The following is a 72,089-nucleotide window of genomic DNA, read 5'->3' as shown; positions in this document are numbered from 1 at the left end:
GCTTAGACACAAAACATATTATCTGCGCACTGATTGGCAGACAAAAGTCCTCCACAATAACAAGTGATTATGTTTGATCAGTGGTGGCTGGCCCATAGAGGTCGCTCGGGCGCCGCCCCCCCCCTTGAGCCACAGAAAATAATAATAATATATATAAATTGTCAATATTTGTGTTTTTGAAATATGGAATTTCCCCAGTAATATGTGTAAAATATGATATCTGCGCAAAATATATGCTTTTCCTGCACGTCCTCTCTGCCTGTCTGCATGGCCAAATCCAAATGTCCCCCCTTAGGGACTCACGGACTTTGAGGCGCGCTCCCGCGAAGTCCGTGAGGGTTTAGGCAAAACCCAGGAATTCACTGTCAAATCGTCAAGTGTTTGAGGGCTCTCTCGCAGACATTTTGAGCCCTTTATGAGCCCTTTTACACACAGCGTTTGGTGTAAACACGACCGGCAGCGCATTGGACGCGTTTTTGCGGCGCGTCAAAAAAACGACGCGTCCGGTGTGAACGCACCTCAAGGGAATTACCCACAAATCATTGCAATGTGGCGTTAAACACGGGGTAACCAGTGGACGCATGGAGACGTAAACAAAAAGGTAAACAAAGAGGACGGCTCACGTGTGTTCAGCCTGTCTTATTCAATTTAATCAGAAACATAGGGGTTAAAGATGTAGCAAAAAATAAACATGAAACAGAAGATATTTATTTATTTATTCATCAAATATTAGATTTTGTCATTGAAGCTATTTTGACAAAAACGAGTAAATAGATTATAGTGGACAAGAAGTATAAAGTAGCATAACATGTAAATACACAAGTAAAAAACAAGTACTTAAAAATTGTACTTGGGATGCTTCGTCATTAACGGACAATGCATATAGTCAAAATCAGTCCAGCAAAACTGAGGAGCTAAAACACGTATTTCACCACACACTAAAGAGCACTGGCCATTGTGTTTCTACATTGATGTAAAAACAATCACGTGTTTTAAAATGGTTTTGCTTGTTGCAGATTTGTTTTTACATTTAAAAATTTCTAAATTTCAAAATGTAATTTCTTTTAATATTAATATTATTGTGGGAATAACCGGACTACCCGGAGAAAAAACAGCAACAGTCCATATTTGAATCACATCACGTGTTTCAAAATGGTTTCGCTTGTTTTAGATTTGTTATTACATTTAAAAATTTAAAAATGTAATTCTTTAAAATTGTTTAATATTAATATTATTATTGTGGGAACAACCGGACTACCCGGAGATAAAATGGCAACAGTCCATATTTGAATCACATCACGTTTTCAAAATGGTTTTTGCTTGTTGCAGATATTTTTACATTTTAAAATTTGAAAATGTAAATCTTTTGGTGTTTAATATCAATATTATTATTGTGGGAATAACCAGAGTACCCGGAGAAAAAACGGAAACAGTCCATATTTTAATCACATCACGTGTTTCAAAATAGTTTTGCTTTTTGCAGATTTGTTTTTACACTTTAAAATTTTAAAATGTAAATTTTTTTGTTGTTTAATATTAATATTATTATTGTGGGAATAACCGGAGTACCCAGAGAAAAAACGGCAACAGTCCATATTTGAATCACATCATGTGTTTTAAAATGGTTTTGCTTGTTTTAGATTTGTTATTACATTTAAAAATTAAAAAATGTAATTCTTTAAAATTGTTGAATATTAATATTATTATTGTGGGAATCACCGGACTACCCGGAGAAAAAACGGCAACAGTCCATATTTGAATCACATCACATGTTTCAAAATGGTTTTGCTTGTTGCAGATGTTTTTACATTTTAAAATGTCAAAATGTAAATTTTTTGTTGTTTAATATTAATATTATTGTTGTGGGAATAACCGGAGTACTCGGAGAAAAAGCGGCAACAGTCCATATTTGAATCACATCACGTTTTCAAAATGGTTTTTGCTTGTTTTAGATTTGTTATTACATTTAAAAATTAAAAAATGTAATTCTTTAAAATTGTTGAATATTAATATTATTATTGTGGGAATCACCGGACTACGCGGAGAAAAAACGGCAACAGTCCATATTTGAATCACATCACATGTTTCAAAATGGTTTTGCTTGTTGCAGATGTTTTTACATTTTAAAATGTCAAAATGTAAATTTTTTGTTGTTTAATATTAATATTATTGTTGTGGGAATAACCGGAGTACCCGGAGAAAAAACGGCAACAGTCCATATTTGAATCACATCACGTTTTCAAAATGGTTTTGCTTGTTTTACATTTTACAACAATTGTTTTTACATTTAAAAATTTAAAAATGTAAATTTTTTGTTGTTGTTTAACTTTGACCTTCAACTTTGTTTAAGGCCAGTGACACCTCTGATGAGCGGGGTCTGAGGTGGCTGTGGCTTGAGCTGGGTCTGATCATGTGTGGCCTGAACCCTATCACGGATGGGTGGAAAGCGTACATGCGCTGATGTTTGCTTCGTCTCCTGCTTGCCTGGCAAGGTTTTTGGTGGACATGGTGTGAGGACGCTGTCTTTGAACGTGTTTCCCTGCCGAATCGTGAACAAACCGTGATATTTGGACATAATGCGGTTTAATCTCTGGGGAGAACTTTGTTTAAGGTCAGCGCCACCTCTGATGAGCGGGGTCTGAGGTGGCTGTGGCTTGAGCTGGGTCTGATCATGTGTGGCCTGAACCCTATCACGGATGGGTGGAAAGCGTACATGCGCTGATGTTTGCTTCGTCTCCTGCTTGCCTGGCAAGGTTTTTGGTGGACATGGTGTGAGGACGCTGTCTTTGAACGTGCTTCCCTGCCGAATCGTGAACGAACCGTGATATTTGGACATAATGCGGTTTAATCTCTGGGGAGAACTTTGTTTAAGGTCAGCGCCACCTCTGATGAGCGGGGTCTGAGGTGGCTGTGGCTTGAGCTGAGTCTGATGATGTGTGACCTGAACCCTATCACGGATGGTTGGAAAGCGTACATGCGCTGATGTTTGCTTCGTCTCCTGCTTGCCTGGCAAGGTTTTTGGTGGACATGGTGTGTCTTTGAGTTCTTTGCATACCTTGTCAATTTTGTCATAGATATGTTGAAAACTTGGTATTGGTTTTAATGTTAACTTTTGGACGATTGGCTTTTCATCGATTTCATGGGATGTTATTGCATTTTGTAAAACATCTGTTCCTCTTCCAAGATAGGATCCTATTTTGGTGTTAGCCAGGACTAACTCATTGTTGTATGTGTTATAACACATACTGGTGATCGGGCCATTATCCATGTCTTCAACCTGGAAGCTTTGCAAAGGCTGTAAATCTCTGCACCACACACGAACATTCTTGTCCTTAGATAAAGTCACGAAAACCATATCTTTGCGATTTAGGGTCATGTGAGTGATGGGTTTGACGTGTCCTGCTATTGACCGTTTGCATGCCATTGTATTGTGGAGATACCACTCACGCAGGAAGCCATCTGTACCACCCGTCACCAGATTCCCAGTCCAAGAGGAGTATTCAACACAGGTGAAAAACCCCTTATCTGAAGGGCTGGTAAAGATGGTTTTTGGGAAGTTAGCTTTGTCTGTCTCGGGAAGGCCAACAACGACCATCGTCTTCGATGATCTACCGCAGATGGCCAATGAATCAATTGTTGGAAAGTATTGGATCTGATTGCAGATGTCTTCGAACATGTGGATTTTAACATATCGAAAGTCTTTTGAGCGTTCTTCTAACAGAGTTGAAATACAAAAATCGTGAGAAGGCTGCTGAAACAATTCTTTGTCTTTTTCTGATGTTCTTTTGCAGAAGAGGCCATTTTTCTGTACGTTGTAGGAGATCAACACATACAAATAACCTTTTTCATCCCCAAATGACAGCACTCCTTTAGTGTCCTTGGACCCGTAGTTTATGGCACTCACTGTGTCGTCCTCTACAAATAAAGTGTGACTGGCTGTGAAGTCAGTGTCTTCGACAGAATAGAACATTATTTCCTTTTGAGAAGTGGCGATAGCCACCTCTTTGAGTTCTTTGATGTATGCCATGCCAGTTACACGTGTTTTGTTATTATGCGAGTATGGAAGCCCCCATTGTTTTCTTTTGACTTCAATTTGGCGTGGAGTGTCAAATCTGTCAGACATGTAGGTGAAAATAGCATTCGAGCTGATGGACATGTATTGACCTCTCTGGTAAGTCCTGATGGATCTTGTTTGAACAGCAGATTTACATCCAGGTTCCTCTTCTTCTTTATCAGGATGGAATATCATTTGAACAATCTCTCTACCTTGACGCAAAGATTTCATTTTGATATATTTGGGAAAGATATCATCGAGTCCTTTTGAAAGCTCTTTCCTACAAACCAGGTATTCCATCAACTGACCAATGTCCACAGTTCCATCACAGTTTGTGTCAATCTTATTGAACAAGGTAGTGAGTTCTTCTGTACTGTCTGTACCGAAGATATCATTCAGTCCTTGACAAAATTCCTCTATGTCCAGTCCTCCACCTCCATCAAGATCATCCTGCTTAAATAGCTCTATGATTTCAGGAATCTGTGCAGCAGTAAATATTTGTTTAGGGCTAGATGCCTTTTCCATGGTTTCTAACCCCACATCATGTAGATGCTGTATTTCCATTATTTCTTCCATATGATTAAAAGACAGATTAACTAGTTTTACAGTGGAGAGAAATCTGATGAAATGCAGTCCTGAATTAAGTCCTGAGGTATTTAACATATCAGTTATGTGACATATCAAAGCGTGACGTCATAGCAAAATTCGAATGACGCAACAGAGTTCCAACACAGAGTTCCAACACAGAGTTCCAACACACAGTGCCATGCGCTTGTGCCTACAACAAAGGTAATTCGAGCTGACGTCACGGAGCGCCAACACACAGTGCCATGCGCATGCGCACGCGCACAACCCCGGTGTTACGCTTTAAGTCAATATTACGAGAGGAAACCACAACATGATGGAACATGTTACGAAGGGGAGCGATTTTTCAACTAAATTGAAAGACTGTCCTGCTATCGAGGCGGTGGATATAACGTGAAGCAACTATTGTCCTCCAGACATCCTTCTACTCAAGAAAACAAATGAAAGCATTCAAAGTATTGAGGCATACCACCTTTTTTTGCCAGCGGTTGTGGTCACGACCTCGGATCCAAGGTGCTTTTACAAGAGCGGTCCTTTGGTTTGCGCCAGGGTGAGTGGCTTTTCTTTTACTGTCCTGTGAATTAACGTTAGGTAGCTACACTGCAACAGACAAGCACGCCGCGGTGCCTCTCTATACGTTACACGTTACGGTTGTTTACTTTACGTTACTAGATGCGAGATAAAAATGTCCTGCACAACGGAAGAGTGCCCGATGCTGTCACATGTGAGAAGGTGTGGAGCGTTAAATGTAGATGTCAATGCTTTTGCTTTTGTATACGGTGTATGTACATGGAAATGACTGTAACTGTCCATTTCTAAAACACAGCTCTGCAGATAACAAGGAGAAAGTAAGATCAAACACTGCAACTAACGTTACAATTTCTACTGTTTGTGTTGGACTAAGACAAGCAACACAAATTGTAGTTGCAATGTCATATCTTAAATTTGCCATGTTATGGACCGCAGAAGCGTGTGTTAGAAATGGTCAGTTCCTTGCATTTCCCTTAGTAGTGCAGTCATTTATTATCGGTATGCTTTTTCACTTTCCTGTAGCTCCTGTAGCTCTTATAGACCTGTCCTCAGCAAAATCCCTAAAACTATAAACTGGGCGACGCCATCGCTGGGAGGTGAACTGAACAACTTAAGGTTGAGAAACCAAAACATATAAAATGCCAAAGTAATCTAAGGAATAGTGTGTGTATGTATGTGCATCAGTGTGTGTATGTGTGTGTGTTTTACATTCATTGGCCTATTACTGTTAGAATTATTCAGGTGTGGGTGTTGTATCTCAGAAAATTACGTGGATGGACAAACAGTGGTTTGTGGACTCACTGAGGCCATGGTTGGATACCCATTTCGTCGTTCCTTGAAAAAGCAAATGCAGTTTTGTCAGTTAGAGCCAGTACCAGTTGAACAGAGCTCCAACCTCAGTCTTCCACTGATCCAAGGCAATAAGAGGCAGTTACGGTTAAGTTGGGGTTAATGTGCTGAACAACGTAAACAATTGTGAATGAATGTTTTTATTGTTGTGGTTGTATGCCAATTTGCATGGTGTGCGTGTCTTTTTTTGGGATTATTTAGTTTTATATGCTTCGATATATGCATCATTTATTCTCACGTTTTTACTTTTTCTCCTAGTGGGAGACAATATGAGGCAGATATTATACGTATTCCTTCTTTTCTCCTCTCCTCTCAGGCATGACAAACCAACAGCAGAGTGCATCTCACACCATGACTGACAACCATGACTTTCAGGTCCTTGTACGAGCCCTGATCTCCTCAACCTCATCAGACTACGGGGTGCAAGATCTCCTGCGGGTCTGGCACCTACAAATAGGTCACCCAATGCAAGAAGTTAGCCACCGATGAAACGGTGGCTTTAAAAATCCTCTGAAACAAGAGGTGCATTGAGCAGGCCAGGAAAGGGTGCAACATAAATTATATTTATCAACATTTCCCTTGTGTAGTATTTCAAAAATGCATGACATTCACATGAAAACTGTATCATCTCATGCAACAGGAGGTGATCCTTGATCAAAGATGAAAGAGCTCGACTCAGAAATGTTGAACGTCGTCACATGGAATGACTCCCTCATGTATAAACGCTGTTATTGTCTTGAGATTGAGAGGCTAGACACCCACGGTGCAACGAGTTTGTTTTTGAAATACCAAAAGTTGTCACACAACTTGACTGTTCTTTATCTCTTAAACACATGTAATCCCGGTTGCAAATTCCATCAAAATACATCTTTGTTGTTAAATTACCAGAGTTTTGAAATAGTTAAACTCTAAACAACATATATAGATATGTAAAATCCTCAAGGTGTCAGATGCCGAGGCTAATATTTGTGACCGGGCGGGTTTCGTCGATTGTCTCACTAAGATGCTGCGGGTGTATGCTGCTCAAAGTATTCATCTATGATGAGAAGTCACCTATATATCGACAACATCCTCCAGTAAGTGTGTGCTTAGATGCTGTGTGTATCATCTCCGTGCATCTTTTTCTGTTTGTTTTCATTCTGGTATTTGTTTTTCTTTACTTTTCCTGTCTTTTGATGTTTTGTTCCTGATTGCTTTAATAAATAAAAAATGTTGGGAAAATTTGAGAAGAATATTGTGATGGTTTTGAAAAATCACTCTGCTATGACTCCAAGTGACCAGCTGGTGGCGCCCGTGTTCCACTATCAAACAGCATTTCCCTCTTATTCCACTTCACTCACGGCTATCAGTCAAGTTTAATGCACCCTATCTGCAGAAGCAGCTGCTGTAAACTATTATGCGAGAGAGCTATTACGTCAGTAAACAACAACACAATAAAAAACCCCGACTGACATGTTGCGATGTTCCGTGCAGCCTTACAAAACGTGGACTTGCTTTGGGTGATTTTGTTTTATTTAGTTTTTCTACCGGGTACCGGCTGTAGATCAGCCGCTGCAGACAGCTGTCATGAGGTGAAGACAGCCTACATGATGCGCCAAATAGGCCCGGTGGAGCTGGTGCCAGACAGGCCGGGAACAGGTCAGTCAGAATTGAGCGGTACTGAGCAGTATATAAAGTAGTTAAAAGTAGCTCAATCTAGACCAGCTCCACAACATCAAAATGGTAATAATCCAACAATGTAATGGATCATAATTTAAAGGATGGCTATTTTGCTGCATAATGACTGCTTTTACATCGCATTTTGCTGTTAATAGGCCTAATAATGTGCTATTTGGATCGAAAGGACTTGTTATTGGATTTTTTTCCCCCACTTACTGGATACATTCAAGATCTATACTGGTATCCACAGTACAATGTAGTATTATAAAGATCTCTATAGATACAATCTATAAATGCTGTTGACTTGCACACACTTGCCTATTCATTTAATATAGTCAGGCTGAACTTGGCAGCTTTCCTGAGCTCAAAATCATGTAAGAGGACCGAAATCAGTCCAGCAAAACTGAGGAGCTAAAACACGTATTCCACCACACACTAAAGAGCACTGGCCATTGTGTTTCTACATTGATGTAAAAACAATCACGTGTTTTAAAATGGTTTTGCTTGTTGCAGATTTGTTTTTACATTTAAAAATTTCTAAATTTCAAAATGTAATTTCTTTTAATATTAATATTATTGTGGGAATAACCGGACTACCCGGAGAAAAAACAGCAACAGTCCATATTTGAATCACATCACGTGTTTCAAAATGGTTTCGCTTGTTTTAGATTTGTTATTACATTTAAAAATTAAAAAATGTAATTCTTTAAAATTGTTTAATATTAATATTATTATTGTGGGAACAACCGGACTACCCGGAGATAAAATGGCAACAGTCCATATTTGAATCACATCACGTTTTCAAAATGGTTTTTGCTTGTTGCAGATATTTTTACATTTTAAAATTTGAAAATGTAAATCTTTTGGTGTTTAATATCAATATTATTATTGTGGGAATAACCAGAGTACCCGGAGAAAAAACGGAAACAGTCCATATTTTAATCACATCACGTGTTTCAAAATAGTTTTGCTTTTTGCAGATTTGTTTTTACACTTTAAAATTTTAAAATGTAAATTTTTTTGTTGTTTAATATTAATATTATTATTGTGGGAATAACCGGAGTACCCAGAGAAAAAACGGCAACAGTCCATATTTGAATCACATCATGTGTTTTAAAATGGTTTTGCTTGTTTTAGATTTGTTATTACATTAAAAAATTAAAAAATGTAATTCTTTAAAATTGTTGAATATTAATATTATTATTGTGGGAATCACCGGACTACCCGGAGAAAAAACGGCAACAGTCCATATTTGAATCACATCACATGTTTCAAAATGGTTTTGCTTGTTGCAGATGTTTTTACATTTTAAAATGTCAAAATGTAAATTTTTTGTTGTTTAATATTAATATTATTGTTGTGGGAATAACCGGAGTACCCGGAGAAAAAACGGCAACAGTCCATATTTGAATCACATCACGTTTTCAAAATGGTTTTGCTTGTTTTACATTTTACAACAATTGTTTTTACATTTAAAAATTTAAAAATGTAAATTTTTTGTTGTTGTTTAACTTTGACCTTCAACTTTGTTTAAGGCCAGTGACACCTCTGATGAGCGGGGTCTGAGGTGGCTGTGGCTTGAGCTGGGTCTGATCATGTGTGGCCTGAACCCTATCACGGATGGGTGGAAAGCGTACATGCGCTGATGTTTGCTTCGTCTCCTGCTTGCCTGGCAAGGTTTTTGGTGGACATGGTGTGAGGACGCTGTCTTTGAACGTGTTTCCCTGCCGAATCGTGAACAAACCGTGATATTTGGACATAATGCGGTTTAATCTCTGGGGAGAACTTTGTTTAAGGTCAGCGCCACCTCTGATGAGCGGGGTCTGAGGTGGCTGTGGCTTGAGCTGGGTCTGATCATGTGTGGCCTGAACCCTATCACGGATGGGTGGAAAGCGTACATGCGCTGATGTTTGCTTCGTCTCCTGCTTGCCTGGCAAGGTTTTTGGTGGACATGGTGTGAGGACGCTGTCTTTGAACGTGCTTCCCTGCCGAATCGTGAACGAACCGTGATATTTGGACATAATGCGGTTTAATCTCTGGGGAGAACTTTGTTTAAGGTCAGCGCCACCTCTGATGAGCGGGGTCTGAGGTGGCTGTGGCTTGAGCTGAGTCTGATGATGTGTGACCTGAACCCTATCACGGATGGTTGGAAAGCGTACATGCGCTGATGTTTGCTTCGTCTCCTGCTTGCCTGGCAAGGTTTTTGGTGGACATGGTGTGTCTTTGAGTTCTTTGCATACCTTGTCAATTTTGTCATAGATATGTTGAAAACTTGGTATTGGTTTTAATGTTAACTTTTGGACGATTGGCTTTTCATCGATTTCATGGGATGTTATTGCATTTTGTAAAACATCTGTTCCTCTTCCAAGATAGGATCCTATTTTGGTGTTAGCCAGGACTAACTCATTGTTGTATGTGTTATAACACATACTGGTGATCGGGCCATTATCCATGTCTTCAACCTGGAAGCTTTGCAAAGGCTGTAAATCTCTGCACCACACACGAACATTCTTGTCCTTAGATAAAGTCACGAAAACCATATCTTTGCGATTTAGGGTCATGTGAGTGATGGGTTTGACGTGTCCTGCTATTGACCGTTTGCATGCCATTGTATTGTGGAGATACCACTCACGCAGGAAGCCATCTGTACCACCCGTCACCAGATTCCCAGTCCAAGAGGAGTATTCAACACAGGTGAAAAACCCCTTATCTGAAGGGCTGGTAAAGATGGTTTTTGGGAAGTTAGCTTTGTCTGTCTCGGGAAGGCCAACAACGACCATCGTCTTCGATGATCTACCGCAGATGGCCAATGAATCAATTGTTGGAAAGTATTGGATCTGATTGCAGATGTCTTCGAACATGTGGATTTTAACATATCGAAAGTCTTTTGAGCGTTCTTCTAACAGAGTTGAAATACAAAAATCGTGAGAAGGCTGCTGAAACAATTCTTTGTCTTTTTCTGATGTTCTTTTGCAGAAGAGGCCATTTTTCTGTACGTTGTAGGAGATCAACACATACAAATAACCTTTTTCATCCCCAAATGACAGCACTCCTTTAGTGTCCTTGGACCCGTAGTTTATGGCACTCACTGTGTCGTCCTCTACAAATAAAGTGTGACTGGCTGTGAAGTCAGTGTCTTCGACAGAATAGAACATTATTTCCTTTTGAGAAGTGGCGATAGCCACCTCTTTGAGTTCTTTGATGTATGCCATGCCAGTTACACGTGTTTTGTTATTATGCGAGTATGGAAGCCCCCATTGTTTTCTTTTGACTTCAATTTGGCGTGGAGTGTCAAATCTGTCAGACATGTAGGTGAAAATAGCATTCGAGCTGATGGACATGTATTGACCTCTCTGGTAAGTCCTGATGGATCTTGTTTGAACAGCAGATTTACATCCAGGTTCCTCTTCTTCTTTATCAGGATGGAATATCATTTGAACAATCTCTCTACCTTGACGCAAAGATTTCATTTTGATATATTTGGGAAAGATATCATCGAGTCCTTTTGAAAGCTCTTTCCTACAAACCAGGTATTCCATCAACTGACCAATGTCCACAGTTCCATCACAGTTTGTGTCAATCTTATTGAACAAGGTAGTGAGTTCTTCTGTACTGTCTGTACCGAAGATATCATTCAGTCCTTGACAAAATTCCTCTATGTCCAGTCCTCCACCTCCATCAAGATCATCCTGCTTAAATAGCTCTATGATTTCAGGAATCTGTGCAGCAGTAAATATTTGTTTAGGGCTAGATGCCTTTTCCATGGTTTCTAACCCCACATCATGTAGATGCTGTATTTCCATTATTTCTTCCATATGATTAAAAGACAGATTAACTAGTTTTACAGTGGAGAGAAATCTGATGAAATGCAGTCCTGAATTAAGTCCTGAGGTATTTAACATATCAGTTATGTGACATATCAAAGCGTGACGTCATAGCAAAATTCGAATGACGCAACAGAGTTCCAACACAGAGTTCCAACACAGAGTTCCAACACACAGTGCCATGCGCTTGTGCCTACAACAAAGGTAATTCGAGCTGACGTCACGGAGCGCCAACACACAGTGCCATGCGCATGCGCACGCGCACAACCCCGGTGTTACGCTTTAAGTCAATATTACGAGAGGAAACCACAACATGATGGAACATGTTACGAAGGGGAGCGATTTTTCAACTAAATTGAAAGACTGTCCTGCTATCGAGGCGGTGGATATAACGTGAAGCAACTATTGTCCTCCAGACATCCTTCTACTCAAGAAAACAAATGAAAGCATTCAAAGTATTGAGGCATACCACCTTTTTTTGCCAGCGGTTGTGGTCACGACCTCGGATCCAAGGTGCTTTTACAAGAGCGGTCCTTTGGTTTGCGCCAGGGTGAGTGGCTTTTCTTTTACTGTCCTGTGAATTAACGTTAGGTAGCTACACTGCAACAGACAAGCACGCCGCGGTGCCTCTCTATACGTTACACGTTACGGTTGTTTACTTTACGTTACTAGATGCGAGATAAAAATGTCCTGCACAACGGAAGAGTGCCCGATGCTGTCACATGTGAGAAGGTGTGGAGCGTTAAATGTAGATGTCAATGCTTTTGCTTTTGTATACGGTGTATGTACATGGAAATGACTGTAACTGTCCATTTCTAAAACACAGCTCTGCAGATAACAAGGAGAAAGTAAGATCAAACACTGCAACTAACGTTACAATTTCTACTGTTTGTGTTGGACTAAGACAAGCAACACAAATTGTAGTTGCAATGTCATATCTTAAATTTGCCATGTTATGGACCGCAGAAGCGTGTGTTAGAAATGGTCAGTTCCTTGCATTTCCCTTAGTAGTGCAGTCATTTATTATCGGTATGCTTTTTCACTTTCCTGTAGCTCCTGTAGCTCTTATAGACCTGTCCTCAGCAAAATCCCTAAAACTATAAACTGGGCGACGCCATCGCTGGGAGGTGAACTGAACAACTTAAGGTTGAGAAACCAAAACATATAAAATGCCAAAGTAATCTAAGGAATAGTGTGTGTATGTATGTGCATCAGTGTGTGTATGTGTGTGTGTTTTACATTCATTGGCCTATTACTGTTAGAATTATTCAGGTGTGGGTGTTGTATCTCAGAAAATTACGTGGATGGACAAACAGTGGTTTGTGGACTCACTGAGGCCATGGTTGGATACCCATTTCGTCGTTCCTTGAAAAAGCAAATGCAGTTTTGTCAGTTAGAGCCAGTACCAGTTGAACAGAGCTCCAACCTCAGTCTTCCACTGATCCAAGGCAATAAGAGGCAGTTACGGTTAAGTTGGGGTTAATGTGCTGAACAACGTAAACAATTGTGAATGAATGTTTTTATTGTTGTGGTTGTATGCCAATTTGCATGGTGTGCGTGTCTTTTTTTGGGATTATTTAGTTTTATATGCTTCGATATATGCATCATTTATTCTCACGTTTTTACTTTTTCTCCTAGTGGGAGACAATATGAGGCAGATATTATACGTATTCCTTCTTTTCTCCTCTCCTCTCAGGCGTGACAAACCAACAGCAGAGTGCATCTCACACCATGACTGACAACCATGACTTTCAGGTCCTTGTACGAGCCCTGATCTCCTCAACCTCATCAGACTACGGGGTGCAAGATCTCCTGCGGGTCTGGCACCTACAAATAGGTCACCCAATGCAAGAAGTTAGCCACCGATGAAACGGTGGCTTTAAAAATCCTCTGAAACAAGAGGTGCATTGAGCAGGCCAGGAAAGGGTGCAACATAAATTATATTTATCAACATTTCCCTTGTGTAGTATTTCAAAAATGCATGACATTCACATGAAAACTGTATCATCTCATGCAACAGGAGGTGATCCTTGATCAAAGATGAAAGAGCTCGACTCAGAAATGTTGAACGTCGTCACATGGAATGACTCCCTCATGTATAAACGCTGTTATTGTCTTGAGATTGAGAGGCTAGACACCCACGGTGCAACGAGTTTGTTTTTGAAATACCAAAAGTTGTCACACAACTTGACTGTTCTTTATCTCTTAAACACATGTAATCCCGGTTGCAAATTCCATCAAAATACATCTTTGTTGTTAAATTACCAGAGTTTTGAAATAGTTAAACTCTAAACAACATATATAGATATGTAAAATCCTCAAGGTGTCAGATGCCGAGGCTAATATTTGTGACCGGGCGGGTTTCGTCGATTGTCTCACTAAGATGCTGCGGGTGTATGCTGCTCAAAGTATTCATCTATGATGAGAAGTCACCTATATCGACAACATCCTCCAGTAAGTGTGTGCTTAGATGCTGTGTGTATCATCTCCGTGCATCTTTTTCTGTTTGTTTTCATTCTGGTATTTGTTTTTCTTTACTTTTCCTGTCTTTTGATGTTTTGTTCCTGATTGCTTTAATAAATAAAAAATGTTGGGAAAATTTGAGAAGAATATTGTGATGGTTTTGAAAAATCACTCTGCTATGACTCCAAGTGACCAGCTGGTGGCGCCCGTGTTCCACTATCAAACAGCATTTCCCTCTTATTCCACTTCACTCACGGCTATCAGTCAAGTTTAATGCACCCTATCTGCAGAAGCAGCTGCTGTAAACTATTATGCGAGAGAGCTATTACGTCAGTAAACAACAACACAATAAAAAACCCCGACTGACATGTTGCGATGTTCCGTGCAGCCTTACAAAACGTGGACTTGCTTTGGGTGATTTTGTTTTATTTAGTTTTTCTACCGGGTACCGGCTGTAGATCAGCCGCTGCAGACAGCTGTCATGAGGTGAAGACAGCCTACATGATGCGCCAAATAGGCCCGGTGGAGCTGGTGCCAGACAGGCCGGGAACAGGTCAGTCAGAATTGAGCGGTACTGAGCAGTATATAAAGTAGTTAAAAGTAGCTCAATCTAGACCAGCTCCACAACATCAAAATGGTAATAATCCAACAATGTAATGGATCATAATTTAAAGGATGGCTATTTTGCTGCATAATGACTGCTTTTACATCGCATTTTGCTGTTAATAGGCCTAATAATGTGCTATTTGGATCGAAAGGACTTGTTATTGGATTTTTTTCCCCCACTTACTGGATACATTCAAGATCTATACTGGTATCCACAGTACAATGTAGTATTATAAAGATCTCTATAGATACAATCTATAAATGCTGTTGACTTGCACACACTTGCCTATTCATTTAATATAGTCAGGCTGAACTTGGCAGCTTTCCTGAGCTCAAAATCATGTAAGAGGACCGAAATCAGTCCAGCAAAACTGAGGAGCTAAAACACGTATTCCACCACACACTAAAGAGCACTGGCCATTGTGTTTCTACATTGATGTAAAAACAATCACGTGTTTTAAAATGGTTTTGCTTGTTGCAGATTTGTTTTTACATTTAAAAATTTCTAAATTTCAAAATGTAATTTCTTTTAATATTAATATTATTGTGGGAATAACCGGACTACCCGGAGAAAAAACAGCAACAGTCCATATTTGAATCACATCACGTGTTTCAAAATGGTTTCGCTTGTTTTAGATTTGTTATTACATTTAAAAATTAAAAAATGTAATTCTTTAAAATTGTTTAATATTAATATTATTATTGTGGGAACAACCGGACTACCCGGAGATAAAATGGCAACAGTCCATATTTGAATCACATCACGTTTTCAAAATGGTTTTTGCTTGTTGCAGATATTTTTACATTTTAAAATTTGAAAATGTAAATCTTTTGGTGTTTAATATCAATATTATTATTGTGGGAATAACCAGAGTACCCGGAGAAAAAACGGAAACAGTCCATATTTTAATCACATCACGTGTTTCAAAATAGTTTTGCTTTTTGCAGATTTGTTTTTACACTTTAAAATTTTAAAATGTAAATTTTTTTGTTGTTTAATATTAATATTATTATTGTGGGAATAACCGGAGTACCCAGAGAAAAAACGGCAACAGTCCATATTTGAATCACATCATGTGTTTTAAAATGGTTTTGCTTGTTTTAGATTTGTTATTACATAAAAAAATTAAAAAATGTAATTCTTTAAAATTGTTGAATATTAATATTATTATTGTGGGAATCACCGGACTACCCGGAGAAAAAACGGCAACAGTCCATATTTGAATCACATCACATGTTTCAAAATGGTTTTGCTTGTTGCAGATGTTTTTACATTTTAAAATGTCAAAATGTAAATTTTTTGTTGTTTAATATTAATATTATTGTTGTGGGAATAACCGGAGTACCCGGAGAAAAAACGGCAACAGTCCATATTTGAATCACATCACGTTTTCAAAATGGTTTTTGCTTGTTTTAGATTTGTTATTACATTTAAAAATTAAAAAATGTAATTCTTTAAAATTGTTGAATATTAATATTATTATTGTGGGAATCACCGGACTACCCGGAGAAAAAACGGCAACAGTCCATATTTGAATCACATCACATGTTTCAAAATGGTTTTGCTTGTTGCAGATGTTTTTACATTTTAAAATGTCAAAATGTAAATTTTTTGTTGTTTAATATTAATATTATTGTTGTGGGAATAACCGGAGTACCCGGAGAAAAAACGGCAACAGTCCATATTTGAATCACATCACGTTTTCAAAATGGTTTTGCTTGTTTTACATTTTACAACAATTGTTTTTACATTTAAAAATTTAAAAATGTAAATTTTTTGTTGTTGTTTAACTTTGACCTTCAACTTTGTTTAAGGCCAGTGACACCTCTGATGAGCGGGGTCTGAGGTGGCTGTGGCTTGAGCTGGGTCTGATCATGTGTGGCCTGAACCCTATCACGGATGGGTGGAAAGCGTACATGCGCTGATGTTTGCTTCGTCTCCTGCTTGCCTGGCAAGGTTTTTGGTGGACATGGTGTGAGGACGCTGTCTTTGAACGTGTTTCCCTGCCGAATCGTGAACAAACCGTGATATTTGGACATAATGCGGTTTAATCTCTGGGGAGAACTTTGTTTAAGGTCAGCGCCACCTCTGATGAGCGGGGTCTGAGGTGGCTGTGGCTTGAGCTGGGTCTGATCATGTGTGGCCTGAACCCTATCACGGATGGGTGGAAAGCGTACATGCGCTGATGTTTGCTTCGTCTCCTGCTTGCCTGGCAAGGTTTTTGGTGGACATGGTGTGAGGACGCTGTCTTTGAACGTGCTTCCCTGCCGAATCGTGAACGAACCGTGATATTTGGACATAATGCGGTTTAATCTCTGGGGAGAACTTTGTTTAAGGTCAGCGCCACCTCTGATGAGCGGGGTCTGAGGTGGCTGTGGCTTGAGCTGAGTCTGATGATGTGTGACCTGAACCCTATCACGGATGGTTGGAAAGCGTACATGCGCTGATGTTTGCTTCGTCTCCTGCTTGCCTGGCAAGGTTTTTGGTGGACATGGTGTGTCTTTGAGTTCTTTGCATACCTTGTCAATTTTGTCATAGATATGTTGAAAACTTGGTATTGGTTTTAATGTTAACTTTTGGACGATTGGCTTTTCATCGATTTCATGGGATGTTATTGCATTTTGTAAAACATCTGTTCCTCTTCCAAGATAGGATCCTATTTTGGTGTTAGCCAGGACTAACTCATTGTTGTATGTGTTATAACACATACTGGTGATCGGGCCATTATCCATGTCTTCAACCTGGAAGCTTTGCAAAGGCTGTAAATCTCTGCACCACACACGAACATTCTTGTCCTTAGATAAAGTCACGAAAACCATATCTTTGCGATTTAGGGTCATGTGAGTGATGGGTTTGACGTGTCCTGCTATTGACCGTTTGCATGCCATTGTATTGTGGAGATACCACTCACGCAGGAAGCCATCTGTACCACCCGTCACCAGATTCCCAGTCCAAGAGGAGTATTCAACACAGGTGAAAAACCCCTTATCTGAAGGGCTGGTAAAGATGGTTTTTGGGAAGTTAGCTTTGTCTGTCTCGGGAAGGCCAACAACGACCATCGTCTTCGATGATCTACCGCAGATGGCCAATGAATCAATTGTTGGAAAGTATTGGATCTGATTGCAGATGTCTTCGAACATGTGGATTTTAACATATCGAAAGTCTTTTGAGCGTTCTTCTAACAGAGTTGAAATACAAAAATCGTGAGAAGGCTGCTGAAACAATTCTTTGTCTTTTTCTGATGTTCTTTTGCAGAAGAGGCCATTTTTCTGTACGTTGTAGGAGATCAACACATACAAATAACCTTTTTCATCCCCAAATGACAGCACTCCTTTAGTGTCCTTGGACCCGTAGTTTATGGCACTCACTGTGTCGTCCTCTACAAATAAAGTGTGACTGGCTGTGAAGTCAGTGTCTTCGACAGAATAGAACATTATTTCCTTTTGAGAAGTGGCGATAGCCACCTCTTTGAGTTCTTTGATGTATGCCATGCCAGTTACACGTGTTTTGTTATTATGCGAGTATGGAAGCCCCCATTGTTTTCTTTTGACTTCAATTTGGCGTGGAGTGTCAAATCTGTCAGACATGTAGGTGAAAATAGCATTCGAGCTGATGGACATGTATTGACCTCTCTGGTAAGTCCTGATGGATCTTGTTTGAACAGCAGATTTACATCCAGGTTCCTCTTCTTCTTTATCAGGATGGAATATCATTTGAACAATCTCTCTACCTTGACGCAAAGATTTCATTTTGATATATTTGGGAAAGATATCATCGAGTCCTTTTGAAAGCTCTTTCCTACAAACCAGGTATTCCATCAACTGACCAATGTCCACAGTTCCATCACAGTTTGTGTCAATCTTATTGAACAAGGTAGTGAGTTCTTCTGTACTGTCTGTACCGAAGATATCATTCAGTCCTTGACAAAATTCCTCTATGTCCAGTCCTCCACCTCCATCAAGATCATCCTGCTTAAATAGCTCTATGATTTCAGGAATCTGTGCAGCAGTAAATATTTGTTTAGGGCTAGATGCCTTTTCCATGGTTTCTAACCCCACATCATGTAGATGCTGTATTTCCATTATTTCTTCCATATGATTAAAAGACAGATTAACTAGTTTTACAGTGGAGAGAAATCTGATGAAATGCAGTCCTGAATTAAGTCCTGAGGTATTTAACATATCAGTTATGTGACATATCAAAGCGTGACGTCATAGCAAAATTCGAATGACGCAACAGAGTTCCAACACAGAGTTCCAACACAGAGTTCCAACACACAGTGCCATGCGCTTGTGCCTACAACAAAGGTAATTCGAGCTGACGTCACGGAGCGCCAACACACAGTGCCATGCGCATGCGCACGCGCACAACCCCGGTGTTACGCTTTAAGTCAATATTACGAGAGGAAACCACAACATGATGGAACATGTTACGAAGGGGAGCGATTTTTCAACTAAATTGAAAGACTGTCCTGCTATCGAGGCGGTGGATATAACGTGAAGCAACTATTGTCCTCCAGACATCCTTCTACTCAAGAAAACAAATGAAAGCATTCAAAGTATTGAGGCATACCACCTTTTTTTGCCAGCGGTTGTGGTCACGACCTCGGATCCAAGGTGCTTTTACAAGAGCGGTCCTTTGGTTTGCGCCAGGGTGAGTGGCTTTTCTTTTACTGTCCTGTGAATTAACGTTAGGTAGCTACACTGCAACAGACAAGCACGCCGCGGTGCCTCTCTATACGTTACACGTTACGGTTGTTTACTTTACGTTACTAGATGCGAGATAAAAATGTCCTGCACAACGGAAGAGTGCCCGATGCTGTCACATGTGAGAAGGTGTGGAGCGTTAAATGTAGATGTCAATGCTTTTGCTTTTGTATACGGTGTATGTACATGGAAATGACTGTAACTGTCCATTTCTAAAACACAGCTCTGCAGATAACAAGGAGAAAGTAAGATCAAACACTGCAACTAACGTTACAATTTCTACTGTTTGTGTTGGACTAAGACAAGCAACACAAATTGTAGTTGCAATGTCATATCTTAAATTTGCCATGTTATGGACCGCAGAAGCGTGTGTTAGAAATGGTCAGTTCCTTGCATTTCCCTTAGTAGTGCAGTCATTTATTATCGGTATGCTTTTTCACTTTCCTGTAGCTCCTGTAGCTCTTATAGACCTGTCCTCAGCAAAATCCCTAAAACTATAAACTGGGCGACGCCATCGCTGGGAGGTGAACTGAACAACTTAAGGTTGAGAAACCAAAACATATAAAATGCCAAAGTAATCTAAGGAATAGTGTGTGTATGTATGTGCATCAGTGTGTGTATGTGTGTGTGTTTTACATTCATTGGCCTATTACTGTTAGAATTATTCAGGTGTGGGTGTTGTATCTCAGAAAATTACGTGGATGGACAAACAGTGGTTTGTGGACTCACTGAGGCCATGGTTGGATACCCATTTCGTCGTTCCTTGAAAAAGCAAATGCAGTTTTGTCAGTTAGAGCCAGTACCAGTTGAACAGAGCTCCAACCTCAGTCTTCCACTGATCCAAGGCAATAAGAGGCAGTTACGGTTAAGTTGGGGTTAATGTGCTGAACAACGTAAACAATTGTGAATGAATGTTTTTATTGTTGTGGTTGTATGCCAATTTGCATGGTGTGCGTGTCTTTTTTTGGGATTATTTAGTTTTATATGCTTCGATATATGCATCATTTATTCTCACGTTTTTACTTTTTCTCCTAGTGGGAGACAATATGAGGCAGATATTATACGTATTCCTTCTTTTCTCCTCTCCTCTCAGGCGTGACAAACCAACAGCAGAGTGCATCTCACACCATGACTGACAACCATGACTTTCAGGTCCTTGTACGAGCCCTGATCTCCTCAACCTCATCAGACTACGGGGTGCAAGATCTCCTGCGGGTCTGGCACCTACAAATAGGTCACCCAATGCAAGAAGTTAGCCACCGATGAAACGGTGGCTTTAAAAATCCTCTGAAACAAGAGGTGCATTGAGCAGGCCAGGAAAGGGTGCAACATAAATTATATTTATCAACATTTCCCTTGTGTAGTATTTCAAAAATGCATGACATTCACATGAAAACTGTATCATCTCATGCAACAGGAGGTGATCCTTGATCAAAGATGAAAGAGCTCGACTCAGAAATGTTGAACGTCGTCACATGGAATGACTCCCTCATGTATAAACGCTGTTATTGTCTTGAGATTGAGAGGCTAGACACCCACGGTGCAACGAGTTTGTTTTTGAAATACCAAAAGTTGTCACACAACTTGACTGTTCTTTATCTCTTAAACACATGTAATCCCGGTTGCAAATTCCATCAAAATACATCTTTGTTGTTAAATTACCAGAGTTTTGAAATAGTTAAACTCTAAACAACATATATAGATATGTAAAATCCTCAAGGTGTCAGATGCCGAGGCTAATATTTGTGACCGGGCGGGTTTCGTCGATTGTCTCACTAAGATGCTGCGGGTGTATGCTGCTCAAAGTATTCATCTATGATGAGAAGTCACCTATATCGACAACATCCTCCAGTAAGTGTGTGCTTAGATGCTGTGTGTATCATCTCCGTGCATCTTTTTCTGTTTGTTTTCATTCTGGTATTTGTTTTTCTTTACTTTTCCTGTCTTTTGATGTTTTGTTCCTGATTGCTTTAATAAATAAAAAATGTTGGGAAAATTTGAGAAGAATATTGTGATGGTTTTGAAAAATCACTCTGCTATGACTCCAAGTGACCAGCTGGTGGCGCCCGTGTTCCACTATCAAACAGCATTTCCCTCTTATTCCACTTCACTCACGGCTATCAGTCAAGTTTAATGCACCCTATCTGCAGAAGCAGCTGCTGTAAACTATTATGCGAGAGAGCTATTACGTCAGTAAACAACAACACAATAAAAAACCCCGACTGACATGTTGCGATGTTCCGTGCAGCCTTACAAAACGTGGACTTGCTTTGGGTGATTTTGTTTTATTTAGTTTTTCTACCGGGTACCGGCTGTAGATCAGCCGCTGCAGACAGCTGTCATGAGGTGAAGACAGCCTACATGATGCGCCAAATAGGCCCGGTGGAGCTGGTGCCAGACAGGCCGGGAACAGGTCAGTCAGAATTGAGCGGTACTGAGCAGTATATAAAGTAGTTAAAAGTAGCTCAATCTAGACCAGCTCCACAACATCAAAATGGTAATAATCCAACAATGTAATGGATCATAATTTAAAGGATGGCTATTTTGCTGCATAATGACTGCTTTTACATCGCATTTTGCTGTTAATAGGCCTAATAATGTGCTATTTGGATCGAAAGGACTTGTTATTGGATTTTTTTCCCCCACTTACTGGATACATTCAAGATCTATACTGGTATCCACAGTACAATGTAGTATTATAAAGATCTCTATAGATACAATCTATAAATGCTGTTGACTTGCACACACTTGCCTATTCATTTAATATAGTCAGGCTGAACTTGGCAGCTTTCCTGAGCTCAAAATCATGTAAGAGGACCGAAATCAGTCCAGCAAAACTGAGGAGCTAAAACACGTATTCCACCACACACTAAAGAGCACTGGCCATTGTGTTTCTACATTGATGTAAAAACAATCACGTGTTTTAAAATGGTTTTGCTTGTTGCAGATTTGTTTTTACATTTAAAAATTTCTAAATTTCAAAATGTAATTTCTTTTAATATTAATATTATTGTGGGAATAACCGGACTACCCGGAGAAAAAACAGCAACAGTCCATATTTGAATCACATCACGTGTTTCAAAATGGTTTCGCTTGTTTTAGATTTGTTATTACATTTAAAAATTAAAAAATGTAATTCTTTAAAATTGTTTAATATTAATATTATTATTGTGGGAACAACCGGACTACCCGGAGATAAAATGGCAACAGTCCATATTTGAATCACATCACGTTTTCAAAATGGTTTTTGCTTGTTGCAGATATTTTTACATTTTAAAATTTGAAAATGTAAATCTTTTGGTGTTTAATATCAATATTATTATTGTGGGAATAACCAGAGTACCCGGAGAAAAAACGGAAACAGTCCATATTTTAATCACATCACGTGTTTCAAAATAGTTTTGCTTTTTGCAGATTTGTTTTTACACTTTAAAATTTTAAAATGTAAATTTTTTTGTTGTTTAATATTAATATTATTATTGTGGGAATAACCGGAGTACCCAGAGAAAAAACGGCAACAGTCCATATTTGAATCACATCATGTGTTTTAAAATGGTTTTGCTTGTTTTAGATTTGTTATTACATTAAAAAATTAAAAAATGTAATTCTTTAAAATTGTTGAATATTAATATTATTATTGTGGGAATCACCGGACTACCCGGAGAAAAAACGGCAACAGTCCATATTTGAATCACATCACATGTTTCAAAATGGTTTTGCTTGTTGCAGATGTTTTTACATTTTAAAATGTCAAAATGTAAATTTTTTGTTGTTTAATATTAATATTATTGTTGTGGGAATAACCGGAGTACCCGGAGAAAAAACGGCAACAGTCCATATTTGAATCACATCACGTTTTCAAAATGGTTTTTGCTTGTTTTAGATTTGTTATTACATTTAAAAATTAAAAAATGTAATTCTTTAAAATTGTTGAATATTAATATTATTATTGTGGGAATCACCGGACTACCCGGAGAAAAAACGGCAACAGTCCATATTTGAATCACATCACATGTTTCAAAATGGTTTTGCTTGTTGCAGATGTTTTTACATTTTAAAATGTCAAAATGTAAATTTTTTGTTGTTTAATATTAATATTATTGTTGTGGGAATAACCGGAGTACCCGGAGAAAAAACGGCAACAGTCCATATTTGAATCACATCACGTTTTCAAAATGGTTTTGCTTGTTTTACATTTTACAACAATTGTTTTTACATTTAAAAATTTAAAAATGTAAATTTTTTGTTGTTGTTTAACTTTGACCTTCAACTTTGTTTAAGGCCAGTGACACCTCTGATGAGCGGGGTCTGAGGTGGCTGTGGCTTGAGCTGGGTCTGATCATGTGTGGCCTGAACCCTATCACGGATGGGTGGAAAGCGTACATGCGCTGATGTTTGCTTCGTCTCCTGCTTGCCTGGCAAGGTTTTTGGTGGACATGGTGTGAGGACGCTGTCTTTGAACGTGTTTCCCTGCCGAATCGTGAACAAACCGTGATATTTGGACATAATGCGGTTTAATCTCTGGGGAGAACTTTGTTTAAGGTCAGCGCCACCTCTGATGAGCGGGGTCTGAGGTGGCTGTGGCTTGAGCTGGGTCTGATCATGTGTGGCCTGAACCCTATCACGGATGGGTGGAAAGCGTACATGCGCTGATGTTTGCTTCGTCTCCTGCTTGCCTGGCAAGGTTTTTGGTGGACATGGTGTGAGGACGCTGTCTTTGAACGTGCTTCCCTGCCGAATCGTGAACGAACCGTGATATTTGGACATAATGCGGTTTAATCTCTGGGGAGAACTTTGTTTAAGGTCAGCGCCACCTCTGATGAGCGGGGTCTGAGGTGGCTGTGGCTTGAGCTGAGTCTGATGATGTGTGACCTGAACCCTATCACGGATGGTTGGAAAGCGTACATGCGCTGATGTTTGCTTCGTCTCCTGCTTGCCTGGCAAGGTTTTTGGTGGACATGGTGTGTCTTTGAGTTCTTTGCATACCTTGTCAATTTTGTCATAGATATGTTGAAAACTTGGTATTGGTTTTAATGTTAACTTTTGGACGATTGGCTTTTCATCGATTTCATGGGATGTTATTGCATTTTGTAAAACATCTGTTCCTCTTCCAAGATAGGATCCTATTTTGGTGTTAGCCAGGACTAACTCATTGTTGTATGTGTTATAACACATACTGGTGATCGGGCCATTATCCATGTCTTCAACCTGGAAGCTTTGCAAAGGCTGTAAATCTCTGCACCACACACGAACATTCTTGTCCTTAGATAAAGTCACGAAAACCATATCTTTGCGATTTAGGGTCATGTGAGTGATGGGTTTGACGTGTCCTGCTATTGACCGTTTGCATGCCATTGTATTGTGGAGATACCACTCACGCAGGAAGCCATCTGTACCACCCGTCACCAGATTCCCAGTCCAAGAGGAGTATTCAACACAGGTGAAAAACCCCTTATCTGAAGGGCTGGTAAAGATGGTTTTTGGGAAGTTAGCTTTGTCTGTCTCGGGAAGGCCAACAACGACCATCGTCTTCGATGATCTACCGCAGATGGCCAATGAATCAATTGTTGGAAAGTATTGGATCTGATTGCAGATGTCTTCGAACATGTGGATTTTAACATATCGAAAGTCTTTTGAGCGTTCTTCTAACAGAGTTGAAATACAAAAATCGTGAGAAGGCTGCTGAAACAATTCTTTGTCTTTTTCTGATGTTCTTTTGCAGAAGAGGCCATTTTTCTGTACGTTGTAGGAGATCAACACATACAAATAACCTTTTTCATCCCCAAATGACAGCACTCCTTTAGTGTCCTTGGACCCGTAGTTTATGGCACTCACTGTGTCGTCCTCTACAAATAAAGTGTGACTGGCTGTGAAGTCAGTGTCTTCGACAGAATAGAACATTATTTCCTTTTGAGAAGTGGCGATAGCCACCTCTTTGAGTTCTTTGATGTATGCCATGCCAGTTACACGTGTTTTGTTATTATGCGAGTATGGAAGCCCCCATTGTTTTCTTTTGACTTCAATTTGGCGTGGAGTGTCAAATCTGTCAGACATGTAGGTGAAAATAGCATTCGAGCTGATGGACATGTATTGACCTCTCTGGTAAGTCCTGATGGATCTTGTTTGAACAGCAGATTTACATCCAGGTTCCTCTTCTTCTTTATCAGGATGGAATATCATTTGAACAATCTCTCTACCTTGACGCAAAGATTTCATTTTGATATATTTGGGAAAGATATCATCGAGTCCTTTTGAAAGCTCTTTCCTACAAACCAGGTATTCCATCAACTGACCAATGTCCACAGTTCCATCACAGTTTGTGTCAATCTTATTGAACAAGGTAGTGAGTTCTTCTGTACTGTCTGTACCGAAGATATCATTCAGTCCTTGACAAAATTCCTCTATGTCCAGTCCTCCACCTCCATCAAGATCATCCTGCTTAAATAGCTCTATGATTTCAGGAATCTGTGCAGCAGTAAATATTTGTTTAGGGCTAGATGCCTTTTCCATGGTTTCTAACCCCACATCATGTAGATGCTGTATTTCCATTATTTCTTCCATATGATTAAAAGACAGATTAACTAGTTTTACAGTGGAGAGAAATCTGATGAAATGCAGTCCTGAATTAAGTCCTGAGGTATTTAACATATCAGTTATGTGACATATCAAAGCGTGACGTCATAGCAAAATTCGAATGACGCAACAGAGTTCCAACACAGAGTTCCAACACAGAGTTCCAACACACAGTGCCATGCGCTTGTGCCTACAACAAAGGTAATTCGAGCTGACGTCACGGAGCGCCAACACACAGTGCCATGCGCATGCGCACGCGCACAACCCCGGTGTTACGCTTTAAGTCAATATTACGAGAGGAAACCACAACATGATGGAACATGTTACGAAGGGGAGCGATTTTTCAACTAAATTGAAAGACTGTCCTGCTATCGAGGCGGTGGATATAACGTGAAGCAACTATTGTCCTCCAGACATCCTTCTACTCAAGAAAACAAATGAAAGCATTCAAAGTATTGAGGCATACCACCTTTTTTTGCCAGCGGTTGTGGTCACGACCTCGGCTCCAAGGTGCTTTTACAAGAGCGGTCCTTTGGTTTGCGCCAGGGTGAGTGGCTTTTCTTTTACTGTCCTGTGAATTAACGTTAGGTAGCTACACTGCAACAGACAAGCACGCCGCGGTGCCTCTCTATACGTTACACGTTACGGTTGTTTACTTTACGTTACTAGATGCGAGATAAAAATGTCCTGCACAACGGAAGAGTGCCCGATGCTGTCACATGTGAGAAGGTGTGGAGCGTTAAATGTAGATGTCAATGCTTTTGCTTTTGTATACGGTGTATGTACATGGAAATGACTGTAACTGTCCATTTCTAAAACACAGCTCTGCAGATAACAAGGAGAAAGTAAGATCAAACACTGCAACTAACGTTACAATTTCTACTGTTTGTGTTGGACTAAGACAAGCAACACAAATTGTAGTTGCAATGTCATATCTTAAATTTGCCATGTTATGGACCGCAGAAGCGTGTGTTAGAAATGGTCAGTTCCTTGCATTTCCCTTAGTAGTGCAGTCATTTATTATCGGTATGCTTTTTCACTTTCCTGTAGCTCCTGTAGCTCTTATAGACCTGTCCTCAGCAAAATCCCTAAAACTATAAACTGGGCGACGCCATCGCTGGGAGGTGAACTGAACAACTTAAGGTTGAGAAACCAAAACATATAAAATGCCAAAGTAATCTAAGGAATAGTGTGTGTATGTATGTGCATCAGTGTGTGTATGTGTGTGTGTTTTACATTCATTGGCCTATTACTGTTAGAATTATTCAGGTGTGGGTGTTGTATCTCAGAAAATTACGTGGATGGACAAACAGTGGTTTGTGGACTCACTGAGGCCATGGTTGGATACCCATTTCGTCGTTCCTTGAAAAAGCAAATGCAGTTTTGTCAGTTAGAGCCAGTACCAGTTGAACAGAGCTCCAACCTCAGTCTTCCACTGATCCAAGGCAATAAGAGGCAGTTACGGTTAAGTTGGGGTTAATGTGCTGAACAACGTAAACAATTGTGAATGAATGTTTTTATTGTTGTGGTTGTATGCCAATTTGCATGGTGTGCGTGTCTTTTTTTGGGATTATTTAGTTTTATATGCTTCGATATATGCATCATTTATTCTCACGTTTTTACTTTTTCTCCTAGTGGGAGACAATATGAGGCAGATATTATACGTATTCCTTCTTTTCTCCTCTCCTCTCAGGCGTGACAAACCAACAGCAGAGTGCATCTCACACCATGACTGACAACCATGACTTTCAGGTCCTTGTACGAGCCCTGATCTCCTCAACCTCATCAGACTACGGGGTGCAAGATCTCCTGCGGGTCTGGCACCTACAAATAGGTCACCCAATGCAAGAAGTTAGCCACCGATGAAACGGTGGCTTTAAAAATCCTCTGAAACAAGAGGTGCATTGAGCAGGCCAGGAAAGGGTGCAACATAAATTATATTTATCAACATTTCCCTTGTGTAGTATTTCAAAAATGCATGACATTCACATGAAAACTGTATCATCTCATGCAACAGGAGGTGATCCTTGATCAAAGATGAAAGAGCTCGACTCAGAAATGTTGAACGTCGTCACATGGAATGACTCCCTCATGTATAAACGCTGTTATTGTCTTGAGATTGAGAGGCTAGACACCCACGGTGCAACGAGTTTGTTTTTGAAATACCAAAAGTTGTCACACAACTTGACTGTTCTTTATCTCTTAAACACATGTAATCCCGGTTGCAAATTCCATCAAAATACATCTTTGTTGTTAAATTACCAGAGTTTTGAAATAGTTAAACTCTAAACAACATATATAGATATGTAAAATCCTCAAGGTGTCAGATGCCGAGGCTAATATTTGTGACCGGGCGGGTTTCGTCGATTGTCTCACTAAGATGCTGCGGGTGTATGCTGCTCAAAGTATTCATCTATGATGAGAAGTCACCTATATATCGACAACATCCTCCAGTAAGTGTGTGCTTAGATGCTGTGTGTATCATCTCCGTGCATCTTTTTCTGTTTGTTTTCATTCTGGTATTTGTTTTTCTTTACTTTTCCTGTCTTTTGATGTTTTGTTCCTGATTGCTTTAATAAATAAAAAATGTTGGGAAAATTTGAGAAGAATATTGTGATGGTTTTGAAAAATCACTCTGCTATGACTCCAAGTGACCAGCTGGTGGCGCCCGTGTTCCACTATCAAACAGCATTTCCCTCTTATTCCACTTCACTCACGGCTATCAGTCAAGTTTAATGCACCCTATCTGCAGAAGCAGCTGCTGTAAACTATTATGCGAGAGAGCTATTACGTCAGTAAACAACAACACAATAAAAACCCCCGACTGACATGTTGCGATGTTCCGTGCAGCCTTACAAAACGTGGACTTGCTTTGGGTGATTTTGTTTTATTTAGTTTTTCTACCGGGTACCGGCTGTAGATCAGCCGCTGCAGACAGCTGTCATGAGGTGAAGACAGCCTACATGATGCGCCAAATAGGCCCGGTGGAGCTGGTGCCAGACAGGCCGGGAACAGGTCAGTCAGAATTGAGCGGTACTGAGCAGTATATAAAGTAGTTAAAAGTAGCTCAATCTAGACCAGCTCCACAACATCAAAATGGTAATAATCCAACAATGTAATGGATCATAATTTAAAGGATGGCTATTTTGCTGCATAATGACTGCTTTTACATCGCATTTTGCTGTTAATAGGCCTAATAATGTGCTATTTGGATCGAAAGGACTTGTTATTGGATTTTTTTCCCCCACTTACTGGATACATTCAAGATCTATACTGGTATCCACAGTACAATGTAGTATTATAAAGATCTCTATAGATACAATCTATAAATGCTGTTGACTTGCACACACTTGCCTATTCATTTAATATAGTCAGGCTGAACTTGGCAGCTTTCCTGAGCTCAAAATCATGTAAGAGGACCGAAATCAGTCCAGCAAAACTGAGGAGCTAAAACACGTATTCCACCACACACTAAAGAGCACTGGCCATTGTGTTTCTACATTGATGTAAAAACAATCACGTGTTTTAAAATGGTTTTGCTTGTTGCAGATTTGTTTTTACATTTAAAAATTTCTAAATTTCAAAATGTAATTTCTTTTAATATTAATATTATTGTGGGAATAACCGGACTACCCGGAGAAAAAACAGCAACAGTCCATATTTGAATCACATCACGTGTTTCAAAATGGTTTTGCTTGTTTTAGATTTGTTATTACATTTAAAAATTAAGAAATGTAATTCTTTAAAATTGTTTAATATTAATATTATTATTGTGGGAACAACCGGACTACCCGGAGAAAAAACGGCAACAGTCCATATTTGAATCACATCACGTTTTCAAAATGGTTTTTGCTTGTTGCAGATATTTTTACATTTTAAAATTTGAAAATGTAAATCTTTTGGTGTTTAATATCAATATTATTATTGTGGGAATAACCAGAGTACCCGGAGAAAAAACGGAAACAGTCCATATTTTAATCACATCACGTGTTTCAAAATGGTTTTGCTTTTTGCAGATTTGTTTTTACACTTTAAAATTTCAAAATGTAAATTTTTTTGTTGTTGTTTAATATTAATATTATTATTGTGGGAATAACCGGAGTACCCAGAGAAAAAACGGCAACAGTCCATATTTGAATCACATCACGTGTTTTAAAATGGTTTTGCTTGTTTTAGATTTGTTATTACATTTAAAAATTAAAAAATGTAATTCTTTAAAATTGTTGAATATTAATATTATTATTGTGGGAATCACCGGACTACCCGGAGAAAAAACGGCAACAGTCCATATTTGAATCACATCACATGTTTCAAAATGGTTTTACTTGTTGCAGATGTTTTTACATTTTAAAATGTCAAAATGTAAATTTTTTGTTGTTTAATATTAATATTATTGTTGTGGGAATAACCGGAGTACCCGGAGAAAAAACGGCAACAGTCCATATTTGAATCACATCACGTTTTCAAAATGGTTTTGCTTGTTTTACATTTTACAACAATTGTTTTTACATTTAAAAATTTAAAAATGTAAATTTTTTGTTGTTGTTTAACTTTGACCTTCAACTTTGTTTAAGGCCAGTGACACCTCTGATGAGCGGGGTCTGAGGTGGCTGTGGCTTGAGCTGGGTCTGATGATGTGTGGCCTGAACCCTATCACGGATGGGTGGAAAGCGTACATGCGCTGATGTTTGCTTCGTCTCCTGCTTGCCTGGCAAGGTTTTTGGTGGACATGGTGTGAGGACGCTGTCTTTGAACGTGTTTCCCTGCCGAATCGTGAACAAACCGTGATATTTGGACATAATGCGGTTTAATCTCTGGGGAGAACTTTGTTTAAGGTCAGCGCCACCTCTGATGAGCGGGGTCTGAGGTGGCTGTGGCTTGAGCTGGGTCTGATGATGTGTGGCCTGAACCCTATCACGGATGGGTGGAAAGCGTACATGCTCTGATGTTTGCTTCGTCTCCTGCTTGCCTGGCAAGGTTTTTGGTGGACATGGTGTGTCTTTGAGTTCTTTGCATATTTTGTCATAGATATGTTGAAAACTTGGTATTGGTGTTAATGACTTTTGGACGATTGGCTTTTCATCGGTTTTCATCAATGTTGTGGCTGTTGTGCCATCTTGGCAAACAGAGACGAGCTGTTTGTAAAGTGCGTTATAGAGAGCACAGCACAGGGGCTTGTCATGGGATGTTATTGCATTTTGAAAAACATCTGTTCCTCTTCCAAGATAGGATCCTATTTTGGTGTTAGCCAGGACTAACTCATTGTTGTATGTGTTATAACACATACTGGTGATGGGGCCATTTTCCATGTCTTCAACCTGGAAGCTTTGCAAAGGCTGTAAATCTCTGCACCACACACGAACATTCTTGTCCTTAGATAAAGTCACGAAAACCATATCTTTGCGATTTAGGGTCATGTGAGTGATGGGTTTGACGTGTCCTGCTATTGACTGTTTGCATGCCTTTGTATTGTGGAGATACCACTCACGCAGGAAGCCATCTGTACCACCCGTCACCAGATTCCCAGTCCAAGAGGAGTATTCAACACAGGTGAAAAACCCCTTATCTGAAGGGCTGGTAAAGACGGTTTTTGGGAAGTTAGCTTTGTCTGTCTCGGGAAGGCCAACAACGACCATCGTCTTCGATGATCTACCGCAGATGGCCAATGAATCAATTGTTGGAAAGTATTGGATCTGATTGCAGATGTCTTCGAACATGTGGATTTTAACATATCGAAAGTCTTTTGAGCGTTCTTCTAACAGAGTTGAAACACAAAAATCGTGAGAAGGCTGCTGAAACAATTATTTGTCTTTTTCTGATGTTCCTTCGCAGAAGAGGCCATTTTTCTGTACGTTGTAGGAGATCAACACATACAAATAACCTTTTTCATCCCCAAATGACAGCACTCCTTTAGTGTCCTTGGACCCGTAGTTTATGGCACTCACTGTGTCGTCCTCTACAAATAAAAAAACCTTGCCTGGCAAGGTTTTTGGTGGATAAAATAAAAAACATTTGTTGGTATCACATTCAGACTGTTCGGTAAGACACGTGGCTGTCAGTGAGGTTAGAGTGTAGCAGAGGACACCAGGTCTCATTCAAGGTCACTTTAAGGGACTATATTGCTGGTTGGGAGAGCACAAAGCCTGTTCATTCTTTCTACAGTCAGCTCACCGCTTTCTTCTTTGGTTCTTCAGCTTTCTTCAGCTCGTTTTCCCACAGTTCCCTACACCTCACAAGATCCTTCAACCTTTCTTCCGCAGACTGAAAGACTTTCTTCACCCTCAGACTCTGCATACAGACAACAGAGAAAGGCACTTGTTAGCAGTCTTCCGTTAAACAAACTCATGACTCATAACACAATAGCCCATAATCACAATTACTGTGACAACGCTGGAGGTTTGGTACCCCTGAACCATTTTGTACCAGATTAACATCAATGTAATAAAGCAGCAAACAGAAACTTAAATAAAACTTGCTGCAGTGTTGGAAATGTTACCTCATTTTTTACCCTGACTAAGGGTACATTATTATTTATTTTTGCAAAATAATAAGTAACTAGACAACTTATAAGTAGGTGGTTGGACTGTCTTACCTCATTCCAGGAGGGAACACAGAGTGCCTTTGGGATTTCCAAAACATGGAGCATTCCAAGTTCATCAGTCACAGCCAGGAAGTGCTGCTTGGCTGTATGTACAAAAAATGTCCAGTAAATGAGCTTCATGGTGCAAAAAAATCTTACAACAAGGAACTTACAGAAGAAATATAAATAAAACAGACAGAGAGGAAGGCCCAGTCCATATCTGAGTATCAAGAGAGTTCCCAGGTATGCAACAGAGAGTACACTACAATGTTTTATCGCTGTCTTTAATATGTCTTACATTCTATTCATGTTTTTAATTGTTTTACTGCCTATAATATTTTTTATGTATTTGTATTATTGTGTAAAGATGGATTATATCTATTTCATTGGTTTTATCATTACAGTGATTTAGTCTCAACTTGTTTTACTGTTTTCAGTTATTATCAGCTTGCCATCTGTAAAGCACTTTAAATGACTCCAACCTATAATAATACATACACATAATGTATGAATGATATATCCAGCACACTCAGGTTTAATGCCTCAACTAGGTCACAGGCTTACTTCCATGTATTTCTCATTCAGGCAAACCTTTGTGCTTTGGGTGTGAGACCCACACGTTGGAATCAAAACATAATAAAACAAGTCATGCATCTTTAAGGGAGCCACACATACATGTATGCTAACTACTCGACTGTGCACCAAAGAGGCCAAGAACTCACGGGAGGCTGTCCAGGGTTTGATGAGGGTAATCTTGGCGTTGGTGACGTGTGGGTGGACCTGCGCAGGTTCATTGGTGTGTTCCAGAAGTTTCCACACCTCAATGCTGCCATCCTCTTTCCCAATGAAGAAAACAGCGGGTCGGGACAGGGACCAGCATCCCGCAGTGCACCACTTCTCAAACCTTGGTGACTCAATGATGGGGCCATCCTGGATGTCGCAGTGCAAGACATCAAACAGAGTCAATGGATTTAAAATGCAACTATTCTGGTCTGATATATGTCTTATATTATGCTTTTTATTGTGCTATGTGGCATTGATTATGTTTAAAGTCTAGGATAACTTTGATCTTTGGTGTTTATTCCATTTTCGTTATAATTCAATCGAGTATGTGGGCGTGCTTTTTACTGGTTGCATTGTCTGCTACGGTAATTTAAGTGACAGGTGTTGTTACCATGACTCCCTCCTTCCAGATGGCAAAGTTCCAGCTTCCTGTTGTCAAAACAATGTCTTTGAAGAAGGGCGACAGCTGTACCGTATTCACCAGCCAGTGATGGATGCTGAAGCAGTGGAGGGGCTTGGCACCTGAGAGAGAGGAGCACAGAAATAGAAGGCACACTTTATATTTGACAGTAATTGCAATACAAGGAGCAATTAACCCTCAGTGCTCTCTACGGCCACGGTGATTACATTCACATTGGCTGCCAAACCAAAGAGTTGCCTTACAGTAGTCTATTTCAATAACGTTTATAATTTGTGCAGACTTGTTTCTAGGATTAAATCTATTATTGCCAATTGCTTCATTTGGCTCAAGACTTTGAGGATACAATTACTGTTGTTGATAATGTTAAACTAATAGAAAAACACATGCTGGTGTGTTTCAAAGAAAGCCAATGAGGCATGATTTACAGTTAATGAGCTTATGTTTCTTTAAACTGACTTTAATGACGGTAAAGCAGAATACTCACTGTGCAGCCGTCCAGCGTCGTCCTTTACCAGTTTCCAGTCGATGTAACAAATCTCCCCTAACTGGAAGTGAGAACAGACACATCATGGAACATGTTCAAAATGGTACACCTCTTTTTAAATATCTTTCTCACTTCTGTTTACCTCTGTTCCAATGAAGAGTTTGGTATTGACATCTTCCAGAGGAGTGAGGGTCTCAGCTGAGGGCACTCTGAGCTGTCTGAAGTCTGGGACGACCTTTGAGCTGCCATCATCAGCTGCTTCTGTCAGTGGAGAGTGTAGAATATAAGTAAGTCTGGGTCTTGTTTGCAAGGAAAGATAATCCCAAACCAAAGGAAAACACAACCATAAGGGAATGAACAATAGACAAAGAAAGACAAGGAACATTAAAAACATCTATTTAAAGTAAAGGGAAACAAGAGAGATTGGTGCAGCCCGCTCTGTAATCTGACCACGAACAAGACGATGGACGGACAAAAGAGGAGGAGGTGGGGAGGGGTATGGCTGAGGTGAATGGGTTGGTAAGAGGGGAGCGGGAGACAAAAGAGGTGGAGGTGGGAGTGAGGATTGTGGCAAGAAGGGAGACAGTAAGGGAGAAGGGTGGGAGGGGTGAGATCGGCAGGACTGGTAGTGATGGAAGAAGCCTTTTCCATCACAAAAGCCCAACTGTCTGTCAGGGACAGTACAGGACTATCCGTCCACACCCCCTTATCAGCGGGCCGCTCCCAATCAAGGCTCAGCTTCACTCTGTTAGATTAGCTCTTGAAGGTAACCGCCAACGCTGTGTTTATAGAGGCAGACCTACAGCCAGACAACTATTAGACATTGGATGTTTATATTTGTAATATTCAAAGTTTGGCCTACTCGCTTTTTTCAATGCACAAAGATTCAGAATCCAGTACATTTTTACCTTCACAGAACATGCTTTCCTCTCATCTGAAAACTGTGACTGCTAATGCAAAGCATGCCAAAACAGGTGTAGCAGCCCTGTGTGCCATCTAAAGGTAAGAAAAGTAATAGCTTCTGCAACTCTGACACGGCAAGAAAGGAGCGATGCAGTTTTTTTTGATATTTTATCGCTGCTGTAAGTGCACATTTGTGTAGGTTTGAAATTTTGTGTTTTTCATTGTGAGTTTTGCTTTTTTTGTCTTTTTTTCTAAAGGTGATTGAGTGAATTATTACAACTCACCTTTAAGAGGTGCTTTGCATCCAACAATAACACCTGACAGTATGTACTGTACAAATGATTGTAATTGAGTAATGCTACTGGTTGTAGACGGGAGAGGCAGTGCAACAGACGGGAACAAACCAACCAACCAACCAGCCTGAAGGGTCAATCCCTCACCTGTGGTCCTGGCTGTATTAGCCAGGCTGAATTTCAGAGGAGCGTATACTCCACCGGTATCAATCTTTGGCAGGGAAACCTGACACATGGCAGAGAAGAAGACAACTTTTGACATTTGAAGATACTGACAGAGACACAACATAACATGAAATAAAATACAGGATTTGAAAGTTTTAATCAATTAATTGTTTTAAAATGCCTGTGTAATCCTACATCTACATAAATCGGATAAATAAATGTTAGAGGCTTCATCATCACGCTTTAATATGTTAACATATTGGTGGACGTAACGTGTGTCTACTGAACACAATGGCCATTTGGTTTGCATACTATCACAATGTGCATCCAGCTTAACGTTGAGATTTGACCCTCCACATTCATTTTGTATTGCACCCTTAATCTCTGCAGTACCCTGAACAGAGGCTTCCATGTGTGGTCCAGGTGTTTGAAAGTGTCGGGGACACCGTCGGGTGTCCTCTGATCCACATCCTGCTTCCTGTCTGGCACTCGCACATCCCAGAACATCAGAGCACTTCAGAGGGAGACAAATGAAAAATGAACATAGTCATTGATCCTTTTGTTTATAATTAAACACACACGACGTGAATATTGACTGACACAGACTCTGTTGTAGACTAGGCTTTCTCATTCTCGAGCTAAAGGTGTAAAGCAGCATCTTCTCTAAATGTGGTGGCTGCCAATAACTGCAAGCAGTGCACAATACAGAGAGAAAGACTCGAGTGGGACCTGTCACCTGACCTGCAGTCATTTCATTCATTTACCATTTTCTGTCAGACCTACCAGTCAGGGGAGCAGGTGACAATCTGAGCAGAAATGTTGTACTTGTTCTCCACTGGTAAGCCCGTCTTGGTCACCTTAATGAGAAAGTGAGTTGCAAAATCAACAAATGTCTGTCAAGCTTAGTAAAGAGCGAATGATAATGGAAAATATGCTCGGGTGCACATTGATGATTGCCTTATTAGACTTATTCAGACGACTGCCAGTTCATTACAGCTGGCTGTATAGACGCAGGGGTTACGCACCAGTGGGACACCAGAATCATAATGTAGTCATTATTTCATTGGGAAGAACATTTTAGAAACACTAAGCCACATGCTTAGGTTCTGTGGACTGTTATATTGTAGTGAATCTGTGTGTGACCATAGTTTAATGTTGCTGTATTTTTTTTTTTAAATTAATTTCTACCATGATCTTTCAGCTATCACTACAATACGTTATGCTGGGTTACAGATCAAACACTATGGTGTCACTGCAGCAAATATCACTTCAGGTCAATACATTTTGAGATGCAGGGCCACAATAAAGCCAGCAGCAGTTCTGCAGATTAAAAAAAAACAGTGTGACACAAATCAATAAGCAATATGTTGTGGCAGTGGAACAGTGTTATCCATCCGTACCTTCCTGTTGAACCGTGCAATTTCTATCATTATATCCTCAGTATGTTACATTATAGCCTCCACAGCCTTTTCTCTGCCCTGACTACTTCCACTATTACCTCCTGTCAGACTTATTTACACTCAAGTGGCTTTTAACCAGATAAAATATCTGTCAATATTCCAGAACTAGATATAGAAATCATTACAGCAATAAGATAATTGACATTTTACGTGTTGAATGTTTTGTTATCAATTTGGAGCTTAGATGTGAAGGATTAAAATGTACTCTAGTTGCCGTAAGTATGCCACAATGTTGACTTTAGATATGATAAAAGAGGCTTGAGATCAAGAAAACATTAACAAATGTTTTTCTGTGTCGTCACACAAAACACCTTTTACGAATCAACATAGGCCAAATGAAATAGTGATCAGAAGAAGGCTCCAGCACCTCCCTAATGCACTCCTGATGGTCAATTAACTCTTTACATGATCAGTGTTCTGACTATTTAATGTCCTCCTTCCAACCCCTCTGGCCTTCAGCTCTGTGTACCTCAAATGTTGGTGGCAGCCAGTGGACATCAGTAATTGGTGCTTTGTGGCTGCTGTCTATGGCAGACACTGCACAGTAGGGCACAGCAGGAGTCTTATTCTCTTTCTTGGAATAGAGGTCCTGGTGGGAGGTGAGACACAAAAGGCACAGCATGTACAGTGAGTACAGTGAGCTTTGACAATTCAATCTAAATATCAGGACTTCACAGCGGTGAACAGCCATCCTAAAACCCTCCAGCATGATATTCAAATGAAGTAAACTTTATCAAATGATGTATTCTGCAACACAGAAGTTCAAAGATTGTGCCTTGGATCTTGAAACATGCACAGAATGTGGAAAGGGATTCCTTTCAATGACACTGCTGTGCACCTGCAGATTTAAAGGGTGTGAGCAGAACAGCAATCTATAAAGGAGGATTTTAATTCTTTGTTCATCTGATAAGCTAGCAACAGGTGCTGGTGGAGGGCAGCTTTCACAGCACTCAACATCCAAATAAAGGCTTTTAACAGATACAACTGCCAATGTTTACATTGCAAACACAAGGGAGGGGAGTGATCTGATTGGCTCGTGTGTTATCTTCTATGGGGACAAACTATGGTGGAGGATGGAAGGCTTGTGTAACAGCTGGAGTAGCTGATGCTGTTGACTCTGGGGAATGAAGAGCAAACAAGGACAGAGAGAATCGAGAAAGGTACGGAGGGTGCTAGAGGGAAAAGCAAAAGAGAAGGAAGTAGTGAGGACAGGGATGGAGACAGCTGTTCCACAGTAGAGGCAATAAAAACACACAAAGCAAATGGGGGCTGTATGATGAGGGCATATATGTCTATTTAAATACAGCCGCCGAGCAGAAGATGTCAGTGGAGGTCAGGCTTTAAGCGACAGAACTGCTTTAATATTTGGTCTGTGGACGTCTCAACAGGCTATGAAGGAGTTTATGTGTTTGTTGTCACGTATCATTAACTCCCTCTCTTTATTATTCCACATAATGCCATGTAAACAGGGCAGCTATGCCGTAACAATATTAGTTTACTATGATGTTAAGCCACAAGAGAAGCCCTCTTTGAAGTTCAAGCCAGGTCACTTCAACCTGACTGTGGTGTTTGCCGAGGCCTTCTGGGCTGTTTCTGTTGAGCAGTGGAGTCACTTAACGGTAGAACCTTCTTTGAGATTCACTCCTGGCTTTAGTACGTTTGTGGAACTGGTTTTGACAGCTGTGGCTGGCTTGAAAAGGACCATTAGGCCACTTCATTCCCATCTCATGAAAGAGTGAGGATGAGGGGAGAACTCAGGAGTCAACATGTCATCGTCTCACTCTGTCATACAGCAAATATGCTGCTTTGTACACTGAAGACCCATACTTGAATAAACCACGCTGACATCATTACTAGCCGAAGAGTTACGGTGACTGATACAACATGTAATACACCAACTCAGATACAGAACACCATGTGTTCGTGTCTCAACATTGTGCACATTAGAGAAGGATATGGGGACTTACATATGTGTCGGTGTTGACAGAGACCTTCTTAACAGGTTGTGTTCCCTGTAAGTGTGCGACGTGAGCAGAAATGTCCCACAACACGACCTGAGAGAACAGCAACGACAGAAGAAACATTTCATTGGAATTATACAGGACATCGATTTAATGATCTTCCCTTATAATGAAAGGAGGGGCATGGAAAAGTGATAGGATGCAAAAACTACTACGAGGCAGAAAAGGAAGCAGATGCAGCAAACCAGAGATGCAGAGCAGAGTCAATGTCAGCACCTTGCCATTCTTGCAGCCGCCAACGATAATATTTGGATCAGAAGGGCAAAACTCAAAGGCAAAAATGTCATCTGGGCACTCCAGCAGCAACTGCAAACAACAGAGAAACCCACGTACACAGGGCAGAAATATTACATTTCGAAGTAGACATTTCCATGTTTTGGGTGCCTGCCATCCTGAATATTTATTTATTCCAGTCTCGCCATTCAAAGTTCAGCGTTTAATCCACAAAACCCCAAGCGTACACTGTGTACAGCAGATTCCATTTCATCAGGCATAAGGGGAAAAAAGACCCAGGAGGGGCAGCATGGTATTACAGAGAAGTCATTTTTCAGCATCATGTTTGAATCTCCTGGAGTTTAAAATGAGCTGCAACACTGAACTACAGCACTTTACTCCCCACACTAAATAAATGTCTTTATTTAAACTATGCGATGTCTCTGGTTTCCTCTACACAGTACCCTTTGCCCCTTTGATCACTGCTCCAGCAGACAGTGAAACCAAAGCATGACGCATGCACCAGTGAAGGCATATCATGCAGAACTCATATTACTTTTGAGTGGTTTAGCAGCTCAGTTTCATTGATTTAGCTCCTCTGTCAAATCAATAGAGCCTCTCAAATGTTGCTAAAGCAAATAAAAGACTTAAATGACAGCAGTCAGCAAATCCTTTCAGCCATGAAATCAAAGTGTGTCTCAAACAGATATGAGGTGAAAATGAGCTTGTGTGCTGTCAATGAGAGACATAGAAATATGGTCTTTTCACGCTCTTTACCAGCTTGTAGACTCTCCACATTCACTCAGGTGGTCCCAACTGCTGCTATACGTTTCCATACCTGGGCATTAGAGGGGTCGGAGAAGCTGTAAAAGAGAATGAGAGAATCTTCGGAGCCAAACGTTGTGGACTCCTGCTCCTGCCTTTTGGCAGTCAAAGCCACAGCGATCACACCTATCACATCAAAAAAACACATCACACAATGTATCAGCGAAACATTAAGTCGGGTTTGACTTTACTGGATTTAACTCTGATCCCCCTTTGAATAACACATGTTCACAGTGATCATGGTTGTGACACTGATATCATAATTCTTGATCTTGCTGGAAGCCGACTCTGAGGGTGATGACAGCTTAGCAACATGACAAAGCAGCGGTGAAGAAGATGAATGCTTTTACAATGGATGGAATGTCAAATGTAAATACTTGTCAGTGACAGATTGCAGAGAGAATGAATGTCATTTATTTGTGTTATATTTGTTGCCAACATTGTCCATCAACACTATCTTTGTCAACATTTTTCTACCAGATAGACATTTAAAACCATTACTGGCTAAGTATTGAGGGAGTTAATGCTATAAAGTATTTTGGTGTGAGAAAATGTCTACAAATCTTCTGGACAAAACTTTCCTCTGACTGAGATTTTGTCACTTTACCGTAGATGGTAGGGTGCCAATTGACGCTGCTGATCTTCTTGTCCTTGGTGTAGTGCTGGTCTGAGAAGGCCTTATGAAGCTTGAAACCTTTGAAATCCTTCCCAGACCAGTCAACGTCTTTAGCTGCTGTCCCCAGAGCCTTCCAGTCATCAATGAACACATTCATGATTCCTTCCTGCTGAAGGGCGTACAACATTCTGCAAAAAACAAACTAAATGTAACGATGTCAAATCTGGCAAAACCTGTGCATTATGTTTAGTTTTCATCCATCAACTCTCTTCATAGCTACAGTATAACGTGTTCTAATACTCCTTAGTGCTTACCTGGACACAAAGGAGGGTTGAGGGCAGAGTGTCAGATTACAACGTATAATTTAAACTTTCATTTGAGAACCAAAGTCTGCGCTGTGGAGGAAACTATAACATCTCAAAATCTAGCACATTGACAAGGTGAATGCCTTCTGAAGGTATTGTTCTGGAATATTCGAATGCTCCCACAGGTGTAATAATGGATGGGTTTGAGAACCCTGAGGCTGATACAGGAATTTACGAGTTTGTGTTGACTATCAGTCTTCATTATACAATACACCCTTAGACAGCAGACAGAAGACACCATGAATTTCAGGAATATGTCATCTTACCTTGGGGTCACTGACTTGCAGAAATCCTTCATACTGTCAGACTGGAGGATGTTGTCTACTTCTTCAGAACTCAACTCTCTTGGCGTGTACTGGGTCGACATATTCCTCGGCAACGTCCTGTAAAGTGGACAAATAACTTTACAATAGGTTGGTGCAGGTGGAGTTACTATTCAAATAATAAAGAGATGTCCCCCCCCCATGGAACAAGTCAGTTGTATGTGTACTGATTTGCTGGAATACCACTGTGTCTGAGCACTGCTGCTTTGCAGTCTGGAAGCAGCCTGAGTCCCACAGTCCCTCTGCATCAGTTTGATGCTGAGTCTGCGGTCTTGGTCGGAAGGAAACCCTATGACTTGTGTGACGGAATCAGAGAAACAGACTGGTGCCCCAAACTTCCTCCTCAGTCTGAACTTGAAGCACAGCTGATGAGAAAACATAGACAGAAAAGAGAGGTTTAAAGAAAGGACAAGGGTGAATGGGAAACATGCAGAAGTCATGTGCAAATGTGATGTGTTTGTTATATACTGCAGCACCTTTTCTCTGGTCTCCTTGACTGATTCTGCATCTATTTCCTGCTCACTGCTAAGAGATGGCTTTGGTGTCTCAGGCTCTGGTGACTGCACAACCTGGAGAGCATTACAAGACGATCCAGTATGAAGAACATGAAACATGCAAAAGTGGAAGATAAGTCAGACTTTTTTTATTGCTAAACATGAAATCGGCCCACACAGTCACAACGAGCCATGACTGATAGCGTGACTGATAGAATAGTGTACATACCTCGAATATGAAAGGAAAGTAAACAATAGTGAACATTCCTGCCGACAGGATTGAACCAGAATAAAATTGAAACAAAATATTGGTGCCACACTGCATGCTAAATGACTGGCACATGTATTCTCATAATTAGTCATATTTACATATTTAGTTGGTGTAGTGTTACTGCACCACACTTCAAAGACCAAGTCGTGGACAGAATGTGAGTAACAACAGGAAAAAGTAAACCGTGTCACCCAAACCAAGCCTACGTCGACCTACGTTTAAGATTCTTTCCTTAGCTTCGGGGGTCAGAACCAGGTAGAAGCTCTGGCCATAGATCAAGTCCCTGTCAAAAACCAGCAAGAGCTCATCCTCTGGGTAGTCCTGTCAGATACAGAAATGAAGAATTCACAACATGCAGCTTCTTCATGGCAATGTGTCTGTATACATAATGAATGGAGTGTATTTTAATTGATTCTGGCAACTTTGTCATTTGGTCGAGATAGTAGATGACAGAGTGAGATGTAGATTTCAGACTTGAGAACTGATGTTGTGGACTTTATAAATAAAGAAAAAGACAGAAAACCACACACACACACACACACACACACACACACACACACACACCCGGTAAGACCTTGGCTTAGTCCCAAATAAGAAGAGAACATTATAAAGGACTGAGAACAGATGAGCCTTTATGGCTCCCTTAGGGTGCTCTCTGGTCTCATTACGTTTTAACTTTGAGTTTAGTTTTTTAGAGTAGTGTTGTGGCAGAATGGACACAAATGCTAAAAGCAAGAGGTGGTGGTTCTCATATCATTCATTTTGCTCAGAGACAGAGGGGGAATGAGGCTGAACTGGTTACTCTGTCTGTTCCCTTAACTTGGGGTCTGTGTAACATCACAGTGTGTCGGGGGGGTATTGTCTGAGTGATCTCTATGACAATGGATCAGCCTCACCAGCACAATCTGCTTCACGGGGCTGAAATCGGACGCTTTGGCTCTTGTCTTAAAGTCCCGTATGATCTCGTCTTTTTTCAGCAGCTTGTAAGGGCTCTCCCCTGTGACGTCCTCATCAGCGCGGCAGCCGAAGAGCTCCTGGGTGGCTGATGTCAGGACCAAGGGGACGATATCGTCGGGGTGACCTTGGTGAGAGAGCACACAATCGATACAGACAAGAACGATGGTAGAGAGAGGAAGTATACATAAAAATGAGATAGATTCAAACCTCAGTGAAGACAGAACATGAGGAACATCGGATGAAGTACTCAATAACATCACTTGTTGGTCACTTGTCAAGATGCTGATACTCACATTTCAAAACACCATTTTTTTCACGAGGGCTAGGAATGTTTTGATGTTTTGAGACTTTTTACTTTTATAAATACATTTACACATGTTACAGTAATTTGGGCCAAACAAGAAAGGAAACTCTGAATTTACCCAGAAACACAGTGTCAGCTATATTCAGTATAAAGGAAAAGGCCTCATAAAAGTCAATCTTTAGGGTCAATCTGAAATCATAATTCGAGGTGTTTTTGTCAGAAACCAGAACATGTGACGCTGTATGGTGTTGACAATGATAATAATGAGCCATGTGTTTCATTGTCATGTCTCTGCGGTCTGTCTATAATCTGCTCAGTGACAGACATTTAACCAGGATCGTTACGATATAAAAGCGTAGCACTGCATCATCACAAGTACACTTTACCTCAGTAAACAATCGACGCAGACTTCTCCATATCTAAGGCCATGCTCAGTCCAGGGCGCACTACAGTAAACAGGGCTCTGCATAATGATAGTTTCTAAGTCTTTCCACGAGGTTGCTGAGGGGATGCAGGGAATGCTAAAGTACAGCTTGAGAAACCACTTCCCAGCTGGGTGTGTCAACCTTTCCCACTCACACCAGTTAGGCCTCACGCCAGATCATTGGAGTGGAAACGAACAGCCTTCAGTTCACACAGTTAAGTGTCAACTATGGCACTTGTATTCATGGGAACTATTTGCTTCAGAGACGAAGAGAGTACTATGTTCAATGTTCCATAACCCTAAAGAATGGAATTCAACTTTGTGGGCTGTGTTGAAGAGATATTGACATTTGATATTGAGATATTTGTCTGGCTTCTTTTCACTTGCATAATCCACTCACAGCTAGCATTTTGACTGCATACTGTAAGATGTGTTTCATGTACCACAGTACACTGTAAACATAGCACTTTGTTTTCATCTCTGTTGATACTACTGAAGAATGTACATCTGAACAATGGGGATTTATCAGCTGATAAGATGACCTGTCACTTATATCATCAAGGTCCTTGAGAAATGGGTTCAGTAAATGTTAGGGTTAAGACTTGGTTTTAGGTTCAGTTCAGGCTGAGGGTTAGGTTATGGTTAGAGTAAAACGCTTTAGGATGTGTTCAATTAGGAGATCTAACAGACTTGAATTTGTATTGCTGGCTGTATGAGATGGAAATGGGTGAAATGAATGAATAAATAAGCAAAACAGATTTGAACCTGAGGACTCTTAACACCATCGATTTTAACTCCCACAAGAGCCAACGATCTAATCTACAGTGAAAAGATACATTTGGTGACGCACTGAACCAAAAGCATGTCTTCAGGGCTGGTATGCTGACAGTAAACTAGACCATGACAATGAGACCCACAGCTGAGGAGATAGCATGTCCACAGGTTCTGCAGCAGTACACTCATGATCACATCACAAGAATGCATGTATAGCTTTTCCAACTCCTCAAAGACAAGTGTGAGTATTAGTTTTAGCAACGCTTGTTACATTTCTACTTCAAAGTCAGATTTAGGTGACCTACAATATCCAAGAAGAACCTGAATATATAACGTTCATAAAAAGAACCAAATAAATGAAGGTAATCACATACAAAGACTTTAGGCATCTGTAAAGGCCATGTACGATTTACGAGACTTCCAGTTAATATAATCTAAGACAATTCAAATTCCCTTTAGGATCTGAACTTACTTTTAGATCGTTGCATCTATACAGAGTACAGCAAACACTAAGCTCAGTTTACCCCCCAGTTTTACTGAAATTGTTCATCTTTTTCAAGTTGATATGAATGTGAATGCACTACGTTTGAAGTAAATACGAAAGGAATGAAAGGTATTCTTATATTGTCTCATCTACATATCAGTTCAGAGGGGGAAATACACAAGTAACAAAAGTTAAATTAGGCTTTTCCACATGTGCAGGTGACCTAAATGGGAAGTAACAGTCAGTTCACCTTTTCATTTACTGTCTCTCCATTTGATCGTCCTGAGACAAACATGCATACATTTAAACACATTAACACTCCAATAACATTCAGACACTCACCTTTACCTTTCCCCTTACTGCCTGCACTGCTTTTTGCACTTTTGGATTTCTTACGTGGCATCCTTGCTCTTAGAATAGCTCCACTAGTGAGAGGGAGAAAGGTTCGTACAACAGTGTTACCTTTCTCCTCAAAACACCAAACTCTGTACTTTCATCTCTATTTATAGTTGATTGACCAACTGTCAGAGTGAACCTTTCAATTCACACACAAGCGTGTCTCGCTGTAATCATCATTATCAAAGCATGAGGCGACATCTTCTGGAGGAAAAGAGAAGTGTCTTGTCATTTTTACTTTGACTTAAGAGAAGGATCCTAGAATATGACGAGTCTGTTTAGATTTACTTTAGCTGTGAAAACAAAATCGAGTCCTCCGGCTGACATACATTTTTATGGTTTACATCCGTTTTAAGGTTATAATTACTGATATGAGTGGGGAATATGGAAATAATCATGTTTCAGATAAAAGAAGCAGTCACAAAAAGTTCAGCAGGAGGTACATAACGTTACATTATTATAAGCAGCATGATGCATGTCTCTGTCTTTTTTATTCTTCTTTTTATATTATTACTCATAAGAAGACGGTCAAAACATTGTTGTTTGGCAAACAGCAATATACAAACAATATAAAGAATTATACTGTGTAATATCCCGAGTGAGCATCTCTCCGTTGAAAAGACTCAAATTGCTAGCTACGTATTTTACTGTGAGCATTTCGACGGTTAAGATGTTTAAAATACGATGACGGCTGTTTGTTTTCCATTAACCTCACAATATTCGCAGTCAAACGCAAATCCCACAAGAGATGCAGCCTCTAAACACCAGTTAACGTTAAATTATAAATAATAAACATGTCGTTTACCGTCGTTAAACCGTTGAATCTTGAAATTCTCTCCCGCTCATCGGTATTACTGTTTGGTTGCCAGTGGTAACAGGAGTGTGTGTGTGTGTGTGTGTGTTTGTTTGGGGGGGATTGACTGACATATCCAAGAGCCAATCAGGGCCTAGCAGTAAAATGACGTTGCATCGTCGTAGAGGAAGTTACCTGTTTGAGGAGTTTTGCCCACAAGGCAACATACGAACACACACTTCAACCGAGTTCAATCAGTTTACTTCAGTCGTGATTCTCACAGTCAAACAACAGTTTGAACAGCTGGATTTATGAATGTTTATGAAACCAAGACATTTTGGACACAGGTGAACGCAATCAGTTGCCTAACCTGCTGCGCGACCTTGGTAAGTAACGTAAGACTATCGGCTTATTTTAAGTTTCTTTTATTTCCTGTTCACTGTTCGATATGATCCACGGGAGATAATCTGAACGTCTAACGTTACACGACAAGTAATGAACATGTAATAGTTTGCCTAAACTGGAAGCAGATCAGGTTCAAGAATGTGAGCTGCTGTGTTTTGTTGAACAATGTACCTGACTTAATTTCCTCACTCTCTCACAGACAGTTTGATCATCCATTTGCTATGTGGGAACAGACAACTTAAGTAGAACTAAAGCCTTCTAGAGCTTCATATTAATCCTGTGCCACATATGTGTTTTTCATAGGAAATAAATGCACACCTGTACAGTCTAATTACACTTTTGAAGCGTTTAATGTTCAGTCTTTGTTAATACTATCAAGTGTTCAACCTTTTCTTTCGGCCATAGCTTGGAGGGCAAGTGTGTTTGATTTCGTAATGGTAGGAAGTGTTTCTATTCTATCTCGTGTTGTTCCCTTGAGGTCTTAAATAGACTTCAATATAAGGAAGGAACACTACAACACCCTCACTACGGTCTCAAGAAATACGAGTTGAATCACAATCTCTCTGACACAGTGTAAGCAGAACAAAAGGAACATTATAAGCTTCATCAGGAAATGATTTATTGCATGGCAACTGTATTTGGTTGCTTTGCATTTTACAGATGTACACATAAACTGAACACCTCATTTGCTCAAGCTAGTTGTGAAGTTGTTTTTGATTATTGGTGCCACCAAGGCTACGCTTTAGTTTTAAAGTCCAAACATGTAAATGAAAAAGAAAAGGATCAACAATTTAGCATTTCTTCCTCACATTAAATAGATCTATTGTTGTAATGCAAGTTTGTGTTGAACGTAAGTCACCCATGTTTTATTGTAGATATGGAGGAGCCCAGTGACTTGTATGATGTGCATGACATGAATGGCTCCCCTCCCTGGGCGGACCACCAACATCAGTGTCTGGAGGAGCTGGACAATGTGGAGTGTCTCAGAAGGAAGATCAAATATTACTTCATGAACCCCTGTGAGAAGTACCACGCTCGCGGCCGAAAACCATGGAAACTCATCCTGCAAATCATCAAAATTGCCATTATTACTGTGCAGGTAAAAATCTCAGACATGACCTGAACATGTGTTGATTGTGTTGCTTCACCACCCTGGCAACAATTATCTTTTTTTCACCCCCTCATCTTAGTTGGTGTATTTTGGGCTGAGCAACCAGATGGTTGTCACGTTCAAGGAGGAAAATCTGATGACGTTCAAGCACCTCTTCTTGAAAGATTATGTTGATGGAGGCATGGACACGTATGCTGTTTACAGACAGGCTGATGTTTATGATCACATCGATTACATCATTGAACAGGTGACTGACGGCTAGCTTTACTTTTAGTTTCTTCCGTGTAAGGAACACCAAGAAGGCGTGATTTTATTTGTTGGTTGCGTCAGTTTATTTTGATTCGTGTGACACATTTTTCTTTTGCGTTACTGTAAATCATTATTGGCATTATAGAACTGTTTGCTTGTGTCACCAAAGAGCGTAACAAGCTCCCATGACACGATGTAGCTCGTCATGGGATTGGACTTTGTTCATGTTATTTGAATCTTTTCATTTTGTTTTGTCGATTTTTGACTGCATAAATCTAACCCTGAACTGTTGTAACAAATGTTAATTGTTCATTTCCAGTATGGACATCTGCACAACATCACAGTAGGCAATCACGAATACGAGAAAAATGGTACTTTGTACAACCCTCTGTCAGTGTGTCAGGAGTGCTACAGAAACGGTACCATCTACGCGGGCAGTGAGACCTTTGAAATTGATGCCCAAGTGAAAACCGGTACGTATGCAAGATTGTTTGAGTTATGCATGGAAAGCAGATTACTTAACCAGGTTTAAGGATTTTAGTTGCTTTTTTGTGTTTTCTTTTGGGATCTAACAGATTGCTTTGATGTTTATCCGATGGATCATCCCTCACTTCCACGTTTCGAATTGCATTTCAAAAGGTTTGCGCCAAACATTGAATTAACGTCTTCTCCTCTCGTTTGTATACGGTATGTGAAACGCCTCAGTTAATGCATCAGCTCTGTCTTCCAGGATGATTTCTGTCAAGATCACGTTTGTTCTAAAGGCCATAAATTTACAGACGGTGAGACGTCGAGAGCTGCCGGACTGCTACGACTTTACTGTTATTGTAAGTCATTTGACTTGTCTTCATGGATCAATAAACAGCATCAGACTTTGTCTTCTCAAAGCAATGATTTGACACATCTGATCACTGCATTGCTGCCATAACGGTGACAATGATTCCTTGTGACACTGCAGCCGTTCACACAGCACATATGAGGTAAAATGAAAGGAGACGGTGTGAAACTTGTTTATTTAATGAAACTACCTGAGGACATGCGTTTGAGCAGTCTTTAAAAGTTAAATAAGGCGTTTTGCACACAGTGCCTGCTATGAACATAGTCAAATGTTATCTTAAGGGTGTGGAAAGTGAATGTTTAGCTGTTGGGTTTGACTTTAAGGATGTCGTCCTTTTCTCAAACTGTCCCTTAAACATGACTCTGGTTAACAGATAACTTTCAACAACCAAGTGCACAGCGGCAGGATAAAGGTTGACCTGGAAACTGATGTGGACATCAATGAATGCAGAGACTGGAAAGTAACTGGAGCATGTAAGTTTGCTGAGCTGAACTTAGTATGTATTGAGTTATCGTATGTGCGTCCTTTTCAGGCGAGTCATTTTAATCTCTCTGTTCCCTCAGCTGCTAGAAGCATATACCTGACTGTGCTGTTTGACTGCCTCATCATCATAACGTGCATCACTTCCTGTGCCCTCTGCACACGCTCAGTGATCAATGGGATTAAACTGCAGTTTGTAAGTTAAATGAACTGACTATAAAACACAGCAAGACACAGTTGGTTAGATTAGTCATTCAGTAAGATTTTAAGTCATTCCTTTTTGCAAATCTTGTACCTTTTTATGTATTTTTTTTATGGCATACTATGAATTTTCGTGGCATTTCTCTGACATGACAATGCAATATATTCCCGTATATTTTATATGAAAAATGTTGGTATCGTAACTACAGCTGTCAAATAAATGTAATGGAGTGAAAAGTACAATGTTTTTCTCTGAATTGTAGTAGAGTAGCATTATGAAGTGACGTGAAAATTAAATACTCAAGTAAAAGTACCTCAAATGTGGGCTTAGGTGCCTTACTTAAATACATGTACTTACATTCTTCATTTAATATTTAACACACAATTGGTCACAAATATCTATCGAAAACTTCTTTACAAACATTAACTGTACAACTACCTGTATTTGATTGTGTTGTAAACAGGAGTACACACTCTACTGCAAGGACCACGGCGGTAATCAAGTCCCATGCTCAGACAAGTTGGAGTTTCTGAATGGTTGGTACATCCTCATTATCGTGAGCGACACTTTGACCATCATTGGCTCCATTCTCAAGATAGCCATCCAGACTAAGGTAATGGGGGTATGCTATACACAGTATGACTGAGGTTGATCCATGTCAATTGTTTTGCTATATTACATCATAAGAATATTAGAAGCTGTCTACACTGTGCATGTACTCATGTGTATTCCTTCAGTCAAGTCTTTTAGAGATCCACTTTTTCTTTAAGGTCCTCACTAGTTATGATGTCTGCAGCATCCTCCTTGGGACCGGTACCATGTTTGTCTGGATCGGGGTCATCCGCTACATGGGATACTTTAAGAAGTATAACGTAAGACCAGACCATTCATTTGCAACACGTGCAATGCAATAATTCAACAATACCAATGCCACATGGTTTACAATAGACAATCCTGTACAATGCAACAGTTACACTCATCATCTCTGCTCTTTTACTGTTAAATGGTTAAAAGAGAAGCTACATTCTTGTGTGTGGCATTCCAGATACTTGACTGATCTTTTTGCGATCTGTTGTCTGTGGCCATTTTCAGATTCTCATCCTGACTCTGAGGGCAGCGTTCCCAAATGTAATCCGTTTCATCTGCTGTGCTGGAATAATCTACATGAGCTACTGCTTCTGTGGCTGGATCGTCCTTGGCCCATATCACGAGAAGGTAAGGCTTGTTTACATAATACAAAGAGAAGGCTGCTGGATACCAGAACATATTTCATAATCCAGGTTCTTCTCATTTCAGTAGTTAATCCCAGTGGTGGAATGTAACGAAGTACATTTACTGAAGTTCTATTTCAAGGTACTTGTATGATACTTTATACCCTGAGGGTAGAAATCACAAGCTATGCAGCTGTACATACATTTGTTCAAATGAGCACCCGTCACCATCTGCAACATTAAAATAATTCACACATGAATGCATCATTGACTATAATGTAATACAGATTATTCAGTGTGGCTTTGTGGCACAGGCAGTAAAACTACCTCTGTGTTTGTGTGTCAAATATTATGAATATGTCTCCTCTCCCCCACCCAGTCCCACCCTTTCAAAATAAAAGCTCCATAGAGTAACTGTAGCTTAACATGAAGCTCAGAATGAGGCTCGTACAGAAATGATGGGAGCGTTAGCTCCCATCATTTCCAAAGGCTTCTCAAACAAAGATGTACATGTCCAGTACAGAAATGACGGGAGCCATTTGTGGACTGTCCATCACGAATACAAGATTCAATCCAAGAGTATGAATCTGAAAAGAGAAAAGCGATATATTAATCGAACCTCAACGGTACTACCGGTAACGTCGGCGTGTGTAGCTATATATTGAGACTTCTTCGGGCAGTAGAAGCCACACTGTCAAAATTTCTTTAGGAATTTTCTAGTTTTGACTAGTCTGCGTAATGAGTACTTTTGGTACTATCTACTTGGAAATACTTTCATACTTTGCTTAAGTTAGTTGAGTATTTCAACACTGGTACTGTGTTTGTCCAGGTAAAAGAAATGGCTACTTCTTCCATCACTGGTTAATCATGGCACAAGTAATACCCTTCCTTCCCTTTGACCTGTTGTTTTAGTTCCGGACCTTGAATACGGTGTCGGAGTGTCTGTTCTCCCTGATCAACGGAGACGACATGTACCCCACCTTTAAGAACATGAAGCAGAAGAGCAGCCTGGTGTGGCTCTTCAGCAGGGTCTACCTCTATAGCTTCGCTTCGCTCTTCATCTACATGATCCTCAGCCTGTTCATCACCATCATCACCGACACCTATGACACCATTAAGGTGATGTTTACTCCTTTTTAGATATTTGTAACCCGCTATTATTTTCCCTCTCTAATGTTCAGGATGATTTGTATGCTGGCTATTCGGAGAAGAGTAATATTTTATTTGCAGTTATAGCAAACTACTAACGGTCACTCTTTGCTACTCATTTAGGAGCAGCAGAGTGGAGACCCGACATCAGAGCTGCAGAAATTCATGTCTGGGTGTAAAGATCTGCCAAATTCTGGGGTGTACAGACTTGACGAGAACAAATGCTGCTTGTTGGACTGCTGCGTGAGCAGGTAGGTCAAATGCAGCTCACACTGGCCCTTTCATAGGCATATTGTTGGCACCATTTGCTTTCTAATGGGGTAACGTCAACCATTCTGGATGTCCCTTATCGGCACTAATTAAACAGTATGCAAGCGCAGTGTGCCAGAGCACTTTTTTAATACTCTTATGTGGTTGGTGGACATAAGTGAATCTAAACTGAGCTATTTTCTCCTTTCAGGTGCAGGAAGCGTCACAACAGGCTGACGTCAGAGGCATAGCAGGCGTTTAATGTGGTGTCATTAAACTGGCATACATTAAACGGTTTAGCCTGTTATATATTCAGTGAGTCTTAAATATACTTTAACATTATACTCCTGGTTTGTTCAGGAGATTGATTTCATGTGAAGGAGCATTTTATTCAGTGCTGAAAAGCCAGTTTGAGACACCAATGAAGTCTGGTCTTTATGATGCATAGAGCACGTCTACTGATGTGTTGATTGATACACTAAAGTTTGAAGCATGTTATTTGGAAGGATCCCAATGTTGTACACTGAAGATAATAAATCAAGGTTGACTAAATGAGTAAACTTACAAGATTTTATTTCTCCATTGTGAAGAGAAGGTTCCAATGCTCAAATTAATTCATTCCTTGTAAAACATTGCAAAAAATTGAATTCCCATTTCTGGTCATGGCAATAATAACTCTGCCCATACAGGTCTTGGGAGGCCGATAGATACTGTAAATGTCTCAAATAGTCACGACTGCAGTAGTAGCGGTGGCTGTGGACCTTTATTTCCCAAGAGAAGGTTTGATACAGAGTTATTGTTGGTAAGATCAATTCAAGCCAAGATGCAATGTTCCAATTTGCTTAATTGCTTGAGATAGGGTCATATAGTGTATTTTGTCCATCATCATAAAGCAGAAATCCCTTCAGTTTGGCTTATGTCCTCGAGTGCCTTTAGTCCAGACAACACGACCCAGTTTGTGTGAACGGCTTGATGCAGACGCCACTGCATTAAAAACACCCAGCATGGGGCACCACAAAGAAGGTGATGGCTACCAAGAGATGCTGTCCGTCCGTCTTGAACACCTACATTCCTATGTTTATAGTCGCAGTAACCACTTTCGTAATGTTTGATTCCTTATAGTGTCTCTTGCACAAGTATTGGGGTTCCAAAAACAACTTGATAAAAAAACCTCTTTGTATCCGAAGAGGTTTTTCACTCAAGGAGTCAGTCTGGTTTTGATTGGGTTACGCCAGGAGGCGGCAGGACTCGCTGCTCCTCCATCCTGTTGGACTGGGAACGCAGGATGAGACTGAAAAAATCTTCGTCTGGAACAGTTGGTCCCTTAGTTTTAGAAGGTGGAGCGGCACACCTCTGGTCGTTCAGTCGGGAGCCCTAAAACATTGACAAGAGACAGCTGTGAGTGCAGTTCTATGAGCTGATGCATATCAGGAGCCCGAGCAGCCACGTATACATCACTGACTAAATGAAAAGCTTTTACTAAATTAGGTCTCTTAAACGTTTAGACTATGTACAATGCAAGTATTTGTGAGGAAATAAATCTGCTTATTTGGGTGTGATCAATAAATACCAAAGCACCAAGATGGTGCCTCTGAAATGTAGACTCTCACCTGGCACTTAACTAGCATGTCGAAGAAGACGTCATCCCCTTCAGGCTGCTCAGCGCTGGCCTCGAGTTGACTGTACAGGGAGGGCATGTGAGCCGTATTTGTGCTGGAGATCGGGGCTGAGAGAAGAAATGAGTATTAGCCACGAAGTGAGTAGCGATGGAGATGACCAAAAATCTGCAATGTTTGGTTACCTTGTGGGGGGACTTGATCTGTGCTGGAGGTGGAGGGTGTACGAGGCGGGGTGGAGGTGCCGAGTCGTAAGCCAGGAAAATGGCTCAGGCTCACTCGTTGGTCGTCCAGCCGACGGGCCTGGGAGCTGGCCAGCTGCTCCAGGAAATGACCAGGATCCTGCAACGGTGTTTCGCACTCCGAAATAGCTAGAAACAGAGGTACTTATTATCTGGGTGGGATTTGGATCAAATGGTGTATGGTGCGCTGGTAACCGTGAGTTTGGCCTTTTTACTCGTCTAACCAGCAGTTCATTCAGATTTGTAGAAAAGGATGAGATGTTTCTGGGATACAGTTAAAGGAAATTAAACGCTCCAACCAAAATCCATCTTTTGAGCATCACACTCCCCATAGACTTGCTATAAAGAAATGTCCCATGCATGCTGTGATAAGCTTGGATTCATGACCATTACAAAATGAGTGCAACAATAACTATTGAAGATGGGCAGAAAGTAAAAGGAAAGGTCCATAGAAGCTGCTTTGCTCAGTGAAGGATGACACCACACACCTTTTACAACACACTTCATGGCAAGAAACAGCGAGTGTTTGATACTCAAATCATAGATTTTCTTTGTGGCTTATTACTTTAAGTCCTCTTTGACACAAACAACACAAAGGATTGCACAACATTTAACACACAAAGGACACATGCTGCATTCACAGCATAGGAGCAAAACTGAGTCGCCACCAGGGCAGACTCTAAATATGATGACTAATTGTCTTTAATGAAGGACAAACTTCTTGCTTAGTAAGAAAATTACAAATGACTGTATTATTGTACTATTACATATGGTGTGAACACAAGGGGCTGACTCACGTTTCCTTTCAGCTACAGGTGGGGTGGAGGAGGGAGAGGGAGGAGCAGTGAGATGGCTCTGGCCATCTAGTGGGGAGCACCTTTGATCGTCCATTCTGCTGCCCTGGAAACGAGAGAGGAGGTCGAAGAAGCCATCCTCTCCAATCGTGTCCCGTGATCCAGGCTAGAGTTAAAAAAACAAAACAAATAGACTGAATAACATTAGAACACGGCTTCAGATTGTTATTCCCAGGCAGGCGTTTAGAGGAAAGAAAGGGTTAACAGCATGAACAAACTCAGTCACTTCTACCTTTTAGTTTGGGGCGCAAACAGTTTGGCGATTTGTCAACGTATTGAGATTCTTCAAAATAGTCGATTCATTTTCTAACACTGGGGAATTGTGACGGGCCCTATTCTGATTGTTGATGAAACAGATGTACTGCTTTTATCTGCAAATATTTACTAGACTCTGCTAGCTACATCAGTGCGCTTATACTTTCAAAAGGGAAAGAAAGTGAAAGCCGGACTTTCATAGTTTATCATTCTGCAAAACAGGGTTGCACAAGAAAAACTATTTTATGGTGGAGGATGAGTTGACGATACAAGTTTGCTGTAGAGTTTGTAAAAGTAATAAGTCTGTTGTTTTGCATAGCACTGTTATGATACATGTATGTGTGTGGACACAGGGCATTTTGACACCACTGTATGGTTTGTAATACAAAAGGCATTTTCATTAACTATCAGTTTTGAAATTGACATACTGGACTTTCTTTTCACACAAACTGGAGTCTGATATTGTTTTGGAACACATGAGTCAAAAACAATCCCACATTTCCTCATGCAGTCTTAACGTATGTGGAAGAAATCTGTGAGCCTGTGTCATGGGATACATGTTTCACGTTTAAGTGTGATTCATCATTGTTCATCTTGTGGGTTCCATGGATGTTATGAGTGAGCAGGATAATCTAGTCTAGTGTATTTAGAAATACCTTAGGAGACACCGGTGCTTCCTGCTCGGGAGCCGAGTGCTCGGTGCGGTTTTCATGCTGGTCTTTGGGAGAGGATTTGGGGTTCTTCTGCTTCTTGCTTTTCAGCCGATGGAAGAGAAAGAGCTTCGTAGAAGCCTTGATTGTGTTTTTTGAAGATCCAGGCAACACATCCTCTTCCCAGTCCTGTACATTCAAATAAGAGTCAGAGGTGTAATGTTTTAACCATGGTAACACTATGGGTTGGGTGAACAGGTTGCTGAGGAAAAGGAAACTGTATTATAATTTTACATGACAAGAACAGAGGTTTCTTCTCATGTTGGCCCACATGTTCCTGAAGCAGAAGCACAAGGCAGACTTCATTCATCTTGCAATTAAGACGGTTGCTAAGCACCAAATTCAGGAAGACTCCGCCCTCCCCTTTAGTGCACTCTCATTGTCACAACAGCAGTTAGTTGAAAGAAAGAAACGATATTATTTGCCGGGTAGATTATCTAAAAATAAATAAATAATAACTTAAATTTATAATGACAAGCAGAGTGGCTTACAGTTGGACATTTTTTTTATATTTCAAGCTGAGCACATTTTAAGTGCCTTCATTTCATACATACTGGATGTGCAGATGAATCCCCAGTTTGATTTTTGTCAGGAGTTGGACTCAGTCCAAGGTTCTCTGCACCGTCTCGTATCCTTACTGAAGACTTGACCCCTGAAAAAAGATACACAATTCAACAGCGTGGCCACTTAATATTTATCCATCACTTTCACAACAACTCCTGTGGAGTTTACTGCATTGTTTGCGTTCATGTAGGACTGTGTTCCACGTCACCTACAGTACATGTGAGAGGATAAACAGCAGTGCTGTGGAAATGACATGCTTTCCTGGGGAGTGCAAATTTACCTTGGAGGCCGGGGTAACCCTGGTAGCTCACTGGCAGAGCAGGGCTATTACTGTTGGAGTTGCGGAAGATGTTTGGGTGAATGTTGGACTTCAGGCCTAAGACCAGCCGTAGGTCCGACAAGTTCATCCTGGCTGTCACCTCGCCGCTCTTGTCTCCAGTCTGCAACGTCAAAGCTAAGTAAGCATTTGACTACAAAACAAAATAAACTGTTGTTCAGTAATTCATTTTTACACTGGCTTTGCAGTTTCCTTAATGAATGTATACATGATTCCCTGCTGTTCCCCATGCAACCACTAGAGGGGGTGTGGCCTGATGGCAGCTACTGATTGCACCCTGAGGGAGGAGGTAAACAGTCAACAGTCACCTCTCTGGCAATTTCCAGATGTTTCTCAGCAAAGTACATGGCTTGCTGGTGATTCCCCAGGGCGGTGTGGGCATTTCCTAGACTCCAGTATGCTCGTCCTTCACCGACTCTGCAGCAAGACACAGAGGGAAACAGGCTGAACAACTTTAGCTGAGATTACGCAACAATGGGAAGGGCATCAAACTTTCATGCCGTGCAATCCCAAAAAGTTGTAATGGAGGGAAAGCCTTTACACTGACTATCTGTATGGTGAAGAAAAAAACATCTTTTGTTCGGCGTGTTAATGTAGAAGTTAGTTGATGAGGAGCTAATTTAAAATGCAATCTATGCGAGTAAAGAGTGCTTTACAAAAGAGCCATTTGCATCTTTTCTAACTACTCATAGCGGTTATGTGTTAATGACATTAAATCTCTACTTTTCAGTGTTTTGCCGTTTAATTGTCGCTTCATGGGTGTTGGCAGGTAATTAGTTCAGAGCCCCCCCCCCCCCCAAATTGCAACGGTATGTTGTCATTACACCTCAAAGACAGTTTGGCAGAACGCTGACAACAAATGGCTTTTATTGCCGATACCTGTCATTGAGGTCCTGAGCAATGACCAGATGTTTGAGGTGGTAATCAATGGCTCTCTCGTAGTCTTGCAGTAGTGTGTATGTGTTGCCCAGACTGTAACAGGCCTGGGCCTCCACAGCTTTGTCCTTCAAAAGCCTGGCCAGCTGCAGAGTCCTCCTGAGGGCGACACAGAAGAGGAAGACGGTCAAAGAATGTCTAGGGTGGGAGCAGGAGGATGATGGTTATCTGTTGCTTTCTTTGTTGCAATTTCCCAAGGCCTTCTATATGAAGAACATACTGGATTAAAACATTGACATGTAATCAACTGGCTTCTGAGCAACGACACGTCTGTACAGGTCTGTGGTTGTTATAAATGACTGCATTGTATTCAAAACATTGTCTTCTTTATATAACCACAACAGTAACACTTTAGTAGTTGTAAGCAGATTAAAGGACATTCTTATTTCCTGGTGTGCTCATGCACTTTAAATTGTGCTTATGGTTTTGTTCTTATGTGCATTTAATTGTGCTTATGTATTTATGAGTCTGTGCTTATGTGCTCTTATGGGTTTTCTTTTAATACCATCAACCTCCCAGGGAAATTAGCCTGCACAGCTGAATCTGGTACATTTCCATGGTGGCTCACGTTAATGAATGTGCTTATAAAATAAACATAAATCAAGTGTTTCTTAATTTACAGTATTTGTCAGCAAACTTCTACTGTGAAGATGTATTTTATATTCTAACTTTAACTAGATTATCATTAATTTTATGTTCATACAGCAGCCCACAGGAGGAGTTTAATCTGCTGATAAATGACATTAATAAAAGACATATCTGCTTACAACTACATTATAGTATGTTATCACCAATTTATTAAAGAAAATAAAGAAAATGTTTTTCAGGAGCAGGACTGTGCTAAAATGAGAAATGATATCAGCGCACGCTTTGTCTGTCAAAGACCATGACGACGTGAGGAAGGCCTCCAGCCTCACGCGTTACTCACTTGTAATGACCCGCCGCCACTTCGAACTGGCTGAGGAATATGTGAGCGTTGCCAAGGTTACAGTGGGCCCTCCTCTCAGCAGACTTATCCCCAAACTCTTTAGCGATGAGCAGCCGCTGCCGACGGGACAAACAGTAGGGAGCGCATTACTCAGATTACAAGAAGATTAAGATGGACACATCCTTCACAATCATGAGGTCGAAGGAAAACAAAAAGGTATGTGGATAAAAACGTCTGCATCCTCTTCAAAGAACAGTGTGTAACATGGCGAGGGTCAGAAATGGAATATAATATGCATAACTATGTAAAATGATGTTTTTGTTAGCTTAGAAAAAAAGACATTTATAGGCAGGCAGCGGGTCCTCAGACAAACCAAACGCTGGCTCGGGTGAGAACCTTTCACATGTTTAGTTACGTGAAGGTGGGGATGGGGACCGGAAAGATTAAACCGACACCGGTGCTCAATTATTAAAGACTGGAGTATTGATAAGCCCAGACGTTAATGGTGCTTTTTCATGTTTTGGTGCAATTTATTATCACGCTGCAGTGTGCATCTCCTCTGCTCTCTGTCGGGGCCGAGCTCCTCCAACCAACCCACCCCCCCATATTTAGTTATGTCTAAATCAGAAATAACTTCTAATCCTGTTCTGAATGTATTCGTTTTTAAAAGCAAGTATTTAGTGATGAAGAAGAAGAGTATTGGTAAGCGTATCTCCTCGTGGCAATAAAGCCCTAGAGATGCTTCTTCCTATCTGAAGGCCACCGTAGTTCTCTGACAGGCTTGGAAAGAGAGGAGTGAGGAGAAGTTGTTGTAATCTGCATCCTCACCACTAGATGTCAGTAATTCTCACGCTGTTCCTTCAAGGTGATGTGCAGCAGAGCCTGAAGACACACGTTTGCCGCCTACCTTTTCGTGTGCAGCTGCAGCTTTGTCAAAGTCGCCCAGAAGATAGTACGTGTTGCCAAGGTTACCATGAGTACGACCTTGGGCCGCCTGATCGCTTAAGTCCTTCACCAGGCACAGGTTTGCTCTTTGTAAAAACAACAACAGAGAAACACAGAGAGGCTTTTTGATTGCTTAGTTTTCATAGAAATGGTGTTTTCAGGATGATTTTTCAGGCCTCTCAACAGAATAAATCCTTTGCTTTTGGTTCCTCTCAATGAATTAACGAGGCCTGATGGTGGATATACCCGTGACAGAATAATAACACATGTCAGTGAGTTAAGGGGCCAGTACGCAGTTTAAAGTACCACCACCTGTTAGCTCATACTTGGATTCAAAAGTGGACCTTGACTTGAGATTATTTTGCCAAAATACTATTTCTATGGCCAAGACTGAACTCTCACACTCATTACATGCATACATACACACACACAAACACACACACACACACACACACACACACACACCAGCAGTGTTTTATCTTACAGAGATGTTACCTACAGAGGAATGAAGTCATTCCTCAGGACTTTTAAAATAAATGCAAAACAACAAACATTTTGGTGATACCAACTCACTCGTAGTACTGCGACGCTTTCCTCAGCGCTATCTTGGCCTCCTCTGGGAACTCTCCTGGCTCCGCTCCAGTCCAGCAGATGCTCTTGCCCTTGGCGTGGTAAACGTTCCCGAAATTATACAGCGCTCGAGCCTGCCCAACCTACAGCACGCACACCAGATTTTCACAGACGGGAAACAAGAGTGACCAGAGCTGTAATTATATATTTAAAATAAACTGACACCAGAACTGCGTGTGTTTGCATGCGGGCTGGCAAACTATTCTAGATGTTGCTGCGTCGACGCTTCGCCGTCATCACGCATGCCAAAACTGTTCTGTGGCTGCTGAGCAAGTCGCGTGGTATCGATGTGGTATTGTCAGGTTATTAAGATGAAAGGACGAAAGAAATAATCCAGCTTTAACGAAATAACTTCCTTGCTGTAGTTCTAAAATATCAGTAAAATATGACCCACCTTGTCATACATGGCTCTGGTGATATCCAAATGTCTTTGGGAACAAACCACTGCTTCATCATACCGTCCTAAAAGCTTTAACGTGTTCCCAAGGTTGCCACTGGCTTTTGCCTCACCAAGTTCATCTCCAATAGTTCTGGGATTTCAAAAAGGAGAAAAAAAAATGTGTTTAGACTGGAATATTAAAGGACGACTCAAATGTACAAATGAGTACAAAAACACAACAGGCAAGAAAGTAGTTTACAGGCGCCAGCAGCGATACAGTGGAGATCGAGTCTAGAAACGTAAATCATGGAGGGGGAGATGGGGATTCAAAATGTTGTGGCGTTGTTCAGAATATATTGTTAGACAGTTGGATCCTAAAATCCTCACGTTGGACCGACATAAAACTAGTTTACACGGTTGGATATTACAGCAGCAGGAAACCCAGGTATTTATCAACGTTGTCCGATCCATATGAATGGTTAAAGAGGAGGATGTGGTTTCAAAAGAATTATTCCGGTGGTGAAAGTGTTTACCGTGTAAGTGTGAGGTCATGGCGATGGTACTCCAGGGCTCTGTTGTACTCCTGTAGGTGAAAGTAGGCATTGCCCAGCTGGCTGTAGATGGCACTAAGGATCTGGAGGTCCTCTGTTCCAACCTGGATGGCAGACTCAAAGGAGGACACACCGGCACGATAGTCGCCCGCCTTACAGAGCCGCTCGCCTTCCAGAGCCAGGTCCAGACACGAAGACTCCATCCTGCAGGGAAGTGGGAATGTGAACTCTGTGTCCAAAACTCAAGACATTTTGGAAATAATTCATACTCCATAAGCATCAGGAACTTCATTAATACCCAGACTTTACATGAGTATACCCAGAAGAAGGCTTACTGTATTTATTACTTTGAACATTGATAGAATATTTGAGGTAAAACAGCTTGAATACTAGAATTCGTAGTGCAGGTGGAGCCGTTAATGGACATCTACAGTTACAAATTAACTTCCTTATTGTAAATGTATAGATATAGATGCAATGACGCTCTCATGTGTTGCACATCGAGCGGTTGCAAGAGCCCATCACCACAACGAACATTTGATACATAACATCGTGAGAGTAATCAAATAGTTTGATTTGTCCCACCAACGGTCCAAACCGCAAAGATATTCAATCGTACTTTACATCAAATTAACAATTACAATGTCAAAGAAAATCCTCACATTTGAGAGGCTAAAACCACTGAATGTTCAACTTACGACAATTATTAAAAACTTTGTTAATTAATGTTCTGTCGATCAACTTATCAATGAATTGACTTCTAATCGGCAGCTACATACTATATAGATACAGAAATAGCACATGTTAAGCAGAGAGAAGTCTAGAGCATGTGGACTCACAGACAAGAACTAGACATCCACAATCGGACGGAGCATTTCCTTCTGTTGTGGGCCTACGGAACGAAGCTGTGCCGTACATCTAACCATGAACACAAAGTGAACTCATATCTGTGATAATGACTACCATTGAACGGTCTCCACACCCTTCCTAAAAACACAAGATCATCCGTTTTTCGTCAACATCAAACTGCCAGTATTAAAAAAGAAAGAAACAGGAGTGAATCGATAGGATTACATCATAAGGTTGTAAATCAAACCCAGTCACATCAATGCCCGGGCCCACATACCTGTTGCCTCGCCCCATTCTGATGCACTCGAGACAGTTTGACACGACAGACATTTCACGTTTCCCGATCACTCTCTGGAGCAAACACAGCTCTTCCAGCACAACACCGTTCACCTTCTCTTCCTTCACGTGCCTACACATAACGCACGCAGCCACGCCGTCCCAATTTCATATAAATAATGAAAACACGGCTCCCTTTGGATCGGCTGCTGTCCCTTAAAGCGCTCTGCTAACCCGTGGTAACAGCAAAACAAGAGGAGTTAATCCGCTCAGCGTCCACATTGACCTGAATGGTCAGGAGCTGAGGCGAGAAACCTTTGGTTCAAGCGAGCGCAGATTAACACCAGATTGTTAAGCAAAAAAGAACAAAGAGAGAATGATTTAGCCGGTTGTCGTATTTCTCTATGACTTAGCCATCATCTTAACCTGCATCTCTAAGCCACCGGATGCTGTGTGCCACTTCCAATTAGGCCAGATCTCAGTGGTAATTATAGCCACTTTAATTGGCTCCAGTCAACCCTAAGGCTAAGGCTCAACACTCCAAGAAATACTCATCCAGCAGCAGGCAGCATGGATAGGAATTTCCCTGCCGACCGGTCACAAATAATGTTGTATATACTCTCTAATGAGAAGGACTTTTTGTTGATGGATTTCCATAATGCTCAATGATTTCTTGGGGCAAATCCCACCGATCCCGCTAAAGCTTCTAGTTACTCAGCTGTAGCCGTTCAAGAGTAAAAAGTAGGGTCCAGGAGTGTTTAACCACAGGTGTCTAGTGCTAGTTTGCACATGTGCAGTGCAGACCGGGCGGGATGTACGGAGCGTGTACCGAGTGACTGGTTGTTGTTGTTCCGGTGTAGCTTTAATGAGCCGATATATTATACCAATACCTGATATCAGATTGGTGCATTGGTCCTTGCTGATATAAACTCTAATAATCAGGGTGAATTTCGGAAAAAATAAAATCAGACATGATTTTAGATTTGTTTAAGAGCACAGAGTCACCTTTAATGCAGCTGCTCTAGTGCCGTGTGTCCTTCTTGCTTTTGGGTGGGCACAAAAAATGCACACACCGTCTTCCTGCTCTCTCCTATGTGATGGAGGATATTGCCGTTAGTACTCAGGACTGGAGCAGCAGGAATCTAGTTATCAGATTGTAGGAACAGAGACGTGACGAGCCCGCAGGTTACTGACACAGAGTGGAATTCATTCAGACGAAAAGAAGCCGACGGGACACTGACTTGACACGGCTCGTGTGTAATGCTCGTGTGTAATGCTCCCTGTCCTGCACACGGTGCAGAGAAACGCCGGCATGCATGACCATCAGCCTGGAGGTCCTAACAAGAGCCAGGCTGAGCCACATGATGGATCCCTGTGTCAACCGCTACGGGTGAAGGGGTTGAAAACATCTGGAGACTGACAAGGACTCGTGTTGGGAAAAGGCTGAACACTGCCGCGCATGGTTACCGAAAGACGGCGCAACATTTCGGCTGTCATACAATACTGTCTTTGTCCCGCCTCTTAAACTAAAACTGGAGCTGGGAAGCAAGAGTAAACACTGACAGACAGACACACACACCATCACGTCTGCCCACCAGAAACATCTTATTTCACTCGTTCGTTCAACACAATCAAGTCATTTTTTGTGAGGACGCAGATGGAAAAGCACTTGCATAAACAATGCTCTACGGTTTAAATCTATTCGTTGACGCTTGAATTGCCATAAATGTAGAAGCGGTCAGTTCTAGAGCAGAAATGATGAGTCAAATTATAGATTAATGGGTCAACAGAAAATATATTGGCAGTAATTCTGATCATTTATTTGAGTAACTTTCTCAGCAAAGACAACCTAAAATGAATTGGTTTCAGCTTGTAAAATGTGAATATTTGCAGGTGTTTGTTCGTCTCCTACGACAGCGAGCTGATGACTAATGCTCTTTATTTTACAGACCTCCATTTTAATTACTTTTATAAAACATCTGACGATGAAAGATGAATCGAGAATATAATGGACAGACTAATCGATGATAAAAATTGTCACGAGTTGCAGCCCTCGTCAGTTGCCGGCTTTTTTTGGAGGCAATACCGGCAACTTTCCCCCTCACGCTTCTTTAAGACGTAATGCGTCACTTTAACAATAAATAAGTGAAATACGGAAACAATAATGTGGCCACATTATCAGATGGAATTTACATCTGGAAAAATGCTCATCAGCAACAATGCTAAGCTACACAGTGGCATTCAACATGCTGTGTGCAAATAGAACCCTGCACCTTTAAACCACTGCCCGAGGGATTCATCCAATGTGGACCAGGTAACATCTGATCTATTCCCCACTCCTCCCATGTGATCTTTCTGCACATACTGTTGCATAGAGCCGATTAACCTATGAGCTCATTCACTGACTGAAGCATTTTCACCCAAAACCCTCAAGCTGACCGCATCATTTTTGTTGGTTGCATCATCCTGTTAACTCCAGACACCCCGAGGGTGCAGCACTTTCTGGTTCAAAGAACTACAAAGTCTGGAATCACGGCGTGTTCAAAGTCGCTGAGCCCGTTGTAATATTTTTTTCCAAACGATGACTTCACTTTTTTGACCTTGTCTGCGTGTTTTACATAATTTCTTTTTCCTGTGGTGTTTGAAATGTGGGCAGCAGCTACAATGTGAATGCACAGTAAAGCTGCCGACTGCACTGGAAAATAATGATGAACAAAAAGGACCATCAACAACACTGAGCCAAACTAACTTTACATTCCCACACTTCATTTTCAGGGCCTCTAACCACAAAGCGTTGAACAATAGCGTCTCAAAGATCAAGACACACAGAAGGACAAATTCAACAGGAACTGAGATCTTCCTGCTGTAAGAACAAAACAGCAAGATAAAGTACCAAATGCTTTCTCTCTCACTTGTCATTTGATCGATATCAATCTATACCGATGTACATGTTGTGTTAACATATTGGGTTTGACTTTTGCTAGTGTAGATCTCGGAGTTGCTGAGAGGAATGATGTCTGGCAATTTTCAAAAATGAAGTGAGAGCAATTAGTTGCCAGTCACACGTTTCTTTAAAATCTAAATCACAGCTCATCATCAAGATAACAAACCCACACACACACACACAAAGACAGTGTGTGTGGGTGTGATAGCCATTAAAGTTAAAAAGCTCTGTTTTTACCACCACACATTGCACTCATTGTAACAGATGACACAGCAAAGTGTCTGCACAAACAACACCTGCAACATTATGAATGCTGTTACTTGACTTTCTTCAGCAGGAGATTTGTATTCCCTCGTGTGGAAAGCTACAGTTGAAAAGTACTGCAAGTATAAAGCAGCTCTGTGTCATCATTTAGTCACGTATGAGATAAACCATAACCATTTCAACATGAATACACACCCAACCGATCCCTGTCCAACTAAGGGACGCCTCTCTAAAGTGCAAACCAGACTTTCTTTTGAAGAAAGCTTCATTTGAAGGAACCATCAATAGAGACTCAACCCTGTAACCCTGCGTGGGGAAAGAGGTCACAAGCTAAAGTTAAATAGAAAATGTGGCTGCAACACCATCACTGAAGGCTGTATACTCTGTAATTATAGCCTCTCTAGAATAATGAGGTGTGCTCGATCAACACATGAGAGAAGAATACACATGTAAAAGTAGAGAAAAGCTGCTCAGTCATTTTAATGAGAACATATTTAATTTCACAATAATATTTATAAACATTATTAGAATTATGTATCTGTGTATATCCTTATATATTATTTTTTTGTGCCCTGTTTTTCACTGTAACTTTTGATGGATTTGTAATGCATATCTTGAAAAATTACGAAATATTTGATCAGAAAACAAAAAGACAATTTGCAATACGTTGGTCCTAAAACTGTCACGTCGTTACGTTTTTCGTTAAAAGGAAAGTCATGGAAGCTGCAAGTTCGTCAACTTATTTCCAGTTCAGTCGCGTGGTGACACATCCTTCATGGTGATGGCTGTTTGGGAAATGACACAACGTCGCTGGAAATCAGCGTTAGTCAGTTTAGTAGTAGAAACATGCCACCACATGCTCGCCTGGCTCGTTAAACAGCAAAACAACTTGTGAGGAGACGATTTAGTCTGTTAAAATAAAGACAACACCGAGTAGGAACTTAAAGAAATGCCACGCAGTGAGGAAAGTGAGCTAACGTTAACGTTTTTACGCTTTAACAAGAAACGGAGCGCGACAACACGACTGACACCGAAAACAACTTTTCAGGTGTTCATTTCACCTACCTTAAACTGACGTCCGCGAACACTGCACACACATGGCTTCAGCTTCAGTAACTATGTCCACCAGTTTAAACTCTTCCAAACTAATCGTTTCGCTCAGTTGTCCGCTGAAGTACTCACTCGACCATCTGGTGGGAAGATGACTCCGTGGTCTCGGGAAGCAGAAGTTGAACAAGCCACTCCTCGCGCAGAAAGTCTGACTCCAATTAGGATTCCACGTTTGCTGCCTTCACGTGCCATCGGAAATGTTGACATCATTGCTACTTAAAAACAATCGACCAATCGGGTCTATAAAAAAATAGGCTTTAAATGTGACGTTTAGATGGTGGGGAGGGGGGGATTTTAAGGCATTTACTGGTGACTTGAAGTCATGTTTTATACAGCAGCATGCGGCAAACTGACAGAATTAATTCAGCAGCAAGTTGCAAGACGTGATAGTTAGATTTGAAGCTCTCTCGCGCCCTCTGTCGCACAAAGTGGCCCTGTGTTTCAAATATAGAGCTACAGCTCCTTAATTAAACAACCGCCCTTGCCATTTAATTAAGTACATTCCGAGAATCGCTTGTAAACATCAAAGAGGTTGAAAGTCTCATCTCCAAAAGCACCCAACAGAGAAAAGTTATCAATGTATTTTATGAGGTATCTGTTGAATCCTGGACTATGTCAAAATCTGTTGCAGAAGATATTATGAAATCAAAAGCTGTTCTGGGGTTATATGAAAACTGAGTCATGATCTCATCAGGGGTTTGGGATTAAAGTGTGGAATGTGAATGGATGTCTGGGCAGCACAACAACAGTGTCACAGCCTTTCACTTTATTTCAAGATGGCTATTTTAGCCTTTTTCCCTCTTCTTTCAAACCACCTCGTCCTCTCTGTCAAAATTGTGTTCTCTGTTGTCTCCATAAGAGTCCCCACTGTCCTTTAAATGAAGACAGACTGCTGCTTCTTGACCTGTGGGCTTTGTTCTATCTCGGCTATGTTTCATGTATGGGTCTCATTTCTGTGTTTGTCGTGGCTGTGGACTGCACTTTGTCTGCTCATGTTTGCTGAGTGTTTTTTAATAGAGTGCAAGTTTCTGAAAAAGACAGGGATGCTTTGTTTATTGAAGATCTGAGTGACACTCCAGTCCCATACGGGATGACTTATCGCATCTCCACTGCTTGTCTTCGGCTGCTCTTTCCAATAGCTCTTGCTTCTTTATAAACAAAGGCCTTCTCTGGGTGGCTGCAGGCTTTTCAAACTTTAGATGTCTGCACTTGTCTTCTGCCTCGATGTAATTTGACAAAGCGTCGGCCCTTTCTGTGATGAATCCTAATGAACCCCGACTTCTCCTCTGTTGTCTCTGTGTACGATGTTATACCTTGGAGTATTTACCAAAACAGAAATGATAGGAGACATATTGTGAAAAATATTTTCCTTTCAAAGCTGAAACAATCCACAAAAGATATTTGTAGATTACCAATTTTGCTCAGATTCTTGGCAGATGAAGTTCATAACTGCATTGTCACGTGCACAAATTCAACTGTATTAAAGACAACAGTGTATATGAGAATTCCTTACCTTTAAAGAACCCTTTCGGACATTTTTAATAAGTTGTCAACAGATCAGATATCATAGTAAAACAGCCATCATATATTTCTTTTCAGTGAATGTATTTTTTTATGTCCTTGAAATATGTTTGAGCTCCCTCACAATACTTGTGCATCCCTTCAAAGTACATTTTGCTTGTCTCACACCGGAATATCATTATTATTTGTGTTATTTGTGTTGTGTAAAATATGTGAAGGCAAGACTGGACTAGTGTAGATATAGCCTTAGGCTATATCCACACTAGTCCAGTTTTCTTACGTTTACACTGAGCAGCCACACCACGCCAGAGTTTTGGAGCAGCCTTAACGATGAACCTGAAAACTCCGCCGAGGTTGGAGGTATTTAAGAACTCCGGGGTTTTGGTTCAGTGTAGACGTCGGATACGGATGTCTGTTAGAAAAAATGAGCCCACACCCGTGCTCGCTACTGGATTGGCTATTACCAGCCATGACGTCCCCGTCCCTGATTCGTCACACTCACTATCATGTGACCCGTACCCGGAAGAAAACAAAACAGCCGGGCGACCAGCAGCGATTCATTGCAACATGGATAAGCCTTGCTTGCTTTGTTGTCTGTAGTAGCAGCTATTGTGGAGTTAAATTCGTCATTTTACAATGATGCTGATGCCTACATGCGGAGGAGGCGAGCTGTTCTTCGAGCGATGAGCGAGCTGCTTGGCCATCGGCGATCAGCCCCCACGGAGCGGCTGTCTGAAGCTACAGTTAGCAATAAATGCTCTTCAGAGCTACAGCTACAAACAGAGGAAACGAGTGATCGACGCTGATTCGTTTTACTTCTTCCGTTTGGTAGCCTTGAGAGACCTTAGTCTGCAAGTATTTCTTCATGAAAATATGTACGAAGATATATTATATTCGCTAATGCTAATCGCGGTTAGCATTTCCCCATTGGCGGTAATGTTAAAATTAGCTTAGAAGCTAGCGAGTCGGACCTGTTGCATGATGTTGTGCCCTAAAAGATGGAGCAAATTCCCTGAAGAATTGATAGAGGGCGAAGATGATGTCCCTGGTTTTTCTGCTGGGTGACCCAGCTTATCCCCTGATGCCGTATCTCATGAAGGAATACCCCAATGGCGGAGCTAACGTTACATTCATCAGCCCCCACGACAACAACACATGGAAGCGAGTGATCGACGTGTGTTGACCAGATTTATGGACCATAATCGAGTAAACGTTTCCGTGTAAGTGTTGATTTTAAAGTAAAGTTGATGTGAGAGATAGATAGACCCGCAGCGCTGTAACTACGTCTGAAAAATAAAACTTCTAAAACTTTCCACGACCTGTGTCTGTTTGAGTTTATAGAGGAAGATCTTAAGTATCAAATACAACCTTTCATTATTAAAGACTACTTCATTACTCTGTCATATTTTTTTTAAACTAAGCAAGCAATCCACTTCCTGTTTACACCATCACGCGCATGCCCAGTGTACGTTAATGGTCACGTGCTGTCCGCCTTCGAAGGCTGCCGTGTGGATGCTCCAATAATGATTAAAACTCCCGCGTGGACGGAGATCGGTTCTATTTGAGAACTCTGCATCCAACGAGACACGGCCTAGTGTGGATATGGTCTAAAGAAACATTTTATGAATGCATTTATTATCATGGTGTAGTGCAATGTGAATTCATGGGTTGTAAGAACAAAGAGGAGGAAGTCCTCATCGAGGCCTCTATTTATAAGGTGAGAGGTAATACCATAGTTAGTGATAGCGAGATGAAGCCTCATGAGGCATAGAACCACTTCAGCCAATTGGGTCGAGAAAGGGTTCATTTCTCGAAGCTTCATGTGCACACGAAACCACCTACTGGCCAAGTGTATAATCACATGCAGCTGTATCTGAACCACATAATGTCATGCATTGAGTTTTTGTGTCTGTTATGGCTGTTGGGAATGACTATGAATTACAAAAATGTATGACCAAATAATTTCTGTACATAAATTATCACATATGTGCATAATAAAATATTTTGTTTAATGTATTCTGTGTGTAAATTTTCCCAAAATGGTCGTATCATATGATATGGCAGGTTGTGTAATAATGTTATTATGTCACTTTAGGAAAATGGCATGGGCTTAAGCAGGCAGAGGACAGTGAAAGTGCTTGTGGAACTAGGAAGAGGGGACTGAATATGCTTGTGTAACTTGGACAGTGATGTACAGGACAGGGGACATTTTATTCATTTTTATTCAGAAATAACAGTTTCTCAACAGTTTTTGGTTTTAAACGATTCCTTTTTTTTTTACACAACCTCTCCGGCCTTTGAAAACACCCTTTCACAGGGTACAGAAGATGCTGGTGTGCACAAAAACGCAAACACAAATGCCCTGAATCCAACATCATCCACAAGACTGAAGGGCCGTGTGTCCTTCACTATCATGGAGACGAGGGCTTCATCCAGCTCTTGTTTTCTGGTGGCTGGTTAAAAGAGAATAAATACAGTGTCTGTTACCTGTCTTTATTTGCACAATAAACAAAAGTGAACAGGGAAAAATTGTGATGTTGCATTGGTAATATTGTCATGACTTCCCATGGCTGGGTGAAGCTCCAGTTTCCTCCTTATTCTCATGCAAGGCACGGTAATGCCTTAGCATGGATGAGGTGTTGTTATTGTACCCCAACTCCTTGGAGCACAATAAACACCTCACCTTTGAATAAAATAAGAAACTGTGAAAAATACAGTTCTTGATAAGCAAACCCAATGTGTCTGAAATAGAGTTAGATTTAGCTTACCTTATTAGGAGTTATCAAATCAAAGTGTTCCCACACAGGGGAAATCCTCCTCTTCCTAGCTGGATCCATCTTATCACCTATCCTTCTCTCCTCACTCTCCTAACTCTCCAAACTATCTCTGTCTCTCTAAACTCTCCAAACTATATAAACGCTATCCAAACTATCCAAACTCTCAACTGACCGCAACTCTTCACCAACAACCCACATTTTGAATGGAGCCTGAGGGGTTTATATTGCTGTCAAACCTCCCGGCAAAATCTGAACCACTTCCCGAAGCAGTCACGTGGTACAGCCGGGCAGCGAGGCTTCGGACGTCATCATTTCTGGCTCCTCCCCTAAATGAAGCAAGCCTCGATACGCGCTTCGAGGAAACGCCCCCTCCATTACTCGACACACGCTTCGAAGCGTCGGCACATCGCGTAACATCAATAACCACAGTGAACCCCCACGTGGTGCCTCTTGTGGAGAGGAGGGTAAAAAGGCTGCAGTTTCTAACAACAGGATTTTTTTTATCCATGTTATCTGGAACAAAGGAGTGGACATGGGGCTTTAATGGATTTGCTTTTTGAGAATTGTTTCTTTCAAAACAGGGAGTTCATGCCATCCGAACATGTTGAGCCACAGTGTGATAAATCACACAATTTACTTTTTCATTTGATGCCATTAACGCATGTGCGTTTCGCATCCACATTTTGGCTTGTTTACATGTTATAGTGCTTCTTTGCTGGCACATTTCCGTGTAGAAGCCCAAGCGTTTAGACGCTACTTTAATGTTTATGTTTGCTGACTGCATTTCAACATCTTTGGCCTTGACATCAGATATTTTTAGCGTTTCTTTTAAACTGCTTGTTGGCCACCAATCAAAATCCACAATCAGACATGAATGTATATAAAAGGGCAGCAAAAACAAACAGCAAATGTGATTAGTGGCCGATCAGATCCAATTCACCACACAAAAATACACTGAAGTGGTGTTTTTATCAATGAAAGCGGCAGAGTGGTGCGTAAAGGTATTGCGCAATGATCACGTGCAGCGATTCAACGTCGTCCGACTTCATGAAAACTTGTACATTATTGTGAATACTGACGTTTAAACGCAGGATAGCTGAACTAGGGATCTGAGGCATGAAAGCATCTGGAAAAAAATGACAACTTGTTGGAGAACTAATGCTCATGTTCTTTTTGTGCATTTTTCATTCTCTCACAGTGTTCAGAAATGATGTAAACGATCAAATCCCTGTAACCACTGTTCCTCTTTGGCACTGCAGTTTTTATGAATCTGGCAAATAATGACGGCCAACGCTGTTTTTCTTAAA

At 40.8% G+C, this 72,089-nt stretch overlaps 3 protein-coding genes across 3 annotated transcripts; 1 reads left to right on the top strand and 2 right to left on the bottom strand.

Moving 5' to 3' along the window:
• Nucleotides 1–32,013: 32,013 nt before the first annotated feature.
• LOC306776081 (dynein axonemal intermediate chain 3-like) lies at nucleotides 32,014–46,247 on the bottom strand (the record flags this gene model as incomplete). Its single annotated transcript, XM_079266666.1, has 21 exons — nucleotides 46,213–46,247; nucleotides 45,354–45,436; nucleotides 42,965–43,149; nucleotides 42,285–42,389; nucleotides 41,780–41,872; nucleotides 41,487–41,668; nucleotides 41,247–41,363; nucleotides 40,607–40,803; nucleotides 40,013–40,125; nucleotides 39,178–39,267; nucleotides 38,908–38,994; nucleotides 37,410–37,529; nucleotides 36,264–36,337; nucleotides 35,874–35,994; nucleotides 35,463–35,541; nucleotides 34,262–34,380; nucleotides 34,120–34,180; nucleotides 33,606–33,736; nucleotides 33,154–33,361; nucleotides 32,444–32,535; nucleotides 32,014–32,139 (listed from the first exon to the last, which is right to left on the bottom strand). Exons 2-21 carry the CDS (start codon nucleotides 45,412–45,414, stop codon nucleotides 32,014–32,016), a joined length of 2,361 nt encoding a protein of 786 aa, XP_079122792.1. The 5' UTR covers nucleotides 45,415–45,436; nucleotides 46,213–46,247.
• Nucleotides 46,248–46,457: 210 nt separating this feature from the next.
• On the top strand, nucleotides 46,458–52,568 carry LOC306776625 (mucolipin-3-like). Its single transcript, XM_079267376.1, has 14 exons — nucleotides 46,458–46,586; nucleotides 47,481–47,704; nucleotides 47,796–47,963; nucleotides 48,285–48,438; nucleotides 48,541–48,604; nucleotides 48,696–48,792; nucleotides 49,177–49,276; nucleotides 49,367–49,479; nucleotides 49,949–50,098; nucleotides 50,256–50,357; nucleotides 50,578–50,700; nucleotides 51,609–51,815; nucleotides 51,969–52,096; nucleotides 52,306–52,568. The coding sequence occupies exons 2-14, from the start codon at nucleotides 47,483–47,485 to the stop codon at nucleotides 52,343–52,345; spliced, it is 1,668 nt and encodes a 555-aa protein (XP_079123502.1). The 5' UTR covers nucleotides 46,458–46,586; nucleotides 47,481–47,482; the 3' UTR covers nucleotides 52,346–52,568.
• A 117-nt stretch (nucleotides 52,569–52,685) lies between these two features.
• On the bottom strand, nucleotides 52,686–66,561 carry LOC306776624 (G-protein-signaling modulator 2-like). The gene is made up of 15 exons (XM_079267375.1): nucleotides 66,440–66,561; nucleotides 61,024–61,245; nucleotides 60,506–60,641; nucleotides 60,055–60,194; nucleotides 59,444–59,567; nucleotides 58,537–58,652; nucleotides 57,552–57,707; nucleotides 56,981–57,089; nucleotides 56,616–56,775; nucleotides 56,326–56,423; nucleotides 55,718–55,900; nucleotides 54,750–54,912; nucleotides 53,896–54,081; nucleotides 53,705–53,820; nucleotides 52,686–53,468 (listed from the first exon to the last, which is right to left on the bottom strand). Exons 2-15 carry the CDS (start codon nucleotides 61,242–61,244, stop codon nucleotides 53,301–53,303), a joined length of 2,076 nt encoding a protein of 691 aa, XP_079123501.1. The 5' UTR covers nucleotide 61,245; nucleotides 66,440–66,561; the 3' UTR covers nucleotides 52,686–53,300.
• Nucleotides 66,562–72,089: the final 5,528 nt, after the last annotated feature.

The sequence above is a fragment of the Melanostigma gelatinosum genome, assembly GCF_949748355.1.
Source record: "Melanostigma gelatinosum genome assembly, chromosome: 4".
In the NCBI taxonomy this organism is placed as follows: Eukaryota; Metazoa; Chordata; class Actinopteri; order Perciformes; family Zoarcidae; genus Melanostigma; species Melanostigma gelatinosum.
This window is presented reverse-complemented; position numbering and strand designations above follow the sequence as displayed.

Bases quoted from the DNA above. Each gene is read 5' to 3' on its own strand.
- LOC306776624 (XM_079267375.1), bottom strand. From the start codon at position 61,244: ATGGAGTCTTCGTGTCTGGACCTGGCTCTGGAAGGCGAGCGGCTCTGT. The intron at 54,913-55,717 runs GTATTTCTAAAT...TTTTAACTCTAG, and splicing joins AAGCACCGGTGTCTCCTAAG to CCTGGATCACGGGACACGAT. The intron at 53,469-53,704 runs GTGAGAGTCTAC...TCAATGTTTTAG, and splicing joins ACATGCTAGTTAAGTGCCAG to GGCTCCCGACTGAACGACCA.
- LOC306776625 (XM_079267376.1), top strand. From the start codon at position 47,483: ATGGAGGAGCCCAGTGACTTGTATGATGTGCATGACATGAATGGCTCC. The intron at 47,964-48,284 runs GTGACTGACGGC...GTTCATTTCCAG, and splicing joins TCGATTACATCATTGAACAG to TATGGACATCTGCACAACAT. The intron at 48,439-48,540 runs GTACGTATGCAA...GGGATCTAACAG, and splicing joins TGATGCCCAAGTGAAAACCG to ATTGCTTTGATGTTTATCCG.